The sequence below is a fragment of the Gastrolobium bilobum genome, unplaced genomic scaffold, assembly GCF_033153095.1.
Source record: "Gastrolobium bilobum isolate Gb01-03AN ecotype WA unplaced genomic scaffold, APGP_CSIRO_Gbil_v1 utg436, whole genome shotgun sequence".
Taxonomy (NCBI): domain Eukaryota; kingdom Viridiplantae; phylum Streptophyta; class Magnoliopsida; order Fabales; family Fabaceae; genus Gastrolobium; species Gastrolobium bilobum.
The window spans coordinates 1-71,432 of NW_026898220.1; the positions used below are offsets into that span (position 1 = coordinate 1).

At 33.8% G+C, this 71,432-nt stretch overlaps 4 protein-coding genes and 1 long non-coding RNA gene across 8 annotated transcripts in view; 3 read left to right on the forward strand and 2 right to left on the reverse strand.

Moving 5' to 3' along the window:
* Positions 1 to 5,380: 5,380 nt before the first annotated feature.
* On the reverse strand, positions 5,381 to 16,284 carry LOC133313936 (uncharacterized). 2 transcript variants are annotated; one of them, XR_009751879.1, is made up of 6 exons: positions 15,886 to 16,284; positions 14,905 to 14,978; positions 14,756 to 14,819; positions 6,433 to 6,506; positions 6,284 to 6,347; positions 5,381 to 5,712 (listed from the first exon to the last, which is right to left on the reverse strand). It is a non-coding gene; the product is annotated as an uncharacterized LOC133313936 (long non-coding RNA). The 2 variants fall into 2 exon arrangements; XR_009751878.1 differs by having other exon boundaries at positions 15,882 to 16,284.
* Positions 16,285 to 18,246: 1,962 nt separating this feature from the next.
* Positions 18,247 to 19,439, forward strand: LOC133313935 (uncharacterized protein At2g34160-like). The gene is made up of 5 exons (XM_061515359.1): positions 18,247 to 18,367; positions 18,538 to 18,586; positions 19,031 to 19,093; positions 19,180 to 19,244; positions 19,344 to 19,439. Exons 1-5 carry the CDS (start codon positions 18,248 to 18,250, stop codon positions 19,437 to 19,439), a joined length of 393 nt encoding a protein of 130 aa, XP_061371343.1. The 5' UTR covers position 18,247.
* A 3,545-nt stretch (positions 19,440 to 22,984) lies between these two features.
* Positions 22,985 to 26,817, reverse strand: LOC133313934 (uncharacterized). 2 transcript variants are annotated; one of them, XM_061515358.1, is made up of 2 exons: positions 26,515 to 26,817; positions 22,985 to 25,578 (listed from the first exon to the last, which is right to left on the reverse strand). In XM_061515358.1, the coding sequence occupies exon 2, from the start codon at positions 25,429 to 25,431 to the stop codon at positions 23,167 to 23,169; it is 2,265 nt and encodes a 754-aa protein (XP_061371342.1). In that variant the 5' UTR covers positions 25,432 to 25,578; positions 26,515 to 26,817; the 3' UTR covers positions 22,985 to 23,166. The 2 variants fall into 2 exon arrangements, with proteins under 2 accessions (XP_061371342.1, XP_061371341.1); XM_061515357.1 differs by having other exon boundaries at positions 22,985 to 25,808.
* A 9,975-nt stretch (positions 26,818 to 36,792) lies between these two features.
* On the forward strand, positions 36,793 to 53,367 carry LOC133313942 (phosphoribosylaminoimidazole carboxylase, chloroplastic-like). Its single transcript, XM_061515368.1, has 16 exons — positions 36,793 to 36,980; positions 37,181 to 37,396; positions 37,495 to 37,606; positions 37,928 to 37,990; positions 38,080 to 38,218; positions 38,386 to 38,441; positions 42,056 to 42,129; positions 42,292 to 42,439; positions 42,916 to 43,089; positions 43,614 to 43,701; positions 50,440 to 50,556; positions 51,345 to 51,442; positions 51,532 to 51,649; positions 51,732 to 51,826; positions 52,905 to 53,011; positions 53,158 to 53,367. The coding sequence occupies exons 1-16, from the start codon at positions 36,793 to 36,795 to the stop codon at positions 53,252 to 53,254; spliced, it is 1,890 nt and encodes a 629-aa protein (XP_061371352.1). The 3' UTR covers positions 53,255 to 53,367.
* A 17,336-nt stretch (positions 53,368 to 70,703) lies between these two features.
* The window catches only part of LOC133313954 (GRF1-interacting factor 1-like), a 3,239-nt gene continuing 2,510 nt past the window's right edge, over positions 70,704 to 71,432 (forward strand). For both annotated transcript variants that reach the window (XM_061515379.1, XM_061515380.1), the window contains exon 1: positions 70,704 to 70,839. In XM_061515379.1, coding sequence (XP_061371363.1) covers positions 70,759 to 70,839 — 81 coding nt within the window. In that variant the 5' untranslated portion in view covers positions 70,704 to 70,758. The remainder of the gene's footprint in view (positions 70,840 to 71,432) is intronic.

A 71,432-nucleotide genomic window follows, 5' to 3' on the forward strand; every position in this document is an offset into this window, starting at 1 on the left:
TGTGATTCTATAACACAACTTAGGCTCTATTATATAAATTCAGTATAACAATTACATAACAATAATAATTTAATGATGTGGGACTTCTTCCCACATAGTATTATTAATGTATTTACAATATTTCCAACTCTCTACGTCAAACTAAAGCTTACTAAACTTTAATCTTGTCAGTTGTCACAAATGAACCCTAAAAATTAAAAAAATAACCGATAACATATTACTGCAAATGGCAGAAAGACCGACGAGGTCAGGCTGTATCTGGGACAAATACTGACGCGGCTAGGTTACATCTTGGTCTACCACATCATCTTATTGATTTAGTAATACATTATATCAACACTGAATTATATATTGGTTTTTCAGAATTTGGGTTATTTGCTTAATGTATGGCTAGATTACTTTGATGCTCAGTTTCCTAAGTCATGCTTATGAATGTGGTAGTGCATTTATGTTGTTAGTATCACCACAAGAAATGCGGCATTCAGCCACAATCGTTTAGCCACATGCATCAGAATATTGTTTAAATATTAAAAAATCCGTAACTTCGCAACGTGAAAGGGCGATGTGGCAAAATAACAGGTGATTATTCCCAAATGTCACATTATCACTTTTATACTTCCTCCTTCACACCCGTGTCGCTCGGGTTTTTTTTTTTTTAGTTTTGGCCTCCTCTAGTTTGAACCCTAAGCTACCATTATCATCCTTTTCCCAAGGCTATTTGTACAGATCTAGATAGTAATTTCCTCTACTTGCTCGTTCTAGCATTCATTTTCGCCATCTCTTACTTTCCTGCCATCGATGTTGATGCTTTCGATTGTACAATGGAAACCGAACATGGGAGAACAACTCCGTGTATGTGAGTTCTATACTACTATTCATTTTTGTGTGATAGATGTGAAGATTCAAAATTGCTTATTTTATGGTCTGTTATCCCTTTTTATTATCAATTTGCCAAAACCCAGTTTTGGCTTTGACACATGATGGTGAGAAGAAAGTTAGCTTCAGAGGAAATTGCATATACTTGTGCCACAACAATTTTTAAACAGTGCATATACTTGAAAGAGGAGGCAGATATAGTGATGTGACAACTAATGACCTTGGTTCAGTATGCCGCTGTGAGTATAACTATTATTAGGAATATTGCATATACGTGTCCTTCATCTAAATATTTGTACTCATAACTTTTTATATCATCTTCATTTGGGTATTTGAATGTCATGAATGGTATATAAAAACTATGATTTTCTTGTTGATACTCATGTCTTCTAACCAATGTGTGATTCATAACATGCTCCAAGTTCCAGCCATTAAGGTGACAAAATGAACCATAATTCAGTTCTTTTACACAGTGCGACCTCGAGTTAGATGCTAATTTTTGTTGTGACTGCTTCACAGATGATGGTAAAGGGGATGAGAAGCATACTATTGCAAGTGGAAGGTTAGCAGACATCATCTAGGAATCAACGAGGGTGTTCTGGGAATTTGTAAAAGAAGATAAAGATTATGGGAATGTGATCCTTAAAGTTTCTCATCAAATTGGAACTGATCTCAACAAAGAGTCTGAAGTTTCAGGTCTTCTAGTGGACATTAGAACACAACTACAGAAGGTATTGTTTCTACTAAAACTAAAATTTTGTATACACTTGACACTTTTATTTCCTACAATCTTGGGGTTGCATATTGCAAAAGGAGAGACAACTCAAGAGCATCTAATTTTTCTTTTGTGAGTATCTGTTAGTTTTTCTATACTTCCCAAAGCTGTGTAATTAATACTGACTTGCTAACCAATATTAATTTGTTTATATGGCCACAATATAATTCAAGAGCATCTACTTTTTATTTTCATCAATTAAATCTGGTTGAGTTTCTCTTCGATACTCTTTTATGTTTAGTTTTTCACTATAAACAAAATTATCATTTGATTTTTCTAGGTCCCCAAGTTTACCTCCCTCTGATTCAGAGATTGATGATTTCCCAAATGACTCCTCACTAAGAACAGATCATACATAGTGGCAATGAACCAAATTCCACTTACACTGACATTATAGAAGCATCATATGTTCCTTACAATCTCAGATTTGAGGGTGTTCACCATCGAAAAAAGGGGCAGGCTAATTAAATTGATAAGAATATGCACATTTTCATGTCCTCTATTGTTTGGAGTGGAGGGAGCAGTGAACGTGCCCAATCAAGTTCTTTCCTATCATGCCCTGTTTCCTTTTGTTGGCACTAAAACAGGTACACCTCATCCCGATTGAGATGCAAAGCATCGTTTCCTTTACCTATTAAAAAACTACTTTGGTTATAGATAAGTTAATCAATAATAATAAATTAAAAGAACCCCTCTGCACGTCTGTGTCTTATTTTATCATCATGGTCACTTTTTTTAATATATTACTCTGATGTCAATCAGGCCAATAACACATTTGAAATTTCACGAGCATGCTTGTTGTGGACCACCTAACTAACTAGTGACAAATCCCGGCCCCATGTTGTAGATCAAGTTTCCTTAAGAATTTGTTTATAAATTTAGCATACTTAACTTTGTGTATTTATTATGTTCAGCAAATTAATACCCATCTTTTATTTAATATGATTCTCATTGAGTATTTTCGTTAACTGTTAATATAATGTCAAATATAATTTATAAATAATGTTTAGTAAATAATCAACATCTTTCCGTGTTGTATTCGTCATAGTACCCTAACAATTTCCTTTATAATGTGTTAATTAGTTATTAGTCTAATATAACTATGTTGAACATACTAAATTTTACTTTACATTAGTGAACTTATTCTTTGATAGCTGCTCTGCATATGTAAAGAACCAATTATCTTTATCTTATTATCATCATATCAGAAGCTCTTTTTATTTCTTATTATTTCATTCTTCTAATTTAATGGAATTTTTTTCTATTTTGATTCATTCAGGATTTTAATGTTGACATTTTTTTTACTCTGTATTGATACAGGTTTGAATGAAATTCATCCTATTCTCCCTCAACTCCTTGAAGGTATATAAATGTCAATAAATTTTTTTTGTACATCTAATATATTGTATTGCTTACATGAAATTTAAAAGTCTATTCATTGTATCCCTTATTGTATTGCTTCTATTTAACAACATCTTAGCTTTGGTGACCTCTTTCACTTCAGTCCTCTGTTCAGGTAAACGATATCAGCATATTCAGTTTCATTTATAGTAATTAGATGTTAATATCTTTGACAGCTTTACAGAACTCACGAGGAAAAGTATCTCTTTGATCTTCAAAGGGTCCAGAGCCCACAATTTCTTTTCTCGGATCTCTCTGCTGCTTCGTGTTCTCTAATGCAAAGATTGCAGGGATACAAGGGGGAGGCTTAGGGTGTCATAGCTTGATGTGAATAAGCGTACATTGTACATAGGTACCCTTTCGGTACCGGTCTATTATATTTGTTTCTACTTTTTAGTATGGGTTTGGTGTTTGTCATTTTAAATGACATAAGTTATGTCTTTTTAGGAGATAGATAGACACAGAAAAACAGAAATCGTGGGAGAGAGAAAGTGAGTGATTTTTTTAATTTAAAGTTCAAATTTTTTGTGTCTGTATCTCTCTTAAAATGACATAACTTTCTGTCATTTAAAATGACAAACGCTTTTCCCTTTTAGTATACCCCAGTTTTTATATGGCGATCATCATGATTATGTTGTGTTGTAATACTGTCATTTATGGTATTGAACATTGTGTTGTAATACTGTCATTTCCCCCCCAAGATTAATTGCTTGTAAATTTGTCTTTAGCCTAGGGGTGTCAATTCGTGTTGACACGACACGAATTTGACACGACACGAATTTGACACGACACGAATAGGTCAACACTAACACGACACGAATTTTTATTCGTGTCAAAATTTTAAACACGAACACGACCTGTAAAATTTGCGGGTTGACACGACACGACACGGATAACACGCAAATTAAAATTTGTAAATTTTTTGCACAACACGAATCACCTTTTGTACGGGTTGACACGACACGAACACGACACGAACACGACACAAAAAGCACAATTACATCCATAAATGCAAATTTACAAGGCAACACAACACTAACACATCAATTAATCACATTCCTGGGCATTATATTTCATCAAGCTGTGCTAGCAGGAAAATATAGATCTCCAACATCACAAAAGTGAATATATTCACATTTCCAAGGCAACATCATCCAATTCTCCAAAGAAATCATCACAACCAGAATTGAAAAAAACTAATATTGTTCCAAAGGCAATGTAACAGCCCGTTACGTACCGGTATTGTTAACATTAATTATGATATTAAGCGCAGTTACAATAACAGCAGTTCATTTATAAAAGCGAGAATAAATTTTTTCCGACTATTACGCGAGCATTTAAATCATAAAAAGGCGTAATAATTAAAAGCTGTGACCGTAACCGTAAACTCTTGCGGAAGACTTATTTAAACTGTTTTTATCACTTACGTTACTTATTATAAGTTACTAAGGAGTTCCCATAAACTCACTTAGCCAATTTCCAACTTTACGTTTTATACCAATTCGAACATGTTACACTCTAAGTTTTTCTGCGACCAAACCGATCGCAACCAACCCTACTTCTCAGATTATATCTTTGTGTTACTTAATTCCCTTTTTAACAAGCTAAAATACGCTCAATTCGGAGCTCATTTGCTCCGGTTATCGCCGTTTGAAGTTGGATAAGCGATTAGCCCAAACAACCCCAAAAACAGCTCCAAACCACTCACATTGCTCGAATTACTGCACTCAATCCACTCAACCATTTGCCCTCAAATTTTTATCCTACAAACTAGGCACCTCAAACTTCATTTTGATATATCACACGCTCAATTTGACCGAGAAACGAAGCGGGAATTAATTTCCCAAATCCGGTCCAGAATCTGCCTCAGGTGCAGGGGCACATGGGCAGTCCGTGTTTCTCTATTTTTTTCAGGCCGAAGATCAACCCAGATTTTCCTCAAATTTGGACACAAGGTAGAGGACATCTCAACCTTCAAAATGGCGTATGGCACGTCCCTAGGGGACTTCTATGGAGGGAGATATGCTCTCCCGAAGTTCGCCTAAAATCTGCCAATTCTACAGAAAATTCGCCAGAGTTTCCTTTGTTTTTCCAATAATCCCAAATTTGTAAAAGATCATTTAACCTCAATTGTACCTAATAAACACATGATAATACAGTAATAATCCAATGGGTGGCACACACAAGGACCAACAACGCCTTGGGGCACTTACAACCCAATCCAGTTTATAGTTATTAAACATAGAGTCCATATTAATCATTCTTAAGTAGTTGCAATCACTAACACCTTTTTCATGCATATTTCCATCATACATATTATCATAACCTAAGATAAGCCTAAGGCCCTTCCATCATAGTTAGACATGCATCAATACTATTACAATATGGCTTTACAAATTACAACTTGAAACTAAAACTTCAAATTACATTCTTCTAAAATTTCAACTTAATTTAAAAGACAACATAACCAAATACATCACTACTAGACTTAGGCAAAATGGCATGAACAAGATGCTAATGAAGCTACTAATAAATACAAATGACATGTTCATGCCCTAAGTCTAGCCTAGGCCACACGGCCAACAAAATGCAAAATATGAAGCGCTCCAGCGCTCACTCTGCGGGCCTCTTGCCCGAGGCTCCTGCTCCACTGCTACCTCCTGAAATAAATGCCCCGAGACGGGGTGAGATATACGAATATATCTCAGTAACCAAGAGGTTCTGGAGAAAACTCCACCCAATGGTTCACTTCGATGCATATCAATAGAATACAACAACCACTTTGAAAACGGGATATAGCAAGGGATTTAGAGAAGGGGGAATATAAGGAAAACAAAATACGACGATACGGGATGGTAACCCCAATTCCACGTACGCCCTCGGCATATATAAGCCTATGGGTATCATCCAAGGTGTGTTCACAGAAACCACAACCATGATGCCCAAACCAACCAAAACGCCAAAGACATTCCTAGTGTGCTCCTACCCGGATCACACACCATGACCGCAGTCAACTGGAACTCCCTCCTGGAGACCTATCCAGCGGAAGTCCGAAAATGCCCGAAGGCTAATAAAACTGTCTACTGGCCAGAGACTCGGTACCGCAGTACCCATAGCAATAATGCATGCATGCTCATGTGTTCTATACTATTCATACACACTTCCTACTGTTGCCATCAACTGGCAAGGTGGAACAGAAAAGGGGAACAAGCCCCAGTACCAAGAGGTTACCTTAATTCGTGTTTCCACAAGCTCCGCAGCAGCTTATCCCTCAACTCGGTACACAGCGGAATGCCTACACAGAAGACATTCCCAATCACTCTCAGTTCAACCCATACATGTTAATTTATAATTACACATGCAATGAACCAATTTCTTACCTCAATCCACTTGGTCCAAGACCAATGGCAACTCACTGAATCAAGATTCGGGATTCAAGTCGATGTACGGCAACCTATAAAATCACATACAACCATCAGCACGCGTCAAATAACGTCAAAACGTCAAAATCACAAAATCTCCCCATCCACCCTTGATGGTTCGGCCAAATGAGTGTTAATTTGAGATTTATTTTTCTAAATTTTCTTTCCCATTTTATTATGCCTCATTAAGTTGTCAAGAGGCCAATTCAAGTGCCGTTTCGTCATTTTCGCGTCAAATTACATCAGAACGCGAAAACCGCAAAATCCCTCTTTCCTCCTTGAAGGTTCGGCCATCTATGTGTTATTTGGGGATTTATTTTTCTAAATTTTCTTTCTCATTTTAGTACCCATCCTTGGGTTGCCATAAGGCCATTTCAACTGTCGTTTCGCCGTATTACGACATTTACGCATCGTATTGCGAAATATTTCACTCTAGGTTCTTTATGCCAACTAAACCGCTTATTATTTTTCCATTGATTCTAACACTTGCCAACCACCACACAACCCATCTAATTACCTTTTTAACACATAATTCATCACTCAAACAATTTCCAACAACATAAATTTCATAACTTTCCTTTAAAGGCCAAGTTGCATCCTATGGCAATTCTAGGATTTCCATTCACTTCTAATCACTCCACATCTCACACAACCACATTATATCATCATATAATCATACCACAATTCATCAAACAATGCCTCAACACAAAATTCCAAAGTCCCAAAATCATGACCTCAAATTCACTAAGTTAAAATCATCACATTTCACCTAAAATTTTCATTGCATTTCTAGCATTAATACATCATTCTAAGGCATTATCATCTAATACACATTTTCCAATTGAGCTCCCTAACACAACACATCATCAAATCAAGCTTTAGGTTTTCAAAATTTCAATCACAATTAAACCATGTAAATGGGATGGAAACATACTCACAACAAAGGCTAGAAGCTAACCCAAGACTCCTCCAAGCAATGGAAGATCAAAAGCTCCATGAACATCCAATTTTCTTCAAATTTTCGGATCTGATTTTTGCCAAATGCTCCACAAAGAGGCGATTTCAAGGCTTAAGAGTGGTACCAATGTGTTTAGAAGGTCTTTTCCAACAAATTTCAACACAAATTTTGTTGGATTTGGTGGAGAAATGAGTGATTTGTGAAGAAAAGAAAATCAAGAAGAAATGGGCATGGGGGAGGCTGTTCCAGCGTGAAGAAGAAGGAGGGGAGGAGAGAGAAAGTGTGAAGAAATGGTGAGTTTGACTCACTTAAGTCACAGGCGGGTCCCACACGCGTTTTAACTTTAATCAATCACCTAATTTCAACCACAAATTCATGACCTACGTATTTTTCTTGTTCATGTCATATTTTTGTTTCCCCAAAATACTGATAAAATTTTCACGCTTATCGGTACAATTATACCGCAGTATTTTTCCACCGGAAAATCACTATTCATCAATTTTTCCCAAAATGACTCAATTCCATCAAATTTCATCAAAATCATATTTCCTAACTCAAAAAACCATTTATAACTCATATTTGGAACCTAGAGCTCAAAATTCAACTGACACGTTTTACGGTGCAATCGTAACGCGATATTTTTACCCGCGAAAAACACTATTCACTGATTTTTCTGAAACTTGCCTATCCACTCAATTTTTCGTTCTGAACCCATTTCCAGGGTTATTTTTACCATCTGAGACCTTCTACTCAATTTTTATCTTCCTAGGGTTGCGTGTTGGCTAATTACCGTTTTGCCCTTTCTTTGTATTTTGGCCTAATCTTTAGGATTTTCACTAATTCATCACTTGATTGCTCATTTAATATTTTAATTAATTGATTTAAAATTGTGAGGTGTTATATTCACCCCAACTTTTTAGAATTTTGTCCGCAAAATTAAATCATACTCATCCGCTAACTGAGGACACAGTCGGAGAATCTCATCATCCCGCTCCCAAGTAGCATCCTCAAGTGTGTTCCTTTACCACATTACTTTTATCACAAGCATGATCTCCTTTTTATGATACTTATTATCCTTTGATCATTCACAATCACTTGTCTCTCATGGTTCTGTGACCTTTTAATTCACAATACTTTACACTTTTTCTGGTCTCCCGTTACCCTTTCGCTAATTTGTAGGTAATAATATAACAATATTACGGATTTGTCGGTATCAATTTACCTCATTCTCATCCTTATCCATCTTTCTGACCCATGGTCGTTCTCAAAAGCATCTAATCGCTTTCATGCACATTCACTAGTTATTCCTGGAGTATTTCCAACTCACTTTCTTTAGTACTTAACTTTTTTCGCGGTCCTCACTGTTTTGACAATACCCCAACAACCATTTCTTTCCATTACTGTCACTACTCTTATCATTTCATTGTTTTCTTGGCTTTCACCCAACCACATGCTTTCTAGTTTCAAAGGCACTTTGTCGTATCCTACAATTCCGATTCACATTAAATTCTATACTCATTTACTTTATTTTTCCTTGTCACGTGTCTTCACCTCTTTTTAGGTACTCACAACTATATCTTTCTCTTTGTGATACGAAACTAGCAATACCCATACTAGTTTATATTTTCGATTAGCCCTATAAGGTCTTTCGACCACAAATACTCACGAAATTTTTCCATCTACAAACTCATATTTATAATTTACACTCATTGTTAAACTCTTTATTAGCTTAACCATCTCAACTTTACCAACTTAACCAGCTCAACTCCATACTTAGACCTCTCACAGTCTAAACACAACACTCATTAATGACTTTCGTATCAAAGGTCTTATGCCTAAGGTTTTCACCAAGTAACCATTTTTACTCATCATCCTGTAACAATATTATAGATTCAACATCATTTTTCATTCATTTATACCCTCACTTCTTCATTATCGACATTTTTATCATGGATGTCCACTTTAAAATACTATAAACTCACAGCTTTACTAACTTCCACCAATCATCTTGGTTGTTCGAATCAAACAACCACACCAAGCCATTTCACTACTAACTGATGGACCCTTAAAAATGCCATGTCTCTCACATGCAAGTCTCATCCTATAGGAATCTTTGAAACTTGATTATCAAGTCACATAAAACTAAATCCATCATTGCCCCTACTTATACAATTCACCACTGGTTGGTATATCAGTCTCTCGGAACATTCGAAGTTACCACAAGCACTCGACCATATATTATTAGTACCTAACCAAAACAACGTCAGCATTGTGCATTTTCCATACACTTTCCACCATAAGTGGTATATGCGATTATATATAACACTCCTCAATCTACTCCACCCGTAAGTCAGGCTATCAAATTTTAGGTAACCAATTACAATTCCAGTTTCCAACTATATTTACACATTCGTGCTTGATTCCATCACAATTTACCTTTTATAAGGGCTTATAATTCACCGTTTTAACCTGAATTCTTGATCATCACCAGCCTTCTTAGAAGGACACTTACTCCATCTGTCAACACTAAATCACACTATTATCTCTTTTATCATAAGGCGAGGATTCCAACAAACTTACAACCTCACTTGGAGCCGATATTATTTCATCGAACTTACTTTACACCCACAATAGTGCTTCACTATCACACTACAAAATTTTTACCCATTATACCTCATCTCTTATATCCAAATCTGACATATTTTGTTCATTTACAAACATCTGACCTCATATTTTGCGTTAATCACATGGAAGAACTCTCTCAATACAGTGGGTAACAACATTCACAGGTTTTAACCGCTCGAGCTCTTGCTGTCCTCAGGGCCCCAGATGTAATGACCCACCGATCAGAGAATCCACCCATATAATCCATGCATTAATGATAACCTACCACCTGCTGACTGTGTTCTATTAGTATTCCCAACATTTCTTATTTGTGCACTCATGTAGACCAACTCAACTATAATAGCAGTCTCATCACTGCGGGATACTCCCTCATCTCATATCACTCATATAACATAATAATAGTCTCCGGGAACATAATCCACACGGAGATGGCTACACACTTCGGGCACCTAACCCGCACAGAGATGGTAATATCAAGTCTCATAACGTGCACCTAGTGCATAGAGGAGTTCATATTTACATCACATCTGTATACAACAGCAAACGTGTACCCAGTACACAGGGGAGTTCATACTTATAACGTATCCGTATATAACGGCAAAACTGGTACTCCGTACACTCCAGATCACACATGGACCCAGTCCATTTGGTGTCTGTATCACTCTGTATATAACAGCAAAATATCTTTGGTATATTCACATGGGGCTATCCCCATAACCATAGTAATAATGGTATAATATACACCTGTTATATATATAAGTCAATTCATTTTACTCTCTCATTTCATTCTTCTCACTGATAGTTTACATGTAAGTCACTATTATAATAATTCACATCTTCTCTTCGTAATTTCATACACATTTCTTAACTCTCAATAGTTCCTTCTGTCATGTTATTGTTCAAATCCATAGTCCATTATCTCTTCCTTGCTTATTCTTCTCACAGATTGTTTTCTCTTTTACTTTGACTATTCACTTGGCATAGTTCATAACATAATCTCTATTCCGTGAATCAAGAATTTTCTCAAAGTTCTGTACACATCTCACATATACTTCCCATCACACAGGGATCTTCTAAACATATTTGTCCTATCACAAAAGACTAATTTCATCTCAATCCGTGCACTGGAAAGTTATATCAATCCTTGCACTAACACTTATACCTCAACTCATTAACTAATCTTATCATTTTTGTTTTGACATTACACGTTAGCTCTTTTGCTAAACACATAATTCCACACTTTATTGTAACTTAGTTCATACACTAATCACATGATTTCCCATCAGGTTGTACATTAGCTAAATCTCTAATCATACAATCTCTTTAGATACTTCCCATCATCGGGGATTTCATTCGGCCTCATTGTCCTTTTACAAAAAAATTTAATAATTTACCTCAACACGGATAATTAGGCGCTCAGGCCGTCACAAGGTGTACATACATATATATGTATACTGGCACTTAGGCCATCACTGGATTATTATCCGTTTATTCATCAGAATAGGTATACTGGCCATCAGGCCATTAGGTATTATTCACAATGCATTACAACATCCACAAATAATTAGGCCATTTTAAATTACGATATTCATTCTCTGAGATTTCCAAGAGACCTCCATCATGGATCAATCCTCTTATGCTTCATAACACCTGAATCTCTACATAGTAGCCATTTCCAAGGAGAATTCCACACATTAACGCACACATATAGTCATATTTGTTTCCTTCATGGCATATCGGTCAAGCTAAACCATTATTCCGTTACGGACAATCATACTCTCAATGAACCTTGTTCAATGCCATCCATGGCGATTCTATCAACTTCTTCCTTATACATATAATACATAATTAATTCATCTCCCCTATGCTTAATCAATACTACCTCCTTATGGATTTAAATCCCATATTTCGATACATCTCAATTTAACAATTGACCAACATTATAATTTCAAGTGGTCAAATCCCATAGGATTAATCATCAATTATTCTATTTATTTCTCTGCATGAACCATCTCAATTTGTTTAAGTGTACATCATCCATCAAGGACTTATAACTTCTAGTCAACATAAAATATTCAAACTCATGCCTAAGCATATATGTTCATCATTTTCAATAACCCAACAGGTTCTAATCTTCCACCTTGATGAAGTCCCTCCACCACGTCCACCTGGACATAATTGTTTTTACTATACAACACATATACTTGGAAGCTTCACCAATACCTTTTCCATACTATGGACTCATCTCAATTATATATCTTTATTATTCATGGTACTACAAGGTTCATCCATGCAATACCGTACATATCATAGATTTGTTTACAACTTTCACTTACAATCCAGCTTTATAAATTTCATCTACAAGGTCAGGCAAAACATTTAAGTATGTTTCCCTGAAGTCCTATCATATTCATATTTTACTTACTGCCATCTCTTGTCCATGGAGCAGTCAACACTGCATCCACAACATCAGGCTAAGGACTTACATTTGGTGTTCCAAGGTTGCCACGCAGGCTTCTTACGATGACTACGCATGTAACACAAAGGAATGGGTTGATCAGACCCACACTAAGGAATCACATATGCAGTAATCGATAAGAATCTACATACAACTATGCAACACACACACAACTATATATTCATTATCAGAGTTCCCTAACAAAACTGCTCTGATACCATAAAATGTAACAGCCCGTTACGTACCGGTATTGTTAACATTAATTATGATATTAAGCGCAGTTACAATCACAGCAGTTCATTTATAAAAGCGAGAATAAATTTTTTTCCGACTATTACGCGAGCATTTAAATCATAAAAAGGCGTAATAATTAAAAGCTGTGACCGTAACCGTAAACTCTTGCGGAAGACTTATTTAAACTGTTTTTATCACTTACGTTACTTATTATAAGTTACTAAGGAGTTCCCATAAACTCACTTAGCCAATTTCCAACTTTACGTTTTATACCAATTCGAACATGTTACACTCTAAGTTTTTCTGCGACCAAACCGATCGCAACCAACCCTACTTCTCAGATTATATCTTTGTGTTACTTAATTCCCTTTTTAACAAGCTAAAATACGCTCAATTCGGAGCTCATTTGCTCCGGTTATCGCCGTTTGAAGTTGGATAAGCGATTAGCCCAAACAACCCCAAAAACAGCTCCAAACCACTCACATTGCTCGAATTACTGCACTCAATCCACTCAACCATTTGCCCTCAAATTTTTATCCTACAAACTAGGCACCTCAAACTTCATTTTGATATATCACACGCTCAATTTGACCGAGAAACGAAGCGGGAATTAATTTCCCAAATCCGGTCCAGAATCTGCCTCAGGTGCAGGGGCACATGGGCAGTCCGTGTTTCTCTATTTTTTTCAGGCCGAAGATCAACCCAGATTTTCCTCAAATTTGGACACAAGGTAGAGGACATCTCAACCTTCAAAATGGCGTATGGCACGTCCCTAGGGGACTTCTATGGAGGGAGATATGCTCTCCCGAAGTTCGCCTAAAATCTGCCAATTCTACAGAAAATTCGCCAGAGTTTCCTTTGTTTTTCCAATAATCCCAAATTTGTAAAAGATCATTTAACCTCAATTGTACCTAATAAACACATGATAATACAGTAATAATCCAATGGGTGGCACACACAAGGACCAACAACGCCTTGGGGCACTTACAACCCAATCCAGTTTATAGTTATTAAACATAGAGTCCATATTAATCATTCTTAAGTAGTTGCAATCACTAACACCTTTTTCATGCATATTTCCATCATACATATTATCATAACCTAAGATAAGCCTAAGGCCCTTCCATCATAGTTAGACATGCATCAATACTATTACAATATGGCTTTACAAATTACAACTTGAAACTAAAACTTCAAATTACATTCTTCTAAAATTTCAACTTAATTTAAAAGACAACATAACCAAATACATCACTACTAGACTTAGGCAAAATGGCATGAACAAGATGCTAATGAAGCTACTAATAAATACAAATGACATGTTCATGCCCTAAGTCTAGCCTAGGCCACACGGCCAACAAAATGCAAAATATGAAGCGCTCCAGCGCTCACTCTGCGGGCCTCTTGCCCGAGGCTCCTGCTCCACTGCTACCTCCTGAAATAAATGCCCCGAGACGGGGTGAGATATACGAATATATCTCAGTAACCAAGAGGTTCTGGAGAAAACTCCACCCAATGGTTCACTTCGATGCATATCAATAGAATACAACAACCACTTTGAAAACGGGATATAGCAAGGGATTTAGAGAAGGGGGAATATAAGGAAAACAAAATACGACGATACGGGATGGTAACCCCAATTCCACGTACGCCCTCGGCATATATAAGCCTATGGGTATCATCCAAGGTGTGTTCACAGAAACCACAACCATGATGCCCAAACCAACCAAAACGCCAAAGACATTCCTAGTGTGCTCCTACCCGGATCACACACCATGACCGCAGTCAACTGGAACTCCCTCCTGGAGACCTATCCAGCGGAAGTCCGAAAATGCCCGAAGGCTAATAAAACTGTCTACTGGCCAGAGACTCGGTACCGCAGTACCCATAGCAATAATGCATGCATGCTCATGTGTTCTATACTATTCATACACACTTCCTACCGTTGCCATCAACTGGCAAGGTGGAACAGAAAAGGGGAACAAGCCCCAGTACCAAGAGGTTACCTTAATTCGTGTTTCCACAAGCTCCGCAGCAGCTTATCCCTCAACTCGGTACACAGCGGAATGCCTACACAGAAGACATTCCCAATCACTCTCAGTTCAACCCATACATGTTAATTTATAATTACACATGCAATGAACCAATTTCTTACCTCAATCCACTTGGTCCAAGACCAATGGCAACTCACTGAATCAAGATTCGGGATTCAAGTCGATGTACGGCAACCTATAAAATCACATACAACCATCAGCACGCGTCAAATAACGTCAAAACGTCAAAATCACAAAATCTCCCCATCCACCCTTGATGGTTCGGCCAAATGAGTGTTAATTTGAGATTTATTTTTCTAAATTTTCTTTCCCATTTTATTATGCCTCATTAAGTTGTCAAGAGGCCAATTCAAGTGCCGTTTCGTCATTTTCGCGTCAAATTACATCAGAACGCGAAAACCGCAAAATCCCTCTTTCCTCCTTGAAGGTTCGGCCATCTATGTGTTATTTGGGGATTTATTTTTTCTAAATTTTCTTTCTCATTTTAGTACCCATCCTTGGGTTGCCATAAGGCCATTTCAACTGTCGTTTCGCCGTATTACGACATTTACGCATCGTATTGCGAAATATTTCACTCTAGGTTCTTTATGCCAACTAAACCGCTTATTATTTTTCCATTGATTCTAACACTTGCCAACCACCACACAACCCATCTAATTACCTTTTTAACACATAATTCATCACTCAAACAATTTCCAACAACATAAATTTCATAACTTTCCTTTAAAGGCCAAGTTGCATCCTATGGCAATTCTAGGATTTCCATTCACTTCTAATCACTCCACATCTCACACAACCACATTATATCATCATATAATCATACCACAATTCATCAAACAATGCCTCAACACAAAATTCCAAAGTCCCAAAATCATGACCTCAAATTCACTAAGTTAAAATCATCACATTTCACCTAAAATTTTCATTGCATTTCTAGCATTAATACATCATTCTAAGGCATTATCATCTAATACACATTTTCCAATTGAGCTCCCTAACACAACACATCATCAAATCAAGCTTTAGGTTTTCAAAATTTCAATCACAATTAAACCATGTAAATGGGATGGAAACATACTCACAACAAAGGCTAGAAGCTAACCCAAGACTCCTCCAAGCAATGGAAGATCAAAAGCTCCATGAACATCCAATTTTCTTCAAATTTTCGGATCTGATTTTTGCCAAATGCTCCACAAAGAGGCGATTTCAAGGCTTAAGAGTGGTACCAATGTGTTTAGAAGGTCTTTTCCAACAAATTTCAACACAAATTTTGTTGGATTTGGTGGAGAAATGAGTGATTTGTGAAGAAAAGAAAATCAAGAAGAAATGGGCATGGGGGAGGCTGTTCCAGCGTGAAGAAGAAGGAGGGGAGGAGAGAGAAAGTGTGAAGAAATGGTGAGTTTGACTCACTTAAGTCACAGGCGGGTCCCACACGCGTTTTAACTTTAATCAATCACCTAATTTCAACCACAAATTCATGACCTACGTATTTTTCTTGTTCATGTCATATTTTTGTTTCCCCAAAATACTGATAAAATTTTCACGCTTATCGGTACAATTATACCGCAGTATTTTTCCACCGGAAAATCACTATTCATCAATTTTTCCCAAAATGACTCAATTCCATCAAATTTCATCAAAATCATATTTCCTAACTCAAAAAACCATTTATAACTCATATTTGGAACCTAGAGCTCAAAATTCAACTGACACGTTTTACGGTGCAATCGTAACGCGATATTTTTACCCGCGAAAAACACTATTCACTGATTTTTCTGAAACTTGCCTATCCACTCAATTTTTCGTTCTGAACCCATTTCCAGGGTTATTTTTACCATCTGAGACCTTCTACTCAATTTTTATCTTCCTAGGGTTGCGTGTTGGCTAATTACCGTTTTGCCCTTTCTTTGTATTTTGGCCTAATCTTTAGGATTTTCACTAATTCATCACTTGATTGCTCATTTAATATTTTAATTTATTTATTTAAAATTGTGAGGTGTTATAGTTCCCCCGGAATTGAGCTTTAAAAGAATCAAATTTATTTGGTCCTACATCCTACAACTTCCACTCGTGTGAAAATAAATCCTATGTAGTTTAAATATATTTTTAGTTTATGCACATAGCACTTATTTTTAATTTAATATATATAAAAAAATATTTTTAATTTAGAACAATCTAAATTTGTCATAAGTCATAACCGTTTGTTATCATAATTACACCGTAAATTTTATTATAACGTTAAGGTAAAGTATAAGGATAAAAAATAAATATAACATATAAAAGCTAAAAATAATTGTTTAGATAATAATTAAATTAACATCTTTTTTTTTTGTAATTATTAAGTTAAAAATGAAATTGACTACCGACAAAAATATATTTCAATACAGTTACGTTTATGGGTTCGCTTTTTCTGCTGTTAATGCAGATAGCTTATCTGCAATAAGCCCAATACGACGTTGTTTTGGGACGGAAATCATGATGTTTTTGTAATTTTAATTTATTTCAAGGTGATAATAGTCTTTATATTATAATTTTTTAAGATTTCAATACCAAAACGACGTCGTTTTGAAAATAAATGCAGATAACTTATCTGCATTAACTGCAGAAACATTTTTCCCTACATTTATATAAGGAAAACCTAATTAAGGAAATGCATCTTCCATGAGGATAGACATACCAGGACTAATTTTAATTTGTCTGACCACCACACCAATATGATATGTGCATGTACCGCCAAAGTTGTCAAAAAGATGACAACAATAATATTTGGGAATTGGAACTCCCTGCTGCATATGCCAGTGGTTTTGCAAATTAAGTTTGAAATGTTTACCAAAAAAAAAAAAGAAGTTTGAAATTGAATTTGCACGTACGTGTTCCTATGATTATGAAAGATACGTTATCTCGATGAGATATGTTTCGATCTAATTCGTTCTTCATAAATGAAAGTGTTATAATATTATAGTAATGGATTTTTTTTTAGTGAAAACAATTAATCTTTCCAATTGCAACATACAATGTTAAAATATTTTTATGAATAACATTATGAGAACAATGTTAATTAAACCGAAAAAAAAAGCATGTAATGACTATCTAGGTGGCAGGGTTCATGCTTGTGTTGTGTTAATTCACAAAAGGATGGGCTCCAAGGCCTTTCAAAGGAGCAGAAGAATCGGTCCAATGAAAGAGCGAGGGGCATTTCAGACAATCCGATCAAAAAAAATAACGACCATACAGATCTTCTCCTAACCGACTCCATCTTCCATTAACTAACTAACAAACTAATTTAACAGTTTACTCTTGCTCCGTCCACGTCCCCTCATAGCCCACCACGTGTAAACGTCTCATTGGCTGTCATCGCAAGACTCGTGCCCTATATAAACCAGGGTCTAACCCATTCCTCTGCTTTACCGTTACAGAGGATTACATAACATAACATAACATAACATGACAATGGCGACCGTAGCTGCTGCTGCTCCTGTAACTGCAAACGAATCCCACAAAAAGAACAGAATTCAGGTTTCCAACACTAAGAAACCTCTTTTCTTTTACGTCAATCTCGCCAAGGTAATATAATTTTTCCATTTATTATTATTTCCTAATCTATTGAAAATTGATTTACATTATATTGATTTGAAATTATGATCAATTAATGGCTAGCTAAGCTTGTTTATGACAAGGAAAAGAAGGAACCAAACATGTAACATAATGCTGAAATGGTTTCTCGTTTGATGCAGAGGTACATACAGCAGCATAACGAGGTTGAACTTTCTGCTCTTGGAATGGGTACTTCTTTTTTCTCAAACTAACATTTTTCCTTCATTTTGTCCTTTGGACAAGAAAGAGGAATTAAATAAAAGCTGACCTCGGAACCTTATGTTTTATATGAATCCCCAATTGTTAGATTTTCTCATTGATTATTACTTAGTACATTATTTCATTGTTTTTCTTTGAAATATTAATATAAAATCATTAAGTTGATTATCATTTACCGACTTAAACTTTTGGGTTGAAGCTGCATAATATTTTCACCCTCTCATTGTAATTGTTCCCATGTCTCAAAATCATGGCATATGGCTGGTATAGCATCCAAAAATATCAGTTTGCACACATTTTGTCCAAGTGATATAATATCCTCCATCAATTGAACAAATGTGCTTTGCTTCATCTATTCCTACTCCAACTGATATAATATTCTGTAAAAAAAAATGTTGACATGAAATTGTACAGCTATAGCTACAGTTGTCACAATTGCCGAGATTTTGAAGAACAATGGACTTGCCACTGAGAAGAGTAAGGTTTCTTCTTATCTGCTATTACTCTCACTTATGTCATGGTTGTAGCTGCTATTCTAATCAATTAGTCTGGGGATGGAACAGAAGTATTAACATCTACAGTTGGCATGAAGGATGAGATCAAAGGTCGTCTGGTACAGAAGGCAAAGGTGAGTTTCCCAATGGATTTTAGTTTACTATTATCAGGCTTCAGCTTTTATCTCTTCCCTTATGTTTTGGTGGTTTATCTCCTTTTCTTGATTTTGTAGATTGAAATTGTGCTGGGAAAATCTGACAAGTTTGACAATCTGATGGCTCCTGTTAACACAACTGAATCAGAACCAGCTGCTGAGGACAAGAAATGACAAATATAGGAGAGCCCGGTCAATGTGCAACTGTTGTAGTTAATATTCTTATTATTTTTGTACTGTTTTCATTCACAGACGTAATAGGGAAGTAGAAAAGTTACAATGATAAGGCAGCAATGAGTGGTCAACGTTGTAGAGCACACATTTCCATTCTCACTTTAGATTGTGTTTCTTCACTGCATATATATGTATATGATGATGATGAATACATGACTAGTGACTATTAAGCTCACTGATTATTTATTTTTTCAGTTCATCCAACATGCTTTGATTCTGAGATGGAGTTATCATGTGTCATTACAGAGATTTCTAGTTTATCCGTGATTTTTCCTGTTAATCATTTTAAATATTTTACATAGTGTACCGTTGAGTACTGTAAGCCCAATATATTCCCTTGGAGGGAATGTGAATCGCTATATGAGTATCGTCGTTAACAGAGGTAGAGACCAAGTTAAACGGCAACATCCCAAGTATCAAGTATGGGGTCTATATCTGCGAGTTAGGGAGGGGTATGTGTGTGTGACGGTAAGGGCTTAAGGGAAATGGCAGGGTAACGGCACATAAGATACCCTTTCGCCTGGTGATGGAGGGATATTTATAGGTGGAGAAGATGCCCTGCTCACATTGGAGAGTGAGCCAAGTCAACTCTCCTTGGGGATACCATAGGTGGCTGACATTGTTGTGGCGGCAGCAATGCAGTCTCTGCTAAGCTGGTGGTGTAGAAGGGAAGCTTCCATTTAGGGACTGGGAAGACTATACAGTAGAGTGGGTATCCCAAGATAAGACATTTTAGTGTCTTACCTTGAGGATACTATCGCACGGGGAACATAAGGGAATGAGAGTTGGTAGCCTCTGGTCAGCAGGGCTGACATGGACGATGGGAGAGGGTTTGGGCCCGTCTTATTGGGTCGACTATACATGGGCAATCCGGAACACGGAGTATACATTAACAAATATAAATAAAACCATTCATTTAGTCATCTGATATCTCTGTCAATAAATATAATGGATATAATTCTATTTGACTTAATACAGTTCTTAATTCACAACTCATCATAATTATAACAATAAAATGTAAACATACGCAACAACTGTCAACAACTTGCTCTTTAGAATATGTTGGGTATGACTCATATTTCACATGCTGATGAGGGTCCTTGTTGTCGGGGTCAGCAGAAAAGCAACTGGGGTGAGGTGAATATAGTACAGACAAGCTGGACGTAGCCTATATTGGATAAACCAGGATAAATCATCGTGTCAATCCCTCTACTCTTTTCTCTTTTTTGTTTTCTCGATTTTGTGTGATTGTGGATTTCTAAAAGAATAAACAGACAAAAATTGTATAATGGGTGAATTATTTTCATTTTTAGCTATTGCAGTTTGCTTGTGGTTCAATTTTTCTGATTTATAAATTAAATAAACTCTTTACCATTTCCTTAAATGACACATAATTCTCTATATTAATACGTAACACAGTTCTTACTTGCTTAACTAAATAAACAAACTAAAAGGGAACTATTTTTTAAGGCAAAAGAAATTTTATTTATAGAAGAGGAGGGAAAGTATACCTATAAGGAGAATAAGATAGCCTTGAAAACGGGGAAAAAAGAAAGAATACATCATAGAAACGAGTAAAAACAAAGAATCCAGCAAACATTCACATTCTCTGTATGTATAAATGGTAACTTGAAATAGCCATTAGCTGACCACAAAAGAAAGCCCATTAATACAATTCTAGCCTATAACTCTCTAAATTCAAGTGTGAATGATTGAATGCAATCCCGTATTGGTTGAAAAAATATCAAGTGGATACTATATAAATAAAATGATACATACACCTAATATCTTTAAGATTTTGGATTTGATTGTCAACTTCTAAATCCACTTAATATGGATACTTACTTGATTTATTATTGGTGGTTCCCCCGAGCTCTCCTGCACGCGTAACAGTTGGAGCCTTGGAGGGCAGAGAAAGCCGATTCCATATACCAACTATTGCCACGATATTTTCAGCCTCCTCCGTCTTTTATTAACCAAGGCCTTTATAGTAGTTTATATATATATATATATATATACATAAAAGGATAGTAGCCTTTATAGTAGTTTATTTACATTTTTTTTTGTGTAATTATAAGAACATAAAGTTCCAATTTCGCAATTATTTCCTTATGGTTGTAAGCCACAATTTGGTTATTGGTTCGTATCAGTCGATATCATTGCACGTTTGTCTTTATTTATTGAAATTCCTAAATACTCTTTTCTGCAGCAATTCTAGCAACTCCAATTAAAAAAGGTCTTTAAATAAATAATCACCCCAAACTAAAAGAAGAAGAAGAAATAAAACATCATTTTGGTTTTTCAAAGATATATGTAAGATCACATTAAATCTTCATTTATAACATCAACGTGATCCTTCAATAACAATTAATGCTATTACTTTCATTCTTTACAAACCGATTTCATGACATTTAAAGGTTAATTTGATGACAGAAGGGGAAAAAAAATTAACTTAATGCTTTTTAATAAAATTAATTACGTGTTTATTACACTTTTCGAAAAAATTACACATTTATTGCAGCATATGTGTAATTTCTTTAAAAAATGTAATAAATACGTAATTATTTTATTAGAAAATATTAAATTAATTTTTTTTTCGACAGAAATGATATTAAAAGACTAAATATGAATTTAGTATCTATTATATTGAAAGATCAAAATGGACAATAATCCCGATTTGAATGAAGCAGAAGTAAACACCTCCAAGAAAGTCACGAGGTCTTGGGCTACGCCAGTTTGAATTGGATTGTAAAAAAATAATTTTTTATATTTTGTTTAGAGCTCGGTTGGATTCTCTCTTTTTTTAAATTAAAAGTTACTTTTAAATTATAGCTAGAAATAAAATTACAAGTGATTTGATGATTATATAAAAAGTTTAGCTTAAAAATTACTTTAAAAGTTATTCTTTTAAAAACAAACACATATTTCAAAAAAAAGCTGATAAAACTTAAAAAAGCTTCTCCTAAGAACTTTTGGCTTTAGCTTTTTTTTCATTTTAAAAAAAACTCTTTTTATTATAAAAACTTATTTGATCTATCTTTTGTTTATAAGGAGAAAATAAGCTAAAAAAGAAAGGATTCAAATAAACACTTATTTTAGAAATATTTTTTACAAAGGCTAAAGTTATTTAGATTAAAAAAAATATATTGAACTTTTGACTTCTGCTTTTTTTTAGAAGTTAAAATTTTTAACTTTCAAATTTTTTTTTTTTTTTACTTTTTTTTGTAATTTCTGCTTTTTTATTAAATAGATATCCAAATAAACTTTGTAATAGAAATGTTTTTTTAAAAAAAAAAAAAAAAAAACAGTTTTTGGCTAAAAAATACCCATCTAAATGGGTGGTCCTTCACTTTGTTAAAAGTGTGTTTTTACCCATAAATTTGAGGTTCGTTCGAATGTCCTTCCAAAAGAATATTCAAAAAACAAAAACAAAAACAAACAAACAAACCAAAGAAACAAAAATCATGCCATTACTATATATGCGTTATTGAACACTGCCAATTATTGGAGTATATACACATAGAGTATCTGGTACAAATTAATGTAAAGTAAATAAAATACATCATTTAGTAGCCAGTGTAAGCTATCAAACCTAAATAAATAATAAACAAGAACCCTTTCACAGAGAGGGAACATACCATAACTAACTAAAGGTGGTCCAATTTTATTAGATTGGAGCAGCACAAGTGGTTCTAAAGTGTCCTGTTTGATTGCAACGACTACAATGCACTACCCTCTTAACACGTCCACGGTCTTCTGCACGAACTCGCTTCTTTCTTGGTCTTCCAGGTGGCCTGAGTGACTTAGGAGGGTTAATAATAACTTCAACAGCTTGGCTAGCATTAGCATCACCACCCTCACCCCACTCCTTCCATAGAGACCTATCAGGAATTGGATGTATGGTTTGTGAGTATGTCTTCCTATAAGTTGCAACTGTAAAACAGCTTTCTGTGAATCTATGTACATTCTGCCTGCATGAGAGAAGTGCTGCCACAGCATGTGCACAAGGCAAACCATAGAGCTGCCACCCACGACATAGACAACAACGGTTCCTAATATCAACTATATTTGTTCCTTCATGAGATATAACTTCAAATTCAGCTTCATTGGCACGAAGAACCTGATATGTGCGTGCACGTTCAAGAGCCTCCGCAACACGTCTCTCAGCAGAAGGTACAAGTATTGATGTCCACTGCATGCTGGTCTCTCGCCGCTCATTAAACCAAGTCATTAGTTGCCTCCTAATGTATTCCATCATTTGAATTATCGGAAACCCAGATGCCTCCAATATCCAACTATTTAAGGATTCAACCATGTTAGCCGTCAAATGACCAAACCTTTGCCCCTCAAAATAAGCAGTTGCCCACAGACGAGGTGGTATTCTTCGAATCCAATATGCAGCATCTTGTGATATCTCTTCGATCTCCAAAATTTTTGCTTCAAATTCAATTACAGTAAGAACATTGGCTGCTTCCCATAGAAGATTAACAAGCATAGTGTTATTAAATTCCTTACGGAAGCTGTCACTCAAGTGACGCATACAAAATCCATGGAAAGCAGTGGGAAAATTTGCTTCCACTCCATCCACAATTCCCTTCTGTCTATCGGACAAAATAGTAAGTCTTGGCATGTTTTCAGTGTTAATCTCAAGCAGGTTATGAAGTTCTGACAGAAACCACATCCAATTATCATCATTCTCCTCATCAACAACACCAAATGCCAGAGGAAAGAGAGCCCCGTCACCATCAAATCCAGTAGCAAGAAGTAATGTACCGAGATACTTGCTCTTTAAATATGTTCTATCAAGCCCCAAGAGCGGCCGACAAGCATTTAAAAAGCCATATATAGATGCTTGAAAGGAAATGAATAGACGTTGAAAGCAATTATCAGTTGGATTTCCATAAACAGATGCAATACTGCCTGGGTTTGTGTGTTTCACCTGTTCACAGTATTGTGGAAGCAAGCGATACCCTTCTTCAAAAGATCCACGCATTGCAGCCATGATACGCTCCTTGCCTCTCCATGCTTGCTTGTACGATAAGGTGATACCATGAACCCTATGAATCTCTTCCAATATCTCCTTTGGCTTGCAATTAGGGTTCTCCTTCAGCCTTTGCTCCACAGAGTTAGCAACCCACTGAACTGAAGCTTGCTGATGGCCAAGATGAGAAATTCCTCCACATGTATGACTCTCGTGGATTGTCCTAATAGTAAAAGTTGGAACCCCTGGAAGTTTTGCTGCATGAATGCGCCAGGGACATCCTTCACTCGCACATTTAGCAGTAAAGCGAGTCTTGTCAGATTTTATAGTCTGCATCTCAAAGTGCAGAGCAATTGCTGTATCCCTCAATGCCCTTCGGCAACTCTTGACATCAGGGAATTCTTGCCCCACTGACAATTCATAACTAGGACTTATGGCAAGTGTACGAGCCTGAATTACAGGGGGTGTGGAAGGAACAACAAGCTGTGAATGTTCAACACCCAAAACATCGGCAGAATCAATACCCATTTCTGGGTTCTGAACCACAGCTAGATCCATGTTCTCATCAAGTTCTTGGTCATCTGAAACAGTCAAATCATTGTTCTCTAATAGGACCAATTCGTGATTTTGTCCAGGAAGGGGCAACTCATGGTCATCATGCTCCGATTTTCGATCCATGGCTAACTCATGCTCATGCTCATAAATGTGGCCATCATCACCTTCATGATCATGGTTCTGTCCTAACCCCAATTCATGGTCATGGGCATCTCCCAAGCCCACTTCATGATCATGGGTTTGTCCCAGACCCAAATGATGCTCATGGGCTGGTCCCAGTTCCAACGCATGGTTCTGGTTGAGGCCCAAATTATGATTATGACCTAGCACCAATTGCTGGTCATGGCTAAGTGCTAAATTGTGACTTTGACCAAGTATCAAATCGTGGTTAGCCATTGAAGATATAAATCACTATATATGACCACAAGAAGAAGAACCACTGCTCAGCTTACTATACAAATAACTGCTTTATGGTTGAGACACTGCTGCAACATCCAGCGGATAACCAAAGACAATTCAGATAAACCATATTAGTGCTCTGTCCTGCACATGAATATTAAAAGCCCTGAATTGTAAGCATCACCATAAAGCTACAAATAAAATAACTGAAGATCACACAAGTAACCACTTTACAAAGAGCATACGAAACAAGACAGCTATTTCTCCAAGGCTTTTACTTTTCTTTCCTTTCTTCAAGTATTCTATCTCCAATACATAATGAATGTACAATTTGATGGTTACGTACACTAAATCATGCCAGGTCTATGATGAAACTGCAGCAAATAAAAAGTTCAAAAGAGACAAGGGATCCATTATCACCAACTACCACAAATACAAGAAATGCATACGAAACTTCGGAAGGCTACAAAAATTATATGCACACATATTTACACAATAAACTGTCCCCACTTAGCAAGTTCAAGGGTTATCAAACATTATAAATCATAAATTGCATAACGCAACATTAACGTTTGTGTTACAAACCCGCAAAGACATCTATAAATATTCCATTCACAATTCTATTAATTTATAACCATCCCAGAAACATTCAAATTACATGAACTAAATTTTTGTACCACACAATGAAAATCATCCCTTTTTACTTGCAGAGAATGTGTAACAGTCATGAGACTCTAAAATCACCTTAGCAATCCAAGAAAAAAAATAAAAATGCATTGAGCTTAACTTCAGAGTCCAGCTATAACTCAAGTTGGACTATAGTAACACATCAGGAGAGGAGGAAAAAGAAAAGGTAAGAAACGTAATGTGGGACTACATATAAACTACCAACTAACACCACTTAAACCTAAATTAACTAACCAGAAAAAACAAAACAAACTCTATTGAAAACATAAAATCATACCCGTTACCCATAACTGAATTGATTATCAAAATTAAGAATTACTAAAACCCGTAAGAATTCACAATAACTAAATAACTAAAAAAAAATAACAATAACGAGACTCACAATAAAATTACCTGAAAGCTTTCACCTTTTCCCAAAAGGGTGTCCAACCATAGTCTTAGGATCTGAAAAAAAATGAAATGAAAAATAAAAGGGGAGCTCAAAAAGCCACTGAAGCGAGGGTTCAGAACATCAAGATGTGGATCGTAAAAAGAAGATGGGGAGTTTAGTGGATAGAGGGTGAAGGAAGAGGAATTTGAAAAGAGGTTGAGGAAAATTGGCGGGGAAATGGAGAAAATCGGAATTAGGAGAAGAAGGGTAAGGAGAAGAGAGGAAGATTGGGAATTAGAAGGGTACGAGAAGCATCGGTTCTGAGGGTTGAGAAGGGAAATACAGGTTTGGGGCTATCCACAAAAAGAGGGTATTTAGGTCAAAGGAATTCAACCTCTCCATTTTTGGGTTTCACGGAATTACTGTTTTGCCCCATTGCATCCTAATAACCTTCGTTTTCTTAGTATGTAAATATTTATCATGATTTTGTAACCAAAAAAAAAATAAAAATAAAAATTATCTTGATTTTATAATGATTTTGTTTTGGAGGGTGAGGTGAGGAGATTATGACATATTATTTAAAAAATAGCAATATGGTGCATGGTTTATAAGGCAGTAATAAATGTAATTTATGTTAGACAAATATTAAAGTATAAGATGTTATGTGCTAATGTTTTATGTCCAATAATGGTCGTTGTAATTCTCTATGTTATTTCTTTTTTATTGGTAACTATATTCTATATTATTTAATCTACTCTGCGCCAGTAATATACATGCATAGAATGTTTATAGTCAATGTAAAAATATTTGTGATCAATGGCAGTGCTATCGTAATTAATAGAGTTGTCCAAGTTATATAATGTTTATCTCTGTTCATATGTAGTATGATAGAGTCTTGCAATCACAATATAGTTTATTAGTCTCTAATTGTTTTTTCTAAAAACGACAAAGTATTACGTGTAAATGTTTTATGCGCGGTATTATTACATTGTGATTTTTTTTTTTGTTATACACTAAGAATCTATCAATTGACCGTGCCTACCAACTAAATAAAAAGTAAAATATTTATAATTAAAATTCAAGAATTGTATTTTTTTTATATTTTTATTTTTAATTCCTCATAAAAGTATAGTCGTAAATCTAAGTAATTAGAAAACGAGCTCAGTTAGCTTCAATCTGATAGTGAAACTCATACAGATTTAAAGTGAAATGTGTACGCAGCATTATAACAATGGTATTCAGTACACTTACACGAACCTAATTTTACATATTTTAATTTTTTTACCAGTTGATTATAATTAGGTTTGTCTCGTTTCTACACAATTATATTTCAAGTGTGATGAGTCTTACATTGATTGGTAATAGACTGAGTGAAGAATATATAAGTAGAAAGATCCATGAACTCAATGCTTAAAGTTTTGGGTTAAGATGTGGTGTCGGACCCACTTGCTACGGTTGGGCTAGCGTAGCCCATTGATGGTGGTCTCTCGCCACGAACTTCTTCTGGACTCGCCTGATAGTGGTATCAGAGCCTGGTGGGTTCAAGCTAGCTAGATGTTTGGCTAGGAGGCGGGTTGAGTACTTTGATCCTGGACTACTCGGTTGAGGAGGAGGATAACAATGGTGATTTGGTAATACCTCTTAGAAAATTTAGAAATGTTCTAGGTTTGGTGAAAATAATTGATAATTGCATATGCATTGAATGAAGGTCCTTGAGCATAACTCCAAACCTAAGTCTTGTGCTAGCGGTCTTTTGTATGTGATTTAAGGCATGTTTGGTGTGACACATAAGGCATGATAGTATAAGCTTATACTATACGTTATGACATTTTCAGTTGTTTAGTGTGACCATCGTATAGTATAACCTTATACAACATAATCTCTTAATACATCAAAACAATGTATAACTTAATCCGGCCTAAGAGTGAGGGATAAGGCCTGATAAGAGATTGATGTATTAACATCGTTGACCAATGTAATTCTCAAAAATTAATATATTATTTTAATATTAATCTATTAAAATAAAAATTAATTTTTCAATATATTAATTTTTAAAATATTGAAAATAATATATATTTTGGACACACTGATCAATAATATTTTATAAAAATTAATATCATATGACATTCTTTTTGAAGAATTATATAAATTCTTTATTAAATGATATTTTTATTAAAAATATTTATTTTTATCATATATAGTATTATACAGTGCATTACCAAATACTATATGATATTATCTTATACAATATCGTGCCAAATGCGGGATAGTATTAAAATTCAATCAGGTCTTATACAATCAAGCCTTATACTATCAGGTCTTATACTATCAGATTTTATCTTTTACTATGCACCAAACATGCCCTAAAATGAGTTTACGTGTAGATTTTTTTTGCGAGGAGTGTAGTGTGTGGTATGCTTTGTTTTTTTGATTATTATGTTTTATGAAATAAGTTGGAGATTCGTGATACTTGTTGTCATTTCTGTATATATTTCATAAAATGACCTTTTATTTGATTACTGAGGGTTGTTTTTGTTTTTTAATAAAAAAATGTTCGACAGTTGTATTTAGCCCAAACCGGCTCTGATATCAGAGTCAGGCGGGTTCCGGAGGAGCCCGTGGCGGAGAACCACCACCAATGGGCTAAGCTAGCCCATCCATAACAAGTAAATTTGACACTATGTCTCAACTCAAAATCTTAAGGCATTAGGTACATGGGTTCATCCACTTATATGAACTTCCTTTAGCTTATCAATGTGAGACTCATCACATTTGAATATTCCAACAACCTTCCCCTCAAGTGCGAAATCCACTCAACCGAGTACCCAAGCCCAAAGTACTCAACCATGTCACAACCCAAAATCTTAAGGCATTAGGTTCATGGGTCCCCCACTTATATACACTTCACTTAGCTCATTACTAACTAATGTGGTACTCATCACACTTGAATATCTCAACAATCTCCCCCTCGAGTGTGAAACCCACCATTGGTATGCTCCCCCTCAACCAAGTACCTTAAGGCCAAAGTACTTAACCCGCCTCCTAGCCAACCGCCATACTACCTCGAGCACAACTTGACTCTAATATCACTGTCAGGCAGGTCCAGAGAAAGCTTGTGGCGGGAGACCACCACCAATGGGTTAAGCTAGCCCATCAATAGTAAGTGGATCCGACACCATGTCTCAACCCAAAATCTTAAGACTTTGGATTCATGGGTCCCCCCTACTTATATACACTTCAATTAACCCATTATCAACCAATGTGAGACTCATCATATTTGAATATTCCAACAATCTCCCCCTCAAGTGTGAAATCCACAATTGATATGCTTCCACTCAACCGAGTACCCAGGCCCAAATACTCAACCCGGCTCTGATACCACTGTCAGGCGGGTTCCAGAGGAGCCTGTGACGAGGGACCACCGAAAATGGGCTAAGTCTATACCACTTTCATAAATGAACGGCGCTTTGTGAATCACACATTACCTTGGGAGTATCCTTACCTAAACCCAACTCAGAAGTGATCCCTTTGAGCCATAAAGCGCCTTCACAACTTCGGTCAATGCAACATACTTTGCCTCCGTTGTTGATAATACTACAATATGCTGCAAATTAGCTTTCCAACTTATCACATTACCCCCAACCGTAAAGATAAACCCAGTAAAAAATCTCCTCTTATCCAAATCAGATGCGTAATCTGAATCACAAAAGCCTTTCACAGAAAAATCATCAGCATTTTCTGCATTAAAATGCAAACATTAATTAAAAGTTCCATTCAAATACCTAAAATCCATTTTACACCATCCCAATGGTCTTTATTTGGTTTAGACATAAACCTACTTACCATACTTACACTATATGCTAAATCAGGCACAGTACTGATCATAGCATACTTAAGTTACCAATGGCATTTGAATATGGTACCTTCTACATGTATTCAGCTTCATCATCACTCAACACACCATTAACAGATTTCAATCTAAAATGGGCAGCAAGAGGCACATTAGTAGGCTCACTTATATGCAAAGAAAACATATTCACAATTTTCTTTACATATAGAGATTGTGACAGAGTAAGGGTTTTTATTTTCCTATTTCTGTCAATGTCCATTCCCAAAATTTCTTTTGCTGGACCTAAAAGTTTCATGTTAAACTATTTCATCAACATTTCTTTTAGCCTATTAATGCAGTTTATATCACGTGAAGCAATTAGCATGTCATCTACATAGATTAGCAAATAAACATAGCAATTCTCACCAATATTCATATAATAAACGCAGTGACCATAACTACATCTAGAGAAACCTAAAGAGACAACATATTCATCAAATCTCATATGCTATTGCTGAGGTGACTGACTGTTTTAGGCTGTATAAGGATTTTTTCAGCAAGCACACTTTTCTTTCAAAGCCTCTCTTTACGAAGCCTTAAGGCTGTTCCATAAAGATTTCCTCATCTAAATTGTTCCAATTCAAGATCAAAAACAGCAAAAACAGACAATATTAATCTAATGAAACATGTTTTATCACTGGTGAAAATATATTATGGAAATCTATACCTTCAACTTGTGATTAACCTTTGGCTACCACCCTTGCCTTATACCTAGCATCTTCTACACCAAGTATTGCGGGTTTTTTTCTTATAAACTCACTTACACCCAATAACTCTCTTACCTTGCGAAGGATCAACGAACACCCAAGTATTGTTTTTACTCAATGATGCCATTTCCTCCTCCATAGCCTGCTGCCATTTCTCTCTGGTTTTCATCCTCATTGCTTCCGTGTAGGTTATAGGTTCTTCTTCTTCTAAACATTTTCCAACCTGCAATGCAAAAGCAATGACATCATTTGATATGGTGGCGGGCGACCAAATGGTAGCTGAGTTGAGCTAGCCAAGTGGTGGACCTGCCTAGGCCCGACACCATGTCACAACCCAAAGCCTTAAGGTTTTGGGTTGAGACATGGTGTCAGATCCATTTGATATGGTGGGCTAGCTTTAACCCATTGATGGTGGTCTCCCGTCATGGGCTTCCCTTGAACCCGCCTGACAATGGTATCAGAGCGGGGTTTGGCTCCGACTATACACATATTTGGCTAGGAGGCAAGTTGAGTACTTTGGACCTGGGTACTCGGTTGAAGGAGAGATATCAATGTTGGATTTCACACTTGAGAGAGAGATTGTTGGGATATTCAAGTGTAATGGTCCCACATTGGTTGGTATTGGACTAAGTGAAAAGTATATAAGTAGAAGAACTCATGAACACAATGCCTTAAAGTTTTGGGTTAATATATGGTGTCAAATCTACTTGCTACGATTGGAGTAGCTTAGCCCATCGGTAATGGTCTCTTCACCATGAACTTCCCCTAAATCCGCCTCACACCTTCTTTAAGCAATATTGAAAGCAATAATGGTGGAAGGAAAAAGATTAGATGACATGATTGTATACCCGGACTATTAGGACATATATTCCTTTGAGACATTTTCCATAAACCATCATATTGGACTATTGGATTTGTGCTATAATCAAGCAAAACTGGCTGTCCGAGTTGAACTCTTCGGAGAAGAAATAATGTGCTTATTATTTGGCAATGAACTTGTAAAAAAATTGATACTGTATTTCCCTTACCCAGGTGGATTTTACATGTCATTCTTGAGATATTTAAAAGGAAATCACCTCCCATGAGATTTATTTTATCTTGTTAAACAAAATATGTATTGTTACAATATCTTAAAGAATTTTAAAATACTTTTGAACTAAACGTTTTTTAAGACTGGATTTTGATCAGGTTGATTTGGAATGACATGGTTCCGTTTTTCGAACCTTAAACTAAACTAATATTAAAAACTAAGCACATAACTCAAGTTAAATTGGCTAGTTTTTAAAATTCAACTAAATCTGCTTTATTTTGTTTGTTGGTTTGGGATAATTTCTTACACCATTTTTAATTTATTATCTCACATCTCTATTTCAATTAGCCTAATAGTGTAGTTAGAGAAAGATAGAACATCTTGTTGTTTGAGACGCTGAGACGCATTTAGTATAAGTTTGATTGTTTTTTGAGACCAGCTTGACCTTTATTTGGATCACATAGTTCTTGCCTAAATGTTGAAATTTAATTTTACTTTACTCTTTTTTTTTTATATTTTTCTTCATGTCCGTAAATTTTTTTCATAATTAGAAAGAGGAGCACCCAAAAAAAATGGTCTCGGTCGACCAAAAATCCTCTCGACTAGTGAATCTTATGTACTCCCACTGTACCTACAGCGTTTCTTAAATTAGAAAACAAGTAGGATATCAAAGGAAATAAACAAAAAAAAATATGAATTGAAATGATACATAATTTTACTTCATCAGAATAAAAAAATGAAGTGTGCTGCACCTTAAAATTTTTCATTACGAGGGGAAATTAATTCCCTAGTTCCTTTCTCTCTCCTCCTTCTTCCTCTCTCTTCGGCGTTGCATTGCTCACGGACCACTAGGGGTGTTCATCAACTGATCCAAACCGATTCAAACCGCGAAAACCGAACCGAAAAACCGATAACCGAATAAATCGAAAACCGAAAAATCGAAAACCGAAAGAAAACCGCAAATTTTAATTAGATTGGATCGGTTTTCGGATGGGTTGATGAAAACCTATTCAATCCAAACAATTCAATATATTAATTATCCTCTACCTACTTGTCCTTTCCCCAATTATAGCCTAAAAATTTCTAAACTCAAGACCCATTAACTCATCAACTAAATCCAAAAAAAAAACTTAGTCACGTCTCATCAACTATAGTATTGTTTACTAATATTTTTGTATTTCAATTTTTTTTTACAAAGCCAATATATACAAAAGATGTTATTTGCACAATAATCATGAGACTAATTTTAGATATTCAAAAAACCGAAAACCGAACCAATCCAAACCAAAAAAAATTGGATTGGATCGGATTGGATTTGAAAAAAAATATAAACCGAATGGATGATTATATTATCAAACCGAAGGGATTGGATCGGATGAGTTTTGCTTCCAAAACCGTTCTAATCCAGACCGCGAACACCCCTACGGACCACTACATATTTGCTGGTTATGAGGGGCCTGTTCTAGTGACAGCTGGAAATGCACTTTCGGCTCCAAATTCCAAGTCTCAACCTTTATTTAGTTTATTCTTATTTTAAATAACAACTTTTTGAATTTTATAATTTTATTTAGAAAAAAGTTTGAAAATCCTATGTGCTATTATTTTAAATTACTTATACTTCAGTGTTTTTTTTATCTATATTTCTCCTTAACACTGTTAGAAAATCAATTAACGGGAATGTATTAGATTAGAATTTTAAAAGATTTTTTTAAGATACAAATCTTATAAATTTTAAAGATTATTTAGAATTGAAAGAACTTTAAAGACCTTTTTTAAGACTTTTTTTACAATCAAGATTTCATATGATTGTATTTTAAAAGATTTTAATAAATTTTATAAGATTTGAAAGGATAATATGGATTTATAAGATTTTAAAAAATCATATGAATTTTTATCAAATATTCAAAATTACAAGAATTAATAAAAAATTAACAAAGAAATCTAATGATATTAATAAATAAAAAGTAAAATCTAATACAATTAAAATGTAATATAATTTTTAACAAACATTCAAAATTATTAAGCAACAGCTCTCCACATATCTAAAGTTATGTTAGTCCTCCACACATTATCATTTTTTCGTTTATGCTCTTAGATTTGACCAATAGATTGAAAATTATCTTCTTCATTTGGTATGAGAACTATACATATATGATTATAAGACCCGATTTTTTTATTTATTAAAATAATTCTAAAATTTTCATATAGAACCTAAAGTTCATGATAAAATTTCATTTGAATTGTTCTGCAATTGATTTGGGAAACCTTGGGATTTTTGTTCTACGTGATGAAAATTTTCTAACCATATATCATATGCATGTTTTCATTGAGTATTCTAAAAAAAACTGAATTTGAATTTTTGGGTTTTATTAGATGAAAGTTTAGAAAATTTCTCAAATTATTTTTAATCGATACATTGAAACCTTAAATTGTTTTAGAGCTTTTGAAAAACAAATTTTTAGTTATCTATTGATACAAAAATTGTTTGAAATCGTTTCCTATAACGAAGAAATTTCGTTCATGAATGTATTGTTGCGAAATATAGGGTTCATATTATGAAAGTTTCAATCTTTCTTTAAATTGTTATTGTTTTATTGACGTAAAATAAAAATTGGTTTGAAGGTTTTAGTTCCCCTATTGTTTTTCCACTGTTTTATGTCGTTTTTAATAAAAAAATCGTACCTTTTTATATCAAGAAAAACGGTGACTCATAACTTGAAAAATTATTTTTTAAATTTTCAAAAATCACTCAAAAATTTATTTTTTTAGATGGATTATATTAGAATCTTGGTTTGTTATTTCTGGTTATTTTATGATGAAAATCACTCAAAAATTTGCTATTTTTGAGCTTTGACAAAGCTCCAATAGCGGACCCCAGTTTCGAGCGGGTCAACCCGCCAAAAGAAGAAGAAGACACTGCAATAAATATATCTGAAGAAATCCTATGGGTTAAGGTGAGATCGTGAGAGAGACATCCTATTTATATTTCTCACTAAAAAATTTCACGAAATTCACACCAATAGAAAATTCATTAAAATCGTTAGATTTTTGAATACCACAAGATTGTTTTTCCTTTCGTTTAAAATTCTGATTGAATACCAACAGATTTGGACAGAGTCTCAAAAAATATTTTAAAATCCTAATTGAATACCACATGACTTTTTTTTTCAATCCTTTAAAATCGTAATTGAATAGCAATAAATTTTTTTGTCCAAATATAATCCAATAAAACCCTTTGAAATCTCAATTCAATACGCCCCTAGTATACCTTTCTTAGAAGAAGAAAATAAAGTGATAAAGAAAAAGGAAAATAAGGTTATGGAAACTTATAACACTTAAATAAAAGATTAAAATAAAAAATAGCAAAAAAAATCAAATGTGTTATGTGTCTAAATAAAATAAATAAATGTATAAAAAATAGAATAAGAATAAAAAAAATTAAAGAAAAAACAAGATCAAATATGTTAAAAATCACAATAGTAGCAGAAGATATTAAAATTTTAAAAACAAAAGTCTAAATGAAAAAATAGAAGAAAATATTAGGATAAAAAATAAAATAAAACAAAAAGAAATCACAGTTTTAAATTTCTAATATATTTGCTTTTATTTTTTTCTATTTTTTTGTCCTTGATCTATTTATTCTTTTTATTTAAATTTGTTTCATCTTTTTTATATCTATATTTTATTCTCTCTGTTTTTTTTTTACGAAAATCTTTAGTAGGTGTTATTACTTTTTAGGCTAAAAAAAGTTGAAAACAAAATTAGAATAAAGCAGATCAAAAAGTGAAAAATTAAAATAAAATAGAAAAAAGGTCAAATATATCTAAATAAAAAAAAATAAAGTAGACCAAGGATAAAAAAGAAAAAAAAAATAAAACCAAATATATTGAAAACTTATTTTTATCTTAGTTGTTTCTTCTAGTTTTTGTCTTCGGCATTTTTTTTCATTTGGACTTTTATTTTTAATATATTTGATTTTATTTTTTCCTATTTTTTTTTCTTATTTTATTTCCTTTTTTTTTACATTTATTTCTTTTTCTTTATTTTGACACATTTGATTTTTATACTATTTCTTCTTTTAGTCTTTTATTAAGTGTTCTAAGTTTTCATAATATTTGTTGTTATTTTTTTTTTATCAATATATTTTCTTCTTATAAGAAGTTAGAATATGTATACTTAATTAATGATGTCGATAAAAAAATTGAAAAAAAGTTAAGTGATTAAAAAAGAAAAAACATAGAAATGTATAGCAATAACTCAGGGGAGTTTTTTGAACTTTTCCTTTTTATTTATTTATATTATATCTTAACAACGTCTAATTCAACTCAAACACATATTAAAATAATATGATCATGTTATCCTATTTACATCAAATTCAAATTAGGATAGAAACTCTGGTTTCAATGGGATATTGGTGCCTAACCTCATTTAATTTATTTGTTTTTTTTTGAGTTTTTTCAAAATATCCTCATTTATTGGGCTTTTTTGGTAACCCCACTTAAACTTTCTTTTATCAAAAAATTAGGATACAATCTTATTACTTGGAAATCAAGGAATCCGTGTTCTGCTTTCCCCTCGCGTTTTTGGTTTGTGTCGCTTGTGCTTGAAAAGGTACACACACACACTCTCACGACGACTAAGAAGGTGTTCGCTGCGAAAACTGAGCATTGAAGGTATGCTTCACACTCTGCGCATAGTGTGGTCGGGACACACCACTTCACCTTTTGTCTCCAGACGTTATCATCCCTTTACCAATACAACTTCACTCGGCTTCTATACGGAGCAAACTCCTTCCTTATCTCCGTTAAAGCTAAAACACTGTCACCTCCTTTGTCAAGCATCACAGGATGCAGTTCCTCTAAGGTTGGCTTTCTCTCTCCTTTAGTTTTTTGTGAGGTTAAAGTTTGCATTTTTATTAACGGGGTTGGTTTGCTATAGACTTCTTTTAACAATACCATTTGTCAGCTTTCTCTGCCTTAAGGCATATAAATTTTTAAAGTTTCTGAACCTTGGAATTTCATAAAAAGCCCACAAATTTCCACCATGATGTTGTTTGTGTGTAGGAATGATGAATTACTTGTCCATGAACCATCTGAAATGATTGTTGGGATTCTGGGAGGAGGTCAACTCGCTCGCATGCTATGTGAAGCTGCTTCTCCAATGGGAATTAAAGTCATGGTTTTAGATCCACGGGAGAACTGCCCGGCGAGTTCACTGTGTTATCATCATATGGTTGGAAGCTTTGATGACAGCACTACAGTTGAGGAATTCGCCAAGAGGTTCAAGTTTTTATACAATAATTGTTATTTTAAATTTCTCATTTGCTATATCATTTAAGGGGAATAATGTATATATGCTGGTTTGATATGGTGTTCAGATGTGGACTACTAACTTTTGAAATCGAACATGTTGATGTTGCTTTGCTGGAAAAACTTGAGAAACAAGGAGTTAATTGCCAACCCAAAGCCTCCACTATCCGAATTATTCAGGTATTATCGTGGCATATTGATGGAATTGTTCTAATTTTCACATGTAGTGTCAATAGATGAAATGAACAATTAGATATTTTCAACTCATGTATAAAGTATTGCCTTTGTATATCTCACATCACAAATGTTTCATACTGAGCTTGACCGTATGCTTCTATTTTGGAATTTGTTATTTCCATGATTTTCCCTTTAAATGGATTTGTTTTACGTAGGATACTTTTTTCAGCCCATCATAGACATGCTAATGTGAATATTTTTAAAGATAACAATAATGTTATTATCTGAATGATTTCATTTATATGACTATTCAATATATTTCAGGATAAGTATCAGCAGATGGTTCATTTCTCTCAGCATGGCATTCCGCTTTCTGACTTTATGCAAGTTAGTACCTGTTTATCTTGGTCATAGTAGTATTTAAAAATTCATCTTTAGGATACTAATTGAAGATACTTAAATATTACATTGAACAGATAGGTGATCTTGAAGGTGCAAAGAAAGTAGGGGAACTCTTTGGCTATCCTCTTATGATCAAGAGTAGGAGATTAGCTTACGATGGGCGGGGAAATGCTGTTGCTAGTAGTGAAGAGGAACTTCCTTCTGCTATAGATGGTAATTAGTCTTTTAACCGGTGTATCTTTGTCTTTTCTTTCTTTGAATTCATACTTCTTGTCTTTCATTAGCCTTGAGAAAAAGAAAAAAATCCTTCTGCCTACTTGATATGTGCACACTTCTGTTTTACTTTTTCTTCTTTAACTTTTTGCCCTCCAACTTTGCAGCTCTTGGAGGATTTGATCGTGGTTTATATGTTGAAAAATGGGCACCTTTTGTCAAGGTCAGTATCTAAAATATCTTAAATGCTGATGGTGATTTTTCAATCCATGATTCACTAATTGTATGATGGAGAAGTGGTATTGCTGGTGTTAAGCCACCAAATCTTTAATTTTTGTATGTTGTGATTTGTAGAATATCTAGAATATTCTACAATCGTTGGATCCTTGATTCAGGGGCCTCTGATCACATGACAGGTAATGCAACCTTATTTTTCTCCTATACCCCTTACTATCACCCGTCACGAATAAGAACAGCTGATGGGAATTTCTCCACTATTGCGGGAAAGGGATCCATTAAACTTTCTGAGCATATTATTTTGAACTCAGTACTTCATGTTCCCTCTCTTACTTGTAATCTCATCTCTATTAGCAAACTTACTGCTGAGTTGCATTGTGTTGCTAAGTTCTCTGCAAATGCTTGTATCTTTCAAGAACAGGACTCGGGGATGAAGATTGGCAGTGTTAGAGAGGAAGAAGGGCTATACTATTTTACAGATGTTCATTGTGAAAAGAGGATTTTTTCGAACCACTCTCTATGTTTATCAGATGACTGTAATGATGTTTTGTTATGGCATCGTAGGTTGGGACACCCAAATTTTGTTTATCTCCAGGAGTTATTGCCGAACTTATTTATCAATAAAAAGCCAAGTTCCCTTCTTTGTGATATTTGTCAGCTTGCAAAGCACTCTCGTGTCACTTATTCTCCTAAGAAATATCATGAATCTTCTCCCTTTACATTGATTCATAGTGATATTTGGGGACCTGCTCGTGAAAAAAATGTCTCGGGTGCTCGTTGGTTTATTACTTTCATTGATGATCATTCTAGGGTATGTTGGGTATATCTCTTCAAAGATAAGTCTGAGGCAGCATCCACTTTTAAAAACTTTCATGCTATGATTCAAACTCAATTTCAGACTTCTATCAAAATTCTGCGAACAGACAATGGTACTGAATATTTTAATTCAGTTCTTGGAGATTACCTAAACCAGCATGGAATTATTCATCAAAGTTCTTGGGAAACCAAATGATGCTGCTGTCTTACCTTGGCCTTTGGAAACAGGTGGAGTTATTGGGAAGGAAACATGGGGAGCAACTATACCTGAATCTAATGATCCTCCTTGTGATCCTCCTGGTAAATGGGGAAAATTTTACAGCAGGCGCAAAACACATGAAGATACTCTAGACTGCCAGGATCCTGACTCGAGTCCTTGTTCCAGCAACCCACTTGAATGTACTAGTACAACCAACGTTGATATGCCTATTGCTCTTCGGAAAGGTACTAGATCTTGCACTGCTCATTCTATTTCCCATTATATCTCATATGAAAAGTTGTCTCCAGGTTTTCGTGCTTTCAAAACTATGTTAGTTAGTACCAGGATACCCAAAAATATCCAAGAAGCACTTGATGACCCAAAATGGAGGAATGCAGTATTAGAAGAAATGGATGCACTTACAAAAAATGGAACATGGGAGTTTGTGACATTACCTAAAGGAAAGAAAACTGTTGGTTGCAAGTGGGTGTTCACAATAAAATTCAATGCAGACAATAGCATCAATAGGCATAAGGCCAGATTAGTTGCTAAGGGATTTACTCAGACTCATGGGATAGATTATCAGGAGACATTTGCTCCTGTTGCCAAACTTAACACTATCCGCGTTCTGCTATCTCTTGCCGCCAACCTTGATTGGCCATTGCAACAGTTAGATGTTAAGAATGCCTTCTTGAATGGTGATCTCCATGAGGAAGTTTACATGGATCCACCTCCTGGTTTTGAAAAAGGGGATGATTCTGTGTGCAAGTTGCAGAAGTCTCTCTATGGACTTAAACAATCTCCCAGAGAATGGTTTGGGAAATTTACTCAAGCTGTTAAGGGAAGAGGGTTCACCCAAGCTCAGACTGATCACACTTTATTTTTTAAACACTCCGACAAAGGAAGAATTGCTATTCTGATCGTTTATGTTGATGACATAATTGTCACTGGTAATGATAGCGAGGAGATAACTTCTTTAAAAAAATATTTAGCTGACCAGTTTGAACTAAAAGATCTTGGATCTCTCGAATATTTCCTTGGCATGGAAATTGCTCGGAGTAAGGAAGGAATTTCTTTAACTCAGAAAAAATACATTCTAGACCTGTTGCAAGAAACAGGTATGCTTGGGTGCAAGCCGACAGAGACTCCAATTGAAGCTAATATCAAGATGGGAGTTGAGGACGGGGAAGATGTTGATAGGGAGCAGTACCAGAGACTAGTGGAAAAATTAATCTATTTGTCTCACACTCGTCCTGATATTGCTTTTGCTGAGAGCTTGGTTAGCCAATTCATGCATTCTCCTAAGGAAAAACACCTTAGTGCTGTTTATAGAATTCTCAAATACCTCAAAAATACCCCTGGTCGAGGAATTTTCTTTAAAAAGGGGCACAAAAGGATGATTGAAATCTATACAGATGCAGACTGGGCTGGCTCTGCAATGGACCGAAGATCTACTTCAGGATATTGTACTTATGTCTGGGGAAACCTTGTGACCTGGAGAAGTACGAAACAAACTGTTGTTGCAAGAAGCAGTGCAGAAGCGGAATTTCGGGCTCTAGCCCATGGTATTTGTGAAGGAATTTGGTTACGAAGGCTTCTGGAGGAGTTGAAGATCTCTTATTCCCTACCTATCAAATTATATTGTGATAATAAGGCTGCTGTCAGCATTGCTCAAAATCCTGTTCATCATGACAGAACAAAACATGTGGAAGTTGATCGTCACTTTATCAAAGAGAAATTAGAAGACGGTAGTGTATGCTTGACATATATACCTACCAAGGAACAGACGGCGGATATCCTCACCAAAGGATTACTTAAGCCGACCTTTGAGAATTTGATCAGCAAGTTGGGAATGATCAATATATATCTCCCAACTTGAGGGGGAGTGTAGAATATGTAGAATATTCTAGATAGTATTTATTGATGTAGTTGGTAGTTGTATATTTATTGATGTAGTTGGTGGTTGTATATTTATTGATGTAGTTGGTGGTTGTATATTTATTAAAGTAGTTGAGGTAGTTGGATGTACTCAATATAAAAAGGACCCATTGGGTCTCTCAATGAATCAAGAAAGTATTATTCAGATAAAACACTTCTTCTTTTCTTCATGATTAATTTATTGACTTCGCTCCAATAAGTTTGTGATGATGATGTTGATGTGATGTGCCTGTAATAATTTATTGATCTTTAATTTTTCAATCCATGATTCTTTTGATTGTTAACTACAGTTATGTTCTCAATCAGATAATAATGCCCTATTTTTTATCCTGTAATCTCTACATTTTTTACCTCCAATGGTTTGTCTTTCATAAATGTGAATTATTTGGAGATGAAACTTATTCCAGTGTCATACTATGCTCCCATCACTTGCAAAATGCTCTTACTACTAAATCTTCTCTGTTTAGAAAATTATGATTACACTTCCTAGTGCTTTCATACAATTTATCTATGTTAAAGCTGTTAGTTCAAGCATGTCTTTTGATTCAGAAAAAAATGTCTTTTATATATTAAAACTCCCAATTTTCGTCATGTTAGTTTATGAGTTTATGAATTTTCTTACATTTTTTCTCCTAAAATAATTGCAGGAACTAGCTGTCATTGTGGTGAGGGGAAGAGAGAATTTGATTTCAAGCTATACTATTGTTGAAACTATTCATAGGTAACATGCACAGCACTTACAAGCTATTTATATGGAAAATTTAAAATGCAAGATTTACCACAGATCAAATTCAAAACCAAGCTATGATAATTTAAATGAATCAGAAATATACCACTTCAGTTTTCTTATAGATCTGCTTGAGGATTTTATGTTTTGGTCTAGGGACAACATATGCCACATAGTTAAGGCTCCAGCTAATGTGCACTGGAAGATTCGGGAGCGGGCTACGGAAATTGCTTGCAATGCTGTTAACTCTCTAGATGGTGCTGGTGTGTTTGCAGTTGAATTGTTCTTGACTAGGGATGGGCAGGTAGTGAATTTATTTATTCATCTAATGTGGACATCCTCATTGTTTTTTTCTTCTTGAATGCTACACTGGCTTCTTTTTACTAGTAAATTCTCAGCTGTTTCAAATGTGTTGAGATATATAAAACCATTAATGTAGCCTCACCCAACAGCTTAAGCTTTTGGGTTGAATTGGTTCTTTACATGGTATCAGAGCCTCGCCGTCCCCCACTTTCTCTTGTGGCGTTTCTTAGCACAGGTAGGCTGGGCCTGTTGCGTTGTCCACTCTTCAAGCCCAATGGGCTCTTGTGTGAGGGGGCGTGTTGAGATATATAGTCCCACATTGGTTGTATGTGCAACTAATGTGGAGTTTATAAGGCCTTGGGCACTCCCACCCTTTGAGCTAGCTTTTGGGGTGGTGTATCCCAAGGTTCTTTACAAAATGCATTATTATTTGTTTGTTAATCCCCTGATAGAGACTGTGCCTGTGTTTCTTGACAGATTTTATTAAATGAAGTAGCGCCTAGACCTCACAATAGTGGGCATCACACAATTGAATCTTGTTATACATCACAATTTGAGCAACATTTGCGGGCTGTTCTTGGTCTTCCCCTTGGTGATTCATCAATGAAAGCTTCAGCTGCTGTCATGTACAATATATTAGGCGAAGAAGAGGTATTAGAATTTAATTTTTCTCCATTGTCCTTTTCTTTTACCTTCTCTTTTGTAAATTTGAAAAAGAGATTTGGATTTTCTCCTATCCCTGTTGAAGTAGTGCTATTATTTTTGGTTGGGATTTATTGTGTTTCAGTATTATTATTACAGTGTTATTATAATAGCATGGTTGGAAGGGAGTGGTGCTATTACTAATGAAACGTATTTTCTCATTATTATATGCAGCAAATGAGAATGTAAAAGATGAATAGTAGCTTAGTTAATTATGTTATATTGATGTGAAAAAGATAAAGCAGTAGGAAATTAAACGCTTGTCAGTAATGAAAGTCATATTAGATATGAAATCTTATCTGCTGTCATGAACGTGAACACAAATGGTTGACCTTTTTTGTTTTTTAATTTTGGTTATACACTGAAAGGCTATTGAGTGCTCTCTTTTGTTCATTTACTTGTTTCAAGAAGATCATTCTATTCAATAAACACTGTTTCAGACTTAGTTTGTGAAATCTGCTTAATGATTTTAGGGGGAGCCTGGTTTACGTTTAGCTCGTCTATTGATCAATAGGGCACTGACCATCCCTGGGGCTAATGTTCATTGGTATGATAAGCCAGGTAAGCTTCTTTTTAAGTTGCAATTTGGGTTCATCACCCCCTCTCATTCGTCACTGTTTGATCACTTGTATGTCTAAATCAATGAAATCATTGTCATGACAATTGTCAGAAATGAGAAAACAACGGAAGATGGGCCATATCACCATTGTTGGGGATTCCCTAGCTGATTATTGAAAGCAATCTTACAGTAATGGTGGAAGGGAAAAGATTAGATGACAAGACTGCAGGTTGATGACACAAACTTCTCTTCACTCAATACTTTATCTTTGTAGTTATTGATCTTATGTTGCTAGACCAATGAAGAAAGATGGTTTTCCTAGTCAACTTCGTTTTATATCTTCATCATCTCATATGCAATAATTTAATGTGTACAAAGAGTAATTTGCAACTATATAACCAATTTAGTTAGACTTAGGATACATGTAATATACTAATATTTGAAGCATCGATCAGTTGTAACCATGTCAATTCTTTCCCCTGTCAATCAAAATATACACTGCCTGTCTAACCAAATATGTTTTTCTTTTTTTTCCCCTTTTCTATTATCCTCCTTTTGAATCGCAACCGCTATAGCATTTTTCAGGCCGCAATCCGCATTTGATAACTTTGCTCTTTGGTGAAGATTGAAAACTACCGTTCCATTACAATTAAGGAAAATGGAGTGGAGCATTATATTTGAAGAGAAAATTTTGTTATTCTCGCACTTAATTATGCTTTGTTTTGTGTGAAATGTAGTTGCTCCACGTGTAGGGATCATAATGGGTTCTGATTCAGATATATCTGTGATGAAAAGTGCTGTTGAAATCTTGGAGAAGTTTGGTGTGCCTTACGAGGTTAAATTATTTTAATTTCCCAAAGGGAGGGAGGTTATTTTGTATGAAGTTGTTTATCCTTTCTTATACCTACATGTGTCAAATTTCAGGTAAAAATTGTTTCAGCACACCGGACTCCACAAATGATGTTTTCTTATGCCTCCTCTGCTCACGACCGAGGCATACAGGTTATTATTGCTGGTGCTGGTGGTGCAGCTCACTTACCCGGTAAATTACTTAGATCGTGCTTTGCATATTTTTCTTAAGGATCAATTGTCTTATTGGCATTTGTAATAATTAAGCTTTCATATCTCAGGTATGGTTGCCGCTGTTACTCACTTGCCTGTGATTGGTGTTCCTGTGAATGCTTCTTTCCTGGAAGGATACGATTCACTCTTATCGATTGTCCAGGTATATTTTTTAATGATGTTTTGTAGGATTGCCTTTCTAGTGATGAGATAATAACATGCAATATTTTTGTAACTTTGGTATTACTGCTTCATTTTTAAAAGCTTTAGATCTATATTGTTTGGAATCCTTTTGAATGAAGGATTTTCTGCAAGTACCATATGGTAGTTAACAAAAGGACTATGGGTGAATTTGGTATTCTGTCTTCTTTCTAAAAGCTGTGCTGTTTAAAAGTTTCTTCACTATCTAGAACTTGCCATCACTAAGGAGTCTGTTAATTATATGAATGTTGTTAAGAGTGTTAGTGTTAATAGTGTAGAAGTCCCACATTGAATGTGTCTCTTTGTATTCTTCAATTGGTTTGCTATATAATAGCACCAATGTTGTGTAGTTTAATACAACAAAGATTACTATCATTTCCTCTTGTATCTATGAGATTTAACATGGTATCTAGAGCCTAACAAGAGGAATCTTAATCCATTTAACTTAGTTCTATTTTCCATAATTTCAATATGGTTATAGAGAGATATCACCCTCCTTGAGGGATTCCCGTTGTTATTTCTTTTTCGGGTTTTTCTTAGTATGCTCTGTGACTGCAGCTTAGACTGATCTGTCACATCAGAAAAGAATGATCCTTGGGAAGTTGTTGGGTTGACCACCGTTGTCGTTGACCGACCACCGTTGACCGCGTCGTCCACCGTTGACAACCGTCTCCGGCGACTTTTCCGATGACTTTCCGGCGATTTTTTCGGCGATCCACCACCGTCTCTGACGACTTTTTCGACGACCCACCGCCGTCTCCGGCGACTTTTTCGATTCCGCGAAGCTTTGTTTTTCTTTAATCTTCTTTCTTCCCAAGATGGAGTATTTATACTATTCATCATCCATCTTGAGGGGGAGCACTGTCCATGTTTCTGATGATCATTCCAGCACAATTGTCTTTTCCGATGATAATTCCGACACTGTTTAGAAGTTCCTCTTGAGGGGGAGCACTGTCCATGTTGCTGATGGTCATTCCAGCACAATTGTCTTTGCCGATGATAATTCCGGCACTGTTTAGAAGTTCCTCTTGAGGGGGAGCACTGTCCATGTTGCTGATGGTCATTCCAGCACAATTGTCTTTGCCGATGATAATTCCGGCACTGTTTAGAAGTTCCTCTTGAGGGGGAGTACTGTCCATGTTGCTGATGGTCATTCCAGCACAAATTGTCTTTGCCGATGATAATTCCGGCACTGTTTAGAAGTTCCTCTTGAGGGGGAGCACTGTCCATGTTGCTGATGGTCATTCCAGCACAATTGTCTTTGCCGATGATAATTTCGGCACTGTTTAGAAGTTCCTCTTGAGGGGGAGCACTGTCCATGTTGCTGATGGTTATTCCAGCACAAATTGTCTTTGGCGATTATAATTCCGGCACTGTTTAGAAGTTCCTCTTGAGGGGGAGCACTGTCCATGTTGCTGATGGTCATTCCAGCACAATTGTCTTTGCCGATGATAATTCCGGCACTGTTTAGAAGTTCCTCTAGAGGGGGAGCACCGTCCATGTTGCTGATGGTCATTCCAGCACGATTGTCTTTGCCGATGATCATTCCGGCATCTTCCATGTTGATGTTCATTTCGACGCCATTTTTAGCACATTGTTGATTTTTGGTTTCTCATTTAGGAGATTTATTTTGATGTTATGTTACTTGGTCTTTCTTGTAATAAGCTTGTAGCATAGTCAAGGGGAAACCACGGCTTCTCACCAACTGTTAAATGAAATGTCTGAGAGGGATCTTGATGCTGATGTCCTGATCAGCTCAGTTGTCTTTGCCGATGATAATTCCGACACCATCCATGCTCTGATGTCCATTCCAGCACTGTCTCTTTATCAGCTCTTCAGACTAATGGTCATTCCAGTTGATTTGTTGTACTTAGTCATTTCATTTCGTTGATGTAACATTGTTGTTTTTGGTTCCTAATGGGAGTATTATTTATGTATCAAGCTTGTAGCATATGATCTATATGCTACAGCTTGAGGGGGAGTGTTAAGAGTGTTAGTGTTAATAGTGTAGAAGTCCCACATTGAGTGTGTCTCTTTGTATTTTTCAATTGGTTTGCTATATAATAGCACCAATGTTGTGTAGTTTAATACAACAAAGATTACTATCATTTCCTCTTGTATCTATGATATTCAACAAATGTTAATTTTTGATTCATTATTGTATGAAAATCAATTTGGATTTATGCCAGGAAGATGTACCATGGAAGCCATTTTCTTGATGCGACAACTAATGGAAAGATACCGAGAAAAGAAGAAGGACTTGCATATGGTGTTCATAGACCTTGAGAAAGCATACGATAGGGTTCCAAGGAAAGTTTTATGGTGGGTCCTGGAGAAGAAAAAGGTTCCATTAAAGTATGTAAAGGCAATCAAGGATATGTATGATGGGGTTACTACATGTGTAAAAGCTTGTAGCGGATCATCAGGTTATTTTCCTATCACGGTAGGTGTACACCAAGGGTCGGCTCTAAGTCCTTACCTATTTGCCTTAGTTATGGATGAACTAACAAAAGATATTCAAGAGGAAGTGCCATGGTGTATGCTTTTTGCAGACGATATTGTGCTTATTGATGAGAGCAAGGAGGGTGTTAATAGAAAACTTGAATTGTGGAGAAGCACATTGGAATCCAGAGGATTCACATTAAGTCGAAGCAAGACTGAGTATCTGAAGTGTGAGTTTTCTCTGGTACAAGATGAGGACCAAGAACCTGTGCATCTAAATGGTCAAGAGGTACCCAAAAAAAAATGCTTTTAAATACTTGGGCTCCATTTTACAAAATGGTGGAGAGATTGATGAGGATGTAAATCACAGAATCAGAGCAGGGTGGATGAAATGGCGTAGTGCATCTGCATTTTTGTGTGACCGCAAAATTCCCCTGAAGTTAAAAGGAAAATTCTATAAAACGGCAGTACGACCGGCAATGCTATATGGAGCGGAATGCTGGCCAGCACATAGGCAACATGAGCATAAGATGGGAGTAGCAGAGATGAGGATGTTAAGGTGGATGTGTGGGTACACAAGGATGGATAAGATAAGAAATGAAGATATTCGACGAAAGGTCGGAGTAGTACCGGTAGCCGAGAAGATGAGAGAACATAGATTGAGGTGGTTTGGGCACGTGATGAGAAGACCCATGGATGCTCCTGTAAGAACAGAAGTTTGTTACCAAGAGCTAAACACAAAAAGAGGCAGAGGTAGGCCGAAGCTTACTTGGGGGAAAGTAGTAAAACAAGATTTAATGGAGTGGGATATAGATTGGCGGACAGTATGTCTTAGAAAGGAATGGAGAAAAGCTATAAGTATGGTGGAGGGTTAGACTCGCTGTTATTCCTATGTTCCAGATGGTCCTTTTTTAGTCCTTTTCCCCTTCATTTCCCCCACTTCTTCTTGTCCCTTTCTTTTTTACTTTTATTTATTTATATATACATATATTTTTATTTCATTTTATTTTATTTTATTATTTTATTTGTGTATTTTTATTTATTTATTTATTTTTATTTTTTATTTTTTTTACTTTTTTTCAACCGTTTTGTATCTTTCATGTGGGTTCATCTACCACCGACCCCAATTAATTTGGGATAAAGGTGTTGTTGATGTTGATGTTGATGTATTGTATGAAAATGAAGGATGTCTTCCATAGATGGGAAAAAAAATGAATAATAGATGTTTACTTCTAAAAGCAACCTTGTTATGTTTTTGGAAGCAATTTGCGGAAAGCATAAACAGTTTTAAAGATGCACTTATTGATGAGTTCAGCAACTACCTGTAGCACTTGAGAATTAGTGCTGATAATTAGTAAACCTACACATTTTCCTTTGTTCCCTCTTTTGTTTCAATATCAGTTTTTTCTTGGTTAGTGGTGTGTCCTTCCCAGATTCACATATCTTTGTCAAATAATTCTCTCATCACTTCATTGGTTCAGCCTCATTGAATATCAGCTACAGTAGTTTTCATTTTCGCCCTCTTCAAAATTACCCTTGTTTTGCTTCTTTTTTGAGTAGGTCATTACATGACATGAATGAACAAAAAAAATATGGAGTCATTGTCAGATAGAGTATTCTGGATGACTACGTCAATTGGTGTAGAAGTAGGAACTTGCATCAACAGTGACCTTTTGCAACTATTAAACCTGATGATGCAATGTTTTCTTACTAACGAACATTCTTGATTCTTGTTGGGCGTGCAGATGCCAAAAGGTGTCCCTGTTGCCACTGTTGGAATTAATAATGCGACTAATGCTGGATTATTGGCAGTGCAGTATTTGGGTATTGCCAATGATAATATTCGGTTAAGCCTGCCACTCTCTTCCTTTCTCTATGCCCGTCATTTAAAAATTATTTATTGAAGTAAAATTCATAATATGAAAGAAGTGGAAGTATTGTCTTGCTTTTGACTTATATTGATTTAACCTTTATAAAATTGTGCAGGATGATTCAATACCGAGAGGAACAAAAAGAAAGCGTCTTGATAAAAGGAGATAAAGTAGAAAAATATGGTTTGAAATCCTACTTAAATGGTACTTAGTTTAACCTATTTATTTGGTGATTCTTTTTAAGGTCTATTATTCCCATTGGCAGAGGACTACAAATTTTCGATAGACAACAGGGTTTCATATGGAGCGTGTTTAGACATGGGATGTTAAGTAGATTGAGAATAATTTGAGCTAAATTAAGAAAATATTTTGCAGTTTTATTAATAAAATCAATATCTTTTTTATTTCTAACATATAGCAGGAGGAGAAAAATGTAATCTGGCAGAAAAAACAAATGATTACCTGCCGTTGGTTGGATTAGACCGCCTGGAAAGCAAATGATTATGAGCCAAAATGTAGAGAGTTATAGCTGTCGTCTTATAATTTTTGGGTTGGGTTAAAGCAATTGAATGAAATTTTTTCGGTCACTTCAAACTTTTTGTGAGATAAGAGCTCTGTGTTTGTGTCTTGGGGAAAGATCCGTTTATAATTTATTTTTACAAATTACACTAAGTATAACCGGTTATATACTCTTAATTAGTATATGACCGGTCGGACATAGTGTAGTTTGTAAACAAAAAATTTGTACATATAACCTTTTCCTTGTTTATGTTATACAAATGCCTAGCGACTCATTGTTATTTTTTTTTTTAAAGATGGGATTACACTAGTACAGTTCAGACCAGATTTTGGTTTTATGTTTTCCATTTTTCACTTTTGGATTTGATTTATTATTTGGACATGTTGCAAGTGTTCAGTTGCAGTTTTTTACTTGCTTTCCCCCCTTGTATTTTAAAGCCCATTAGTAGTTTTCTTTAATTATTTGGCATAGCTTTATTTTTACTTTTATTTAAAAAAAGAAAAGAAATTGACAGACTTTCATTGGTATGATAAGCCAGGTAAGCTTCTTTTTAAGTTGCAATTTCAGATTGACCCTCTCATTCGTCACTGTTTGATCACTTGTATGTCTAAATTAATGACATCATCATCATGACAATTTGTTAGAAATGAGAAAACAAGGGAAGATGGGCCATATCACTGTTGTTGGGGATTCCCTAGCCGATATTGAAAGCAATCTTACTGTAATGGTGGAAGGGAAAAGATTAGATGACAAGACTGGAGGTTGATGACACAAACTTCTCTTCACTCATACTTTATCTTTGTAGTTATTGATCTTATGTTGCTAGACCAATGAAGAAAGATGGTTTTCCTAGTCAACTTCATTTTATATCATCATCATCTCATATGCAATAATTTAATGGGTACAAAGAGTAATTTGCAGCTATATAACCAATTTAGTTAGACTTAGGATACATGTAATATTTGAAGCATCTATCAGTTGTAACCATGTCAATTCTTTCCCTAGTCAATGAAAATTGCACTGCCTGTCTAACCAAATATGTTTTTCTTTTCCCCCCCTTTTCTATTATCCTCCTTTTAGACAAAGACATTGTTTGTCTCATCCATATATTGCTTTAATCATTCTTTCTTTATTTCGCTATCAACTCTTTGGCGCAGTAGTTAATCGCGCCGCTCTGTGTGCACATTTTGCTATCAAAAGCACTCTTAGTTTGATATGGCTGAGGTTCTGGTTCTCTGTTACTGTTTGTTTTGGAACAATTCTTTATTACGAATGAATGTCTTTATTTTTGAGCATATATAGGTGTGATATATTTAGGTTCTCTTGATTTATTCCGCTATTTCCGCAACCGCAACCCACTATAGCACTATAGCTATTTTAAGGGTTCGCCGCGACAAGCCGTAATCCGCATTTGATAACTTTGCTCTTTGGTTAAGATTGAAAACTACCGCTCCATTACAATTAAGGAAAATGGAGTGGAGCATTATATTTGAAGAGAAAATTTTGTTATTCTCGCACTTAATTATGCTTTGTTTTGTTTGAAATGTAGTTGCTCCACGTGTGGGGATCATAATGGGTTCTGATTCAGATATACCTGTGATGAAAAGTGCTGCTGAAATCTTGGAGAAGTTTGGTGTGCCTCACGAGGTTAAATTATTCTAATTTCCCAAAGGGAGGGAGGTTATTTTGTATGAAGTTGTTTATCCTTTCTTATACCTACATGTGTCAAATTTCAGGTAAAAATAGTTTCAGCGCACCAGACTCCAGAAATGATTATTTCTTATGCCTCCTCTGCTCACGACCGAGGCATACAGGTTATTATTGCTGGTGCTGGTGGTGCAGCTCACTTACCCGGTAAATTACTTAAATCATGCTTTGCATATTTTTATTAAGTATCAATTGTCTTATTGGCATTAATTAAGCTTTCATATCTCAGGTATGGTTGCCTCTCTTACTCACTTGCCTGTGATTGGTGTTCCTGTGAGTGCTTCTTTCATGGAAGGACTTGATTCACTTTTATCGATTGTCCAGGTATATTTTTTAATGATGTTTAAATATTCAATATTTATCAATTTTCAGTGCTCTATATAATTGCTTTTGCTGTTTTGTAGGATTGCCTTTCTAGTGATGAGATAATAACATGCAATATTTTTGTAACTTTGGTATTACTGCTTCATTTTTAAAAGCTTTAGATCTATATTGTTTGGAATGCTTTTGAATGAAGGATTTTCTGCAAGTACCATATGGTAGTTAACAAAAGGACTATGGGTGAATTTGGTATTATGTCTTCTTTCTAAAAGCTGTGCTGTTTAAAAGTTTCTTCACTATCTAGAACTTGCCATCACTAAGGAGTCTGTTAATCATATGAATGTTAATTTTTGATTCATTATTGTATGTAAATGAAGGATGCCTTCCATAGAAGGGATAAAAAAAAATGAATAATAGATGTTTACTTTTAAAAGCAACCTTGTTATGTTTTTGGAAGCACTAAGTCAACTGGTGTAGAAGTAGGAACTTGCATCAACAGTTAGGGATGTTGATGGGTCGAATCGAACCGGATTTTTTGAAAAACCGAATCGAATTGGTTTAAATGGTTCGTTCGGAAGGGGTTCGGTTCAGTTCGGAAGTGGTTCGGTGCCGGTTCGGAAATGGTTCGAAACCGGTTCGGGTCGACCCTCTTTTGAAAAGAAAAAAAATTTAAAATTTAAAAAATAAAGTTATAAAAATTAATTTGGTTTGATTTGAAAATGGTTCGGTTCGGTTCGGAACCGGTTCGATTATTAAACCAGTTCTAAAAACCGGTTCGGTTCTTAAACTGGTTCTAAAAACCGGTTCGGTTCTTAAACCGGTTCTAAAAACCGGTTCGGTTCATGAACTGGTTCTTTAAAAACCGGTTCGGTTCACAAACTGGTTTTTAAAAATTGGTTATTTTATGGGCGGTTCGGTTCAGTTCATGGTTCAACCCACTTTTTTGGTTATTTTGCACTTTTTTTTGGTTATTTTGCACACCCCTATCAACCGTGACCTTTTGCAACTATTAAAAACCTGATACATTTACATGCAATGTTTTCTTACTAACGAACTTTCTTGATTCTTGTTGGGCGTGCAGATGCCAAAAGGTGTCCCAGTTGCCGCAGTTGGAATTAATAATGCGACTAATGCTGGATTATTGGCAGTGCGGTGTTTGGGTATTGCCAATGATAATCTTCGGTTAAGGTTTGTCCCTCCCACTCTCTTCTTTTCTCTATACCCGTGATTTAAAAATTATTTATTGAAGTAAATTTTTTTTTATAACAAGAAAGAAGTGGAAGTATTATCTTACTTTTGACTTGTATTGATGTAACCTTTATAAAATTGTGCAGGATGATTCAATACCGAGAGGAACAAAAAGAAAACGTCTTGATGAAAGGAGATAAAGTAGAAAAACATGGTTGGAAATCCTACTTAAATGGTACTTAGTTTAACCTATTTATTTGGTGATTCTTTTTAAGGTCTATTCCCATTGGTGGAGGACTACAAATTTTCTATAGACAACAGGATTTCATATGGAGCGTGTTTAGAGATGGGATGTTAAGTAGATTGAGAATAATTTGAGCTAAATTAAGAAAATATTTTGCAGTTTTGTTTAATTATTTGGCATAGCTTTATTTGTTTTTTTTAAAAAAAAAAAAAAAAGAAATTGACAGACTTTCACTACTTATGTTGGGAATTCCTCAACCTGCAGTAAATTTAAGTTATGCATGAGAATTTATTTTACCAAAACATCCTGGGGAATATTATTTTAACCTTAGACAAAATATGAATTGTTACAGTAATTTCAAGAATTCTAAAATAATTTTTGAACTAAACGTTTCTTAAGAATGAATTTTGATCAGGTTGGTTCGGAATGATATGGTTCCGTTTTCTAAACCCAAAAATAAACTAATATTATAAACTGTACATATAACTCAAATTAAATTTTTTATTTGGTTTTTAAATTGAATCGATTATCCTTGATTTAGTTTATTGGTTTGGGATTTTGTACCATTTTGAAATTATTTAGATTCTCACACCATCATTTCAATGAACCAAACAGCTTACTGAGAGAAAGATTGAAAATCATAAATGGGATGTTTTTTTAGTAGGATTTAATTCTTTATAATAAATCATTTTTTTTTTGGTAATATAATAAATCATTTTAATTACTTAAAGAGAAAGTATTAAAAACTTTTTAGTCTCGATATATATTGCAAACGTGGATTCATACTTGTGAAAAGAGTTGGATTTTTATTTTAAATTTAATCACAATATTTATGTATGAGATAAGATATTATGTTTATCTATTTTTTATACTTATTTTATCTATTTTTCTTTGAGGCAGGCTACATTTATAGTTTTTTCGTTTACAAACTCTTACAACCTCAATTACATAATTCGGAGAATATACTGTGAGTGAATGTATTTTCGGGAATACATAATTGAATTTATTAACAAAAAAGTTATAAATATAATATTTTCTTTTTTCTTTACACATTCAAATCACTCTTTCATCTTTTCTCTCCCCTTCTATTATCGGTTGAGATTGTGGTTTATTGGTGAGGAGAAAAGTAAATAAAATAAGGATAAAAAAATAAACATAATATTCTACCATATATATATATATATATAAAAGGTTTCGTGCGGTCAAAAAATTATAATAATGTACAACGGATAGTACATAGTTATAATATTAAAGTTATTTTTTTCTCTCTTCAAAAATTTAATTATGTACTATGGGTAGTACATAGTTACAATATTAAAGTTATTTTTTTTTTACATCACCCGACAACTGTCTGAAAAGATACTGAGGAGAGAGGAAAAAAATAGCTTTATTATTATAATTATGTATTACTCGTAATACATATTTAAATTTCTAAAGAGAGAAAAAAAAACACAATAGTAGTATTATAACTATGTATGTACTACCCGTAGTACATAGTTATAATTTTTTGACCGCACCAAATCTTAGATCCAGTTATTGTTTATTTGCTAAACCATATATATATATATATATATATATATATATACATACATACATATATGTATATATATACATACATACATACATACATACATACATACACACACACATATATATATATATATGGGCTTATTGTTTCTCAAGCTGCTTGAGATAATCTTATCTCCGGTTACTAAATCATAACCGTACAAAGATGAATCAATGGTGATAAAGGAAGAGAGAGAAAAAAGGAATCATAATCATTCAAAGTTGAATCAATTAATATAAGGAAATAAATAAATAAAACGACGTAGTTTTGGGATAGCCAGAGATAAACTTATCTCAAGCTGCTTGAGAAATGTTTTTCCATATATATATATATATATATATATATATATATATATATATATATTTATTTATTTATTTATTTATTTTCTATTGGGAGGAGTTTCTTGAACAATATAGGAAATCTTCAATTTAACAACACGATTTTTTGGTAAAACCTAATCCGAACTCAACAAGTATATATTGTGAGTGGTTTCTACTTACTATATATTTATTTCAAAGTTTCGTATTTTACAAATTAATTTTTATTAGGTTCAAGAGGCATAGGCACTTTTGGGACAAACATGAAAACTCATTAATCCGTTGATTGGGTTATTTTGATACGAAAATGATGGTATTTTTTACAAATATTGCAATGCTTGTGAAAATGAATTGGATGATTAGTTTTTAAAATTGAACCAAAACTCGTTGATTTAGTTTATTGGTTAGGGTTAATTTTTTTACCATTTTTTTATTTATTTATGTTCTTATATCTTCATTTAAATGATCCAGACAGCTTAGTTAAAGAAAAAATGAAATCCGTACGTGTATGATATTGTTTAAGAAGCATTTTTTTTCTTTTTATTAAATCATTTTAATTAATTAACAAGAAATTATTAAAAGAGCATGAAAAAAAAAATCTATTGGAAGGAATTTTCGTCTGAGGCGGTTGGGTTGACTATAACGCGAGAGTTTAACCTCCTAAATGGAAGGTGGAAGATTAATCTAAGGGAAAAAAAGAGTCTAATTATATTTGATGTTTTTAGTTTTATTTAATAATCTTTTTGTAATTCATTACCAGTAATATACTTCTTAGCAAATTCTTTTTACTACTATTATTATTAATTTTAGAGTGGAGATAATCACATAGAGATTTGTACCCAAAAACAAAATCACATAAAGGACTATGATCTTGTGCACAAAACTAAGCCATTGTGGGAACAATGTGATACGAACTACTGTTTGACAAAGTCGTGGTCGTCGAGCGGTGAAGACTTCAAGATTGATAAAGTAGCACAAGAAGAAAATTACGAAAAGTTTCCGAAAGTAAGAAATGTTGAACGTGAATAAATTTAATTAATTAGAGGACTCATTCAACTAAGACCTAAAAAATAAAATATATCAATGCTTGGTAATTGAAAGGAAATTTCTTGGTGATTACGTTACGAATATATCTATAAATTCATCATATTACATACCCTGCACTGCCATTGTCATCCCTATATTCAAATTTTCGCTTCTTTTGAATTTTGACAATCTATTGTTCTTGTTTTTTCTCCTCAAAAAAAGTGTTTCATAAAGTTTTATTAATGGATTGCTACACGAAGATGTTGGTGTTCACAACAATTCTGCTATTGGGTTCGCAGCAAATATGGGCATTAAGGCCATTAAAGGAGGAGCAATTGTTGCATAAAAATATAGTAATACAGTCACTACAAAGAGGCCCAGTTCGAGCTTCCCAAAAAAACCCGTGCTCAACCGTTCCTGGCCGCAGTAGAGGACAGTGTAATTTGACTGGAATGAACTTCGCTGGTCATGTTGCTCATGCATCACCACCCTTCAAAAATGCTAGTGAGACTCAAAAACAAGTTTCAAGTTCTTGACTATGTTGGGGCTATCACGGATAGAGGTGGCAAAGTGGGTGGCTCGGCCTGTCCTGCCATTAATTCGTCAAAAAACAAGTCATCTCTCCTCCGTCTCACTTTTGAGAATGAACTGTAAAATTCAACCCTAGACCAAGCACGTTTTTCTGGCCCTACTCAGATATTTTTAAATCAAAGTATATAGGTAACTCTTTTTTTTGTGGGACTAATTTGTATACATTAATTTTTCTATTTAACTGATATAAATCAATTTCATTCTTTTTGTTTATCTCTCTGGCTTTCCGTCTTTGGTTCTATTTGCTTAAGGTTTTTTTTTCTCGATTTATTCTAAGCTCTACGGGTGGTTTAATTTTGTTTGTATATCGTAATCATTATTGCCATGATCTTGCGGTCAAATTTGCTCGCTGACATGCATGCATGCCATGTTTATTATAATTAATGGTACATGATCTAGAGTAAGTTTTGACAATAGTTTTGCTGCTTTCATTAAAAGATGCCTTGACTTTCACGTAACCTTTTCCGATCCATTACTTGAATTATACGAGGTAGTAGGTTAGTTTAGAACATTAAACATGGGACAGTTTGCAGATAATAATTATAATAGTAGTTTAGAGGTTCAAATTGACCCAATAGGGAGTTAATTTGTTTGAATTCCAAAGTCAGTAGGTTTAATCTGGTGAGAGATTTGAATAGTTTATATTAAGTTATGTGTTTAATTATATATAAAAAAAATGACTTCCGAGGATGTCAATTGGGTTTTGTCATTCTACTCGGCATCGATATTCCTTTGACATTAATTGAGAGTACTACTAACTATAGACTATAGTACGGTTTTGTTTTGTTTTTCCATTTGTTCTCATCCGATTTGATTCCATAAAGTGGATGGTGAAACTCAAAATTTTATTTATTTATTCTCTCATATTTTCATCAATTTTTTTTTTATTAATTTCATGACCTTAGTTATCACTTTGAACGAGTCAAGTTCTCTGCATAGATCCGTACATATATAAAATTAATTTTGAATTAAATTACGTGACAATTAAACACCTTTAGCCCCCAAAGCCATTCGGGATTCGAACCTAGCTCATTTCAATCTTTATAATTTTCTTCTTTTTGTTGTGAGTTCGTTCTCAATAGCTGTCGAGCTAGCTCATTCCGTCGTACAATATATAAGCTATATATGGTAGTGTGTATCGAAGGGCAGAAAATGACAAAGCTGTATGGGACATTAGCATGAACAAGTCACGTGATAAAGGACAGAGGTGGGGGAGAAAAACCATAGTACTGCACATAATTGACAAAGTCATTTAAGGCAACGCAAAGTGACAATGATGCATGGAAGGTGCAAGTAACTAATGCAAAAGGTAGTGTGTGGTGTTGTTGACATTGCAAGCAACACGAAACGCGTTATAGCGTGTCATCAACACGTACACTATAAGATAAATTTGTTAGAACATATAGTTGTCATCACTCATCACAAAGCCTATGAGTATAATTTTGGGGAATTCACTTACTCGAGAGATATTCAATCTGACTGAAGAGAATAAAATAGAAGGATATTTAACGTCACGAATCAAGTTAAATGATTAGTTAAATTTCCATTAATTAACTATTAAATACTATTGACTTGTTTTTTCAAAAAAATTCGATCCTCGTGTAAACAAAAAGGTTAGTTAGAAAATAATATGCAGGCTCCTCCATTTATATGCATTAGCATTAAAATATATTTAAATGATTATTATTTTTTTTGTTTTCAAAAAGTCTGTATCGCATTAATATTAATGCATATCGATAAAGTTTTGAATAATTTAGAATTAATATAATATTGGTCCGGGAAGTCCCACAATATATGTGCATTGGACTCTGGTTGTTCTCTATTTCATTGTAGTTCTTAACCAACATGGAGCAATAAAATAAGGAAAAAGAAAAATTTCGGATGAGTAACATGTCGTGGTCTACTAAGTACTAACTATTATTAGCACTTTATAGTCAAATTTTATGGTCTTTTTCAATGAAGTAGTCATGTTTGTGATGGTCATTTCTAAATATAATGTAAAGATGATATAATATTCAATCCAAATGGAAAAAACATTCCATCAGACTAATTAAGTTAAATGATTTACTAAATTTCCATTAATTAATTATTAAATATATTGACCTTTAAAAAAAAATGGATCTGCATGCCTCTAATAGCTTCACAACGACGAGTATTCCCTCTCTGCGCTGGTTCTCTCTGCAATTGAGATTTACTGCATTCATTTAAGGAAAAAATATTTTTGTACTTAATGTGGATAAGTTATCTGCATTTATTTCCAAAACGACATCGTTTTGATATTGAAATATTAAAAATTATAAATATAAAGACTATTATAACCCTGAAATAAATTAAAATTATAAAAATAACATGATTTTTGCCCCAAAATAACATCATATTGGGCTTACTGCTAGGGGTGAAAGTGGGATGGGCTAGGCCAAGCTTTGCCCCGAAAAGCCCAAGCCTACGTTAAAAAATTTCAATTTGGCCTGGCCCAAGCCTGGTACGAGTCTAATTGTTAGCTTGCTTTAACCCGTTTATAAAAAAACAAATGGCCTGACCCAGTTCGTTAGCCTGTTAATTTTTCACTTCCAAGCAGAACCATGAATCAACTTTACACAATACTCAAATTATGTTGCTAAACCAAAAATCATATTTTCAACGTCCAAACAGAATCATGAATCACAACAAAACTCATACAATCTACATTTAAGTCACTTTCAAAAGCAAAATGTTCAAACTAAATAACAAATATTTCATCAGATCCAACAAACAATCCATACTATGTAAATTAAAATAACTACATGAATCCAACAAACACATCATAATGCTTGTAGTAAGTATAACCTCTCCCAAAAACCTTTTAATATATTCATATACATAATCTAATATGCTGAGATGTTGATTCTTCCTAATAAGAAATAAAACAATTTTTTATTAAAATATAATCGAATATAATTAAGTTATAAATAATTGCAATTGATTAAATTTATATCTTTTGTTTTTTCTTCAAGGCATACTTATTATATTTTATTTTATTTAAAATAAATAGTACAATATAGGCCAGCCTGTAGGCTTATAGGCCAGCTCGGCCTATTTTACGAAATATACTAGGTCAGGTCTGGCCTGACGTAGGCCGAGCCGTAGGCCCCTGTAGGCCAGCCCGACCCAGTTTCACCCCTACTTATTGCATATGATTTATATTCAGTAACTGTAAAAAAAGTGAACCCTTCGTTTAATGATTAGTTTTTTTCTTCTTCTTTTTCGATAAATACACTTGTAATACCCCAAACTAGTGATAATAATATAATAATAAAAGATAGTAATAATAAAATAATAATAATATATATAGTAATAATAAAATTAAAATTTAAAATAATATTAGTTTGTGTATCTTAATTCAGTCATATCTTAATTAATAAGAATGAGTCAACCTTGTTATTCTTGAGTCATCAAATGAGTCAAAGCCATAAAAAAACTAAGAAGAGAAGGAAAATAATCGTAGGAAATAAAAAAGAAAATAATCCTACGAAGAATAAGGAAAAGTTTCAGGAAGAAAAGGAAATAATTGTACGAAGGTCATATCTGAGTCTTCAATTATAAACAGAGGTTTAACTTAACCAAATCAAATCAAATCACTTCTAGTCCTCAACATTTTTCCTCTTCTACTCTTTCTTCTTATTTCAATTTTCTATTTTTATTTTTATTTTATTATTATTATTATTCTTTGGTTACCAACCCGACTTCTCTTCCCAAATCGCTTTTCCTTCTAGAAGTTATTAAATACGGAGACCGGGTATTTTTAATTCCTATGTGTTCTTGGGTTAGTTTTGTATAAAATTTTTATAAGTAAATTTAAATTTAAATTAGTACATGTGATATTTAGAGTATTTCTGCGAACTTTATTATTTTGAGAATAAATAGAGATAATGAATAACTCATTATATTTGATGATTACGTGCGAATAAATGATTAGGAAAAAATTTCAAATATTGATTTATGATTGAATTTGATATTATGATACTTTTAAGAAAACTTCCAAATATGAAATTGATGATTGAATTTGAAATTATGTGTGATTGTGATTAATTAATAGTGGGATGATAGTTTTGATATGATATCTTTTAAAGTGATGAACACAATCTTTGGGCTTTACGCCTCCAATATTTATACATGTGAAAAGATATTGGATTACGTGTTCATTTTCTCTCTCTCATTTTATTATTGGTTGAGATTATGATATATAATGTTAAAAAGAAATAGATAAAATAAACATAAAAAATATGGGTATAATATTTCATTATATATATATATATAATTTTCATTTTCTCTCTCTCATTTTATTATTGGTTGAGATTATGATATAATAATGTTAAAAAGAAATAGATGTTCACCAAAAAAAGAAGAAAAAGAAATAGATAAAATAAACATAAAATATATGGGTATAATATTTCATATATATATATATATATATATATATATATATATATATGTTTGACACTTGCGAATATTTGTTTTCTAATTACATTTGGTCTATTTTATTTTCTACATAATTATCATTTGATTTTAATACCTCAAACAAATGTTGGGTAAGAAACATTGATCGATTTTATTAAGTCATTTTTGTTTTTCTTGTATATATTATCCGTAATGATATGAGATTCTCTCTCATTTTTGTTGTAGTAGAACCCCTCTCTCTCTATGTGGGTGTGTGTTATGTTAGGTGTTTGGTAAATGAATTTTTTTTTTGTTTACGAGAATTATGATTTCAAGGAATATGCTGAAAAAATGAATTTCACATGAATGTTACCAAAAAGTTGTTTGGTAAACTAAAATATTTTCAGAAATATTAACTCAAATTTCTCGATTCTATGTTTGGTTGTTTGTCAATGATTCTTGAGAATGTGGGCTGATTTTACAAAATTAACATTTGATAAACTTTTTGAAAAAAATGTCTAATATGCCACAAAAGGGTCAAAACGCGATATTGGGTCACTGAAGCAAAGCGGCGTGAATCATAGAGGAATCCAAAAAAAAAAAAGGCACTGTGAAAAGGAAGAGAGGAACACATGATTTTGTGAATGAAAAATTTAAAGTATCCCTGTGCCAAACGTGGCTAACTAAAATTTTCAATATAAATTTTTTGAGAATCTAAAATTTATCTCTCTACCAAACAACTTTTTGGAGTGTGGGTACTTGTGGTATAAGGATAAGTTTGAGATTAGTTTGTCCTTTTTTGTGTGTGTGGATATTATCCCTGAGTAATTTTATAAGTTTTCTATGAACTAATTCAGAATTCAGGAGGAGTTCAAGTTTAAGGTTTTAAACTCTTTTTAAAATAGTACATGAAAAGATCGAATATATACTCTCACCTCACCTGCTCAACTCTTATACACCAACTGCATTATTATCATTTGATTTTCCTTTTATTTGTTACGATGGATTGGACAACACTCGGAATAGGGCATGTGAACCTTTGGGTCCCAATCCAAGTTCCAATCATTTTAAGAATTTGTTTTTGGAAATATTATGAATATCCTCATGCGCTTGGTCGAAATGCAATGTTGGAAGAGTTTTTTTTAATCTTAAATGGAATTAGTTTTGCATTTAAAGAGTACTAAAATATTTAAGCAAGGATTAAAAAACATAAAAATCATGTAATATTCAGAATAAAAATCGTTAATTACAGCAATGTTTATTTCCTAATTCAGCGAAATATTTTTATGTTTATTATGTAATATTAGATTTTGAACTTTTACATATCGTAAGTTTGTAACAAGTTTCACATATATTTTTTATAATACTTTTTTATTAAAGAAATTCTTAAAATTTACATAGAGTTCTAATGCTTTTTGTTGTATACTGTTTAATGATTTCTATACATTTTTTTTTTGTTTATCTCAACTTTCTCTACTTTTTTTTTTTTTTTTTGTAAACACTTTCTCTACTTTATTATTAATTTATTACTAGTGTTTTGAATCTTTTTCTGAGGACCACGTACTTCTTATTTCTTAAATCTAATTAATATATAAATAATAATCAAAAGTTTATTATCCTCCTATATATACATTTATGTATGATTAAGAGTTTTTTTTATTTGAAGTCTGAAATATGGATAATTTATAGGGTTTGTTTTTTCTGCAGTTACTGCAGATAAGTTATCTGCTGTGAGCCGAATACGACGTCGTTTTGAACGGAAATCATGGTGTTTTTGTAATTTTAATTTATTTCAGGGTTACACTACTAAAAAAAGATCAATTTTCAACGGAATTTTTCCGTTGAAAATTATGAAATTTTCGTTGAAAAATCATTTTTTGACGGAATTTTCGACGGAATTCTACTGTTGGATAACCCTTCGTCGAAAGGCAACGGAATTTTTTTTTTCGTTGAAATTTACAACAGAAATTTTTTCCGTTGAAAACTTCAACGGAATGTATTCCGTTGGAAGCCTTACTTTTTCGTCAATAAATAAAGTCATGAAATAATATTAAAATAATAAATTCCGTCGAAAATTTCAACGAAAAATATATCCGTCAAAAAATTCTGTCTCAATTTGCAACAGAAATTAACAAAAATTCCGTTGAAATTTTTGACGAAATTAATTTTCGTTAAAAAATTCCGTCACAATTTTCGACGGAATTTAACTATATTTGCATTGATAATTGCAATAGAAAAAATTCCGTTGTAAAATTTAACGAAATTTATCTACAATTCCGTCTATACTTTCAACGGAAAATAATTATGTCAAAAAGTTCCGTCTCAATTTCCAACGGAATTTATCTATAATTCCGTTGAAAATTTCAACGGAATTAAATTCCGTTGAAAATTCTTAACCGTTTACAACGGAATGTACATAGAATTCCGTCGAAAATAATATTTTTAATTTTTAAAAAAACATTAAATTCATATGGAAACAGAATTTGTCCGTCCCTAATAGGATGAAAATATATCCTTCCCAAATTTCGTCCCTAATTTTTTTTATTTAATAAAAATATTTTTTTATTTAATAAAAATATTTCAATTTTTATTTAAAAAATATCCCTAATTTTTTTTAGCAACAAAAACTGTAATATAGAAATAAATTGAAAAGCAATAATATTTTTTTAAAAAAAGCTACCAAAAGTTGAATATATATTATCATCATGTCCTAAAAAAATCATCCCATACATTAAATAATTGTCAAGCTTGTCCAATACCAAATTACAACATAAAAAATATGACCTATAAGTATTACATAGGAATTATCCGTCGTTCTGAGTGTTTTATCCTCACTTAACAAAAAATTGGCAATAAAATGCTTGCTCCAGAGCTTCAAGACACTTTGTGGTCAATCTAATATCAGGAAGCCCATCACCAAATTCAATTTGTGCCTGCTCGAAGGAATTTCATCTTTTGAATCACAAACCAAGAAAAGGATTTAAAAGGCTCAATAGATAACAAGCTCTATATTGTACCTTGATTTTTTGGTGCTCTTGGTTACTCGGATCAAAAGAACTAGTCATGCACCATTCATAAGCACAAAACATTTGCCAGGCTTTAACACTATATATCTCTTTATATCATTCGTACTGTTCATGACTCCATAAAAGGAAAAATAAGTGTCACAGAATACAAATTATAAACACCATTTTGTAGATTCGTTGTTAACAAATGCACTCCATGCTATTATGCATGGCCACATTAAAAGTTGGTTCACATCTACTTGACAATTTACGAGTGCATGAGTATATAGAATATGAACTAGTTAGAGCAACGAAGCGAAATTAATTAAGAGTGTGAAATAATGTCACATACAATATCTGATGCATGGCAGGTGGCTTCAATCGCATACACTGCATCAAAACTATTGTCAGGGAATGGCATTTGCATGAAGTCAGCCTGCAATATAAAATATGATTGATGATAGTCATATGAGTTATAATTCTAAATTGATATCATATGATTATGAGCACAAGTTTGGTTATGCTTAACAAAGAATGCAAATTAAAACAAATTATATCAGGTTCAATTTAGACGCACTTAAATTAATACCATCTTAATTGGTCGTTGCTCCTCCTATGTGTCTTCAAACTTGTGTTGTGTACTCTCAGACCACGTCCTGTAATGGACTACCACCATATACCATCTAGGTCACATTCATGATTTTGAACTGCCAAGAAAAACAAAAAGGCTACTCAGGAAAGGGATCACAAGATGAGTAAAGGAGTAGATATTAGGAACTAATGCCTGATATAATTTTGCCCTTCCCTGCTTTTGTCCTCATGTAGCCTCAATCAAGAAGTTTTTCTTATGGTAAAACAACACTAGATGCCCAAAGACCAAACATTTTACATTTTCATACCAAAACATTTCCATATATTGGCTTAAATTATAGCTTAAGTTGATATACCTAGCTAGACACATGAAGGCCATTTTAGGGAAAAAAAGAAAAATCTGATATCACATGATATGACAGTACTTTAGCATATGCACAGGGATGAGTTCAAATAATTTTAGATAAACACAATTTTGTATCAAAACTCTGTGACTCGAACGTGTATAATGACATGAAATGTAGTGACAACATTGGATTTCACACTAACTGCAAACATAGATAGAGTCAAACTATGATTAAATGTGGTACTCATAGAAGCAAGTTGAATATTTGGTAGGTTTCTGGCCATGGCCTTCCTTAATTATTTGTTTAGTGACCTTCTCGTGAAGGACTTCAACTTGAGAATCAACTTTTGGAGGGTTACTAAATTATTGTGTTGGCTCCCCTTTAATAAATGCAGAGTTTTCAGTAATCACTTCATTCTCATCTTCTTGACCTGCAACCATTAACAGTGCCCAAAAAAAAATAAAGTTTTTTCATGCAAATACAACATTGAAAAGAAAGACCATTTTTTTCACCTCAGAGATGCATGCAAATTACCAAGTGGTGATTCGGTTTGAGGCTCTTGAACTTCCTCCATTCTGCAAAATTATTATTTCGTTCAAAACTTTAAAGAGAGAGGAAAAAAAACTACTTACTAAATTCTATAAATTTTCTTGGGAACCAAACAGCACGAGAGAGAAAAATTCCCTTTGCAGGGTCTGTCAAAACCAACTCAGCTCCAAAAGCTAATAGAATAATTCTTCTTTCGAGACTCATTGAAGCAGGCATTGTAATTATTTGCTTGTAACCCTTGGTTGCTGCCATGAAGGCTAATCCAATGCCAGTATTAGTGTCAAAAATTGCAACAGAATTATTTCCGTTGAAATTTGCAACGGAATAACTTTCCGTTGAAAATTCCAACGGAATTTTGGACTTTTTCCGTCGAAAATTGAAACGGAATAATTTTCCGTTGAAAATTCCGACAGATTTTTGGACTTTTTCCGTTGAAAATTTCAACGGAATTTTTTTCCATTTATAATTTTGATTGGATTTTGCTCCTTCATTTTGCTCTTCAAGTAATCACAAGCATTATGAAAAACCATAAATTTCTTTTATGCAAGAATGCAAAGTGTATTCCTAAATAACTCGTGAGAGACAATGACTTATTAGTGTCAAAAATTGCAACAGAATTATTTCCGTTGAAAATTGCAACGGAATAATTTTCCGTTGAAAATTCCAACAGAATTTTGGACTTTTTCCGTCGAAAATTGAAACGGAATAATCTTCCGTTGAAAATTCCAACGGAATTTTGGACTTTTTCCGTCGAAAATTTCAACAGAATTATTTTCCGTTGAAAATTTCTACGGACTTTTTTTTCGTTTATAATTTTGACTGAATTTTACTCCTTCATTTTGCTCTTCAAGTAATCACAAGCATTATGAAAAACCATAAATTTCTTTTATGCAATAATGCTATCATTTATAATTGTTTATGGTATTGTGCATACATATTGAAACATTCACATGAGAATTCAAGTAGTCATGACTATCCACAACTACAAGTGTTGAAGTAGTGGGTGAAGTTATGAGTATACAAAAATGATGCTAAGATGTACTCATATGATAATGGATATGAAAATAAGTAAATATGTTGTTAACAAATCTCTTTAATCTTTATTGAAATAAGCTTCAAACAAAAGATAAGGTCTTAAGCCTTGACAAATTAATCGTATAAATGGCACACACGCCAAAGCTCGATGAGGGACAAAACCTCCGAAGCGCATACCTGCTGGAAGCCATCAATAATAAACTTAAACAATATAAAAAAAATGCAATCAACGAAAACAAACACAACATGAGTGATATGCAATTATCAACATATATGATATTGATCTGAGTATAATAAATATTACAGAGATTTGTTAGCAACATGTTTACGTATTTTCACATCCATTATCATGTGAGTACATCTGAGCATCATTTTAGTATACTTATAACTTCATCCACTTCTTCAACACTTCCATATGTGGATAGTCACTACTTGCATTCTCATGTAAATGTTTCAATATATATGCACAACACCATAAACAATTATAAATGACAGTATACTTGCATAAAAGAAATTTAGGGTTTTTGATAATGGATGTGATGACTTGAAAATTATCAACGGAAAAAAACTCCGTTGATATTTTTGATGGAAAAAGACCAAAATTCCGTTGAAAGTTTCAACGGACCGAAATTCCGTTGCATTTTTCGACGAAAAACTATACCGTTGCAATTTTCAACAAAAAATTTCCGTTGTAATTATCAACAGAATTTGTTGTCCGTCAATATTTTTCGATTAAAAATAATTATTTGATAAATTTTTGACAGAAAATTTCAACGGAATTTAATTTCCGTTAAAAATTTTGACGGAATTTATTTTCCGTTGAAAATTTCCGTCTCAAAATTCAACGGAAATTTTTTCCGTCTCTACTTCCAACGGAATTGAATTTTCGTCAAAAATTCCGTTACTATTTTTGACGGAATATTTTCCGTTAATAAATTCTGTCGATAATAGAGCTTTTTCTAGTAGTGTTATAATAGTCTTTATATTTATAATTTTTTAAGATTTCAATACCAAAACAACGTTGTTTTGAGAATAAATGCAGATAATTTATCTGCATTAACTGCAGAAACATTTTTCCCTAATTTATAATTGATCCACCGTACTAGCTGATAACCTTCTTAGTCTGAATATTATGCAAGAAATTTAATTCAATAAAAAAAATTAAGCAGTTAGGTGAAGATACTTTCCTCAAGAAAGTTAATTTTTCATACATATTATGATCATGAATATAATTTGAAAAATTTACATGTGGCAAGTAATAAAATTCATAACAACATCCCGCACCAAAAAATAAAAAATAAAATTCATAACAACATATTCGGTTATGGGGAGAAGAAGTGTTATTCTTTATAATTTTCTCTTCCTTTCTCTCATATGGTAAAGCCTCCGTCAACAAATGAGATTTGGATCTCCTGAATTGCTGTTGCTACCAACAAATGAACAAATTAAGATAAAGATTAACAAATATATTTTTCAATTCAAAACTTGTTTATTGATAAAATCCCATTATTTTGTTTTTTAAGAGACAGATTGATTGAGCCTTTAAATAATGGGCTTTAGATTCATCATGCAACATAATTGATTTTTTTTCCTACAAAGAAAAGACAAATTAATTAATAATAAAAAAAGTTAAAAAGACACACTATTCAATGACTTTACTTTGTACCAACGGTGGTAGCTCAGTTGGCGCATGAGAGCTAAGCAGGTGGGGGTTGTGTTCGAATCTCCCCAGTACTATATATCTTTGGGAGGAATTTAAAACCTTAATCCTGGACCCGTCCCGAATCGGATTAATTGCGAAGTAATGAACAGATTAGAATATTTCCAAAAAAAAAAATGACTTTACTTTGTCTTATGTAGTTGCATGACACTAATTTTATACCTACAACATGATTCATATTTATCCCTTAAATAATATGTTCATAGACGTAAGTATATATAACCGCAAATAATTAATCTAAAAAGAAACTAACTTTAGGTTTAGGGCACCCTTAAACTTAAACAATATATCCCTTAAAGCTTTAGCATGCATATAGAAAGTAATTTACGAATTTAAAAATAAGTATTCGTTTACATTTGTATTGAAATATCTGATCAAATAGATATTTTTCTGCGCCAGCCATGAAAACGATGAAAGTGAAACCCTTTCTATATAGAATCGTTTCAAATACTTTAAAATATATATCTAGAACAGAGATAGTATATTCTCCTCAGCTATTATTTTGTATGTTTAGTGGTATTTTTCGTTCAACCAAAAAAGGAAACAAATTGAGGGGAACATGTTTACACATGCATACGAGGTATTAAATTTATTTCTTTGTCATGTATCACCAAGTAGCTAATGTTGTGTGTCTTTTATCAATGAGCATATACATAATACATATATACACTAGTTCATGCACGTTACATAAATTGACAAGCACGAGAGAATTGCGTCAGCCTGTCAGGTGAATCATCAGTGCGATAAAATGTAATATTTCAAGAAAAGCATTACGTGATGAACCAATTAAAATAACCAAGATTGTGTATTGTAGAAAAATATAATGAAGAACCCTCTGCTTCTGCCTGTGATAGGTTTATTAGAGTAATTTTCCCAAGAAAATCTGAGTAAGCATACACGCAATTCAAACCTTTTTTAATCACCGCTCAAATCTTTTATTCGGTGACAAACAGCCTAAAGCAAATTGATTAAAATTAATCTAGATTAAAAGGAGCATCATTATGAATGAAACGGAAAAACATGTGCATGGATCAAAGGAAGAAAAATAAAATTAGGAAGAAAAATATATGAAAAAACAATGATTTGCACGAAGGTCAAGGTAAATAGCGCGAATTACTAGAGTGAGCGGCGAGCGCGTGATGAACTGGATGGGTGATGGGTAGTACAAGACTGGGAATCTCTTACACAAGACCAACGTCATCATCAAACAATAAACATTAATAAGTGTAGATGTCATGTTAACGTGACTTTATTTGTTATGCTTTTTTAAGGATGAAAAAGTGAAGGAAAAAAAATAAGGTCGGGGGAATTTTTATTATTTTTCATTTTTTATAAAACAATTTGTTTTATTTTAAATAATTGATACTTAAAATAGAGAGTAGTATTTTAATAATGAAACGAAAAAATAATAATTATATGAACTCATCATATATTTATTAATTTTGTTTTGAAACTAAATAATTTTTTTTATTAAATGGTTATAAATAAGAGGAGTAACGCTTTTTTTTCCAAATATTTTTATGGTAGACGTCCTTTCCTTATTCTTATATGCTAACGTATTAATAATAAAAATTGTTAAACAAAAAAATATACTAGCTTACGTTATTTCAAAATTTTATAGAATAATTATTTTTATTTAAATAAAATAATTTAATAAAAAGAAATAAATATATTAAGTTGATTCTCTAACTGATGTATCACGTGAGCCACCTTTTGGAGTAGGGAAAAAAAGGACACGGAGTTCTAGAGGGTAGAGAAGAAAGAGCCATACTGAACCAAGATTTTTCGAACTCAAATAATCAATAATCAATTCGTTAAATAGAAATAAGAATGGATATAAGGATCGTGAGAAAATATTATTATTATTTTTTAATTTATTTAACCAAAAATAACTTAATAATAATAAGATTCTTCAAGCTTTAAATAGACAAAAAATAAAAATCACAAAAAAATAAAGAATTATAATTATGCACAATCAAAAAAAATAATACAAAATCAAAATATAATTTAAAAATAACAAAAAAAAATCATGCGCAATAAAAAAAAATAATACACAATCAAAACGTAATCTAAAAATAACAAAAATAATAATAATTAACAATTATTAAAAAAATCCTAAACTATAAAATAAATTATAAAAAAATCTAGTTCAAATCACCGAGTTGTCTTCTTTTTTTTCTCTCTCTTTGACCAATAAAAGTAGTATCTTTTCGATGTGGTAGACATTAGAGAAAGGAAAAGTGGGTAACAGAGAAAAGCACAGGGTTTTTGTTTTCTCTTTGCAGAGTTGCAGAGGGTGTTTCGAAGTGACTAAGTGAGTGGGATATATAGTGAGAAAAATGCAGCAGCAACTGGTGCATATGCAGCCTATCATGGCATCTTACTACCCTAACAACGTCACCACTGATCACATTCAACAGGTTTTCTCTTCAACTCGATGCTAAGATTCTTCAGTTTTCATCTTCACTCAATCTTTTTATGTATTTTTCTTAATATGTATTATTCCTTCATGTTAATCCCTTTCTTGCTTGGTTTGGATAATCTCTCTCTGCTGCGGGGACCTTTCTGTTTCCTGTGGGTCTTGCTGTGCCACTTTTAGTACCGCTTGTGCTGCTTCTGTGTTTCTGTTTCTTATCATTCCTTGTTCTCTTTATTATGCTTATTCTTTTGTCGGTTTCTGCTATATGAGTTTAAGTGGGTGGGTTTGGTGTTTGCAAAATTTTGGGTTCTTTGCTTTTTGGAAATATGCTGCTTGGTGCTCTTGACATGTGCTTTTCTCAGTGTTTAGATTAGATTATCTGAATATGCTACACTTCTCAGATATCATTATCCCTATCTTTCTCAAATTCAAAACAACACTTGCTTCGGCATCTTTTGATCATTTATTAAGTATAAAACTAGACTCATTCTTGGACCGGTTCAGTATCATGTTTGGTTTTAATTAGATTTTAGAGAAAAGTCACTTTTTTCAAACAAACTATATTGTTTGACATAACTCTCTGTTCTAGTCCCA

Bases quoted from the DNA above. Each gene is read 5' to 3' on its own strand.
- LOC133313935 (XM_061515359.1), top strand. From the start codon at position 18,248: ATGACAATGGCGACCGTAGCTGCTGCTGCTCCTGTAACTGCAAACGAA. The intron at 18,368-18,537 runs GTAATATAATTT...CGTTTGATGCAG, and splicing joins TTTACGTCAATCTCGCCAAG to AGGTACATACAGCAGCATAA. The intron at 19,245-19,343 runs GTGAGTTTCCCA...TTGATTTTGTAG, and splicing joins GTCTGGTACAGAAGGCAAAG to ATTGAAATTGTGCTGGGAAA.
- LOC133313934 (XM_061515358.1), bottom strand. From the start codon at position 25,431: ATGGCTAACCACGATTTGATACTTGGTCAAAGTCACAATTTAGCACTT.
- LOC133313942 (XM_061515368.1), top strand. From the start codon at position 36,793: ATGCTTCACACTCTGCGCATAGTGTGGTCGGGACACACCACTTCACCT. The intron at 50,557-51,344 runs GTTGATGACACA...TTTGAAATGTAG, and splicing joins ATTAGATGACAAGACTGGAG to TTGCTCCACGTGTGGGGATC. The intron at 51,443-51,531 runs GTTAAATTATTC...GTCAAATTTCAG, and splicing joins AGTTTGGTGTGCCTCACGAG to GTAAAAATAGTTTCAGCGCA.